The sequence below is a fragment of the Peromyscus leucopus genome, chromosome 1 (assembly GCF_004664715.2).
Source record: "Peromyscus leucopus breed LL Stock chromosome 1, UCI_PerLeu_2.1, whole genome shotgun sequence".
NCBI classification, from domain to species: domain Eukaryota; kingdom Metazoa; phylum Chordata; class Mammalia; order Rodentia; family Cricetidae; genus Peromyscus; species Peromyscus leucopus.
In genome coordinates, this window is record NC_051063.1 from 192,883,038 (window position 1) to 192,955,126 (window position 72,089).

The 72,089-nt window shown below is 38.0% G+C and overlaps 1 pseudogene; it reads left to right on the plus strand.

The window, feature by feature from the left end:
- Positions 1-2,014: 2,014 nt before the first annotated feature.
- LOC114688910 lies at positions 2,015-42,963 on the plus strand (annotated as a pseudogene).
- The last annotated feature ends 29,126 nt before the right edge of the window (positions 42,964-72,089 follow it).

Sequence of the window (72,089 nt, forward strand, 5' to 3'; positions counted from 1 at the left end):
GGCTTTCATAATGATCTACTTATGTGTGTGTGTGTCTATGTGATTATATTTTTAATTAAAATATAATTTTATCAGTGTCCTCCTTTAGTGAAACATGAGAAAATTACAAGGAGGAAATTTTCATATTCTTTTGAGGGGTGATGCTCACAATTATACATAACAATCTTATCTATAGATTTTGCATTTTGACATGGACTGTGGAGGAACAGTACACTGGGTATGGTCATGAAATTGGAGTTGCAATTAGTGGTGGATTCTCAGCCACATAGAACTGCAGAGGAGCACAGTCTAATGTTTTATGTATTGAAACTCTAAGAGTGACAAATGTATTGTCAAGCAGACCTATGATCCAGTATTTCTGACAAAAAGAGAAAAGTTTAATTTTGAAAGATTTGTGAAACAATTTTGAGAATCCTTTGGTAGCAATTTCCTTATAGATTTCATTTTTGTTAGGTCTGAATCACAGTATAATTTGACTGTTTGTCCTAAAAGTTAGACATTTTTTGAGACAGGGTTTTTCTTGGAGTCTGTCTTTGAACTCACTCTGTAGACCAGGCTAACCTTGAGCTCCATCAAGCTCTGTCTCAAGAGTGCTGAGATTAAAGGCATATGCCACACTGCCTGACCCTAAATGTAAAACTTTTAAGTGTACCTTTTTTAACTCAAGAACTTAAAGACATGAAGGAAAACACAGAGTAGACCTTGCTGAAGAGATGAGGAAAGGGAGATCAGTGTTGTATGGTTGCACATTAACAGTCAGTACTAGAACCTGTCTGACAAGTTAATCTTGTTTGTCTAAACATTTACTTTTCTTCCAATTTATCCAAAAACATTTGTGAGTAACAGTTTTCCATGTTCTATTTTCCTCTTGTACTGTTTTTCCTGATCTGCATATATTATGTTTTCAGGACCATTCATTTCATACACTGAAAAAGAGATGTGTCAGAAAAACAATAAGAGAAAATTATTTAATACTGTGTCTGCCATTCCCCCAATACACACATGGTTAAGTCTAATGAGAATCCTGCATTAAAAAGTCTTCTTTGATTAGTTTATAAAAGTAAAGCCCTGTTCAAGATAGTTTCATTCAATATATTTGATGGTAGAAGGCGTTTAAATGCCTTTCTGCTATTATCTTTGATGGAGGAAAGACAAGAATTTCTCACATATCCTCATGTTATAAGGAAATGGTAAATGGTAATTGAACCCAGACCTCTAGATACATGGATGAATTATGAGACCATGGCTTCACTGGACATTTACCAAGAATGAAAGAAGACAGGTGTGGTACACAATCTCAGAGCTCCGATTGTAAACAGGAAACTTGATTTCTGCTCAGAGAGTAAGGGGTTCATTTGAAATTGAAGAATACAAAAAATATGACAGGGTCATTCATTTTACCAAAGGGAGAAAAAAAAGGAGTTGTAGGCATGTTGATCTGCAGATGAACCTGTATCATAGAAGGTGATTCTGAGACCCATACAGACAATACTCAGAGAACAGTTACATAGGTTGTCATTGGTTCTGGAGAGCTTGAATACCAACTTATTTTTTGACTGTGTAGGCCCAGCATGGACCTTTTCTGGCCCTTTCCCCTAGAAGGCATGCTCTGATGTAGCCTGTTAGCATTAGCCGTGTTGTTTAAGATGAAAAGTTTTTTTCTTCACACTTGTGGTCAAATCAGCCCAAAAGGATGTCATCCCTGAGCTCTTGGTGTCTGTTGTCTTGGCTGAAATCATGGTGCCTGTGGCTACAGACTAAGATCCACAAACATATCTCACAGCTTGTTTTTCAGATAAACACAGAGCCCCAGATGCAGAGCCTAAGGGAAGAGAGAGTTTCAGAATTCTCAATGGAAGTGGAAAGATCGTGGGTTGATAATTGTGACAGCCTCACTCATGAGCAAAGTTAGAAGCACATATACCCACAACCATATTATCTGAGTACAAATCTGCTGGACACTGAGATCTGCATGCAGCAAACTTATGGCTGTGTAGACACCTTTATTAGTAGAATGTTCTCCTGGATTTTTATTCCCTGGCTTCTGCAGATTCCTAATCTTTTGTGGGCCTATAGCAGCTCTGAGTGCTATTTCAGAATCACAGAAGAATTTCACTATGAAGGAGATGTGGTGATCGGTGCATTTTTTCCTCTTCATACATTTTACACAGGCAAAAATCTTCCTGATAACACTAAGCCAAATTTTTACGTGGACTTTTACCTACAGTAAGTGCTGTTGTTCTTTGTTAATTCTTAGAGTTCAAAATTCCTATTTTGTATGGTATGCATAGATTCAAACTCCCATACTCATTACATTTTTATCATAACAATCCCATTTTAATTATAATATGCTTATTTAACTATGTATTCTTGTTGATTTTTCTCTTGGAGGGAAAGTGAGATTTTTTTAATTAACCTTTGCTTCCACATGTGGCAATTGTAATCTCATAGTCTTAATTTGTCATGTGTATTGTGCCACATGCTTTATGTTTTAGATGCTTAGAAGAAGGATGGCTTAAACAAAGCTTGACCTGTACTTCAGGGCATTCAAACTGGAATTGTGCTTGAGTAAGACAAGGTAATGCCACTAAAGGCAGTGGATTCTCAATGCCTGATGTGATGCTAGAAGGATAAATCTTGTATTTTCTATGCATCTGATACCAAATCCCAAGCGTCAAAATTAGAATTTGGGAGTAATTCTGTGCTGCAAAAACACTACAACTGTGTCAGAGTTTGCATCTAAATGTTTGTGTCTGATAGTCTTTGGTTCTCAGGCAGGTTTTCATTTTACCTGCTTGCTCCATACATTTCTAACATGTCCTTTCTAATTTTTATAAATATAGTCGTAAGACATATCACATTGATGGTCAACACTCTGGGCTATTTGTTAGCCTGTCCTAAATATGCAAAATTAAGGGATAGAGTCATCCAAGTCTGGTTGTATTCCTTGGTCTAGTTAACAAGAAATAATCATAGGTGTTTTTTTTTAAGAAATAAGTCATTCTTTATTCCATTAATATGCTTCCACAGTGGTAGGGTTCCATACAATTGGAGGTGAAATAATGATATTCACAATTATTTGTGTACACAGCATTGGAACAAAGAAACACATGATCAGAGCCATGCTGAGAATCAGTGGATGAAAAATTATAATAACAAACAAGTAGTAGGATGGATTGTGGTCAGTGTGATACTGCTATGTATTTGCTAAAACCTTGGTAGGATGCTTAGTCATCAGATGATGGAAAGTTTAGGAGAGAAAATGTCCAGTTGTAAACAGTCACAGGATGTTATAATTGACATAGCAAGAATCCCAAATTGATGTCTTCAGCTTTGTAGTTTGCTAAGTAGAAGTATGGCTCCTCTTTTTCTCTACTCTCTAATGTCACCAGCTCACTCACCAATCTGCATCAGTGTGCATTGCTTTCTTGATTATGCAGCATGGAGTATATGACTGCAAAAGTAATAATTTCTATCATGTTAGTTTGAGTGGTTTTCTTCTTCATGTATAAAAATACAGTGATGTGTCAAATGACTTGACTTCTTATGACATCAGAGATAAAATCAAACTATGTTTATGGAAAGAAAATTTTTTCCTACAAAAGATTAACATATGTTTTCAGTAACAAATTCACTAAATGTATAATTTTGTACAGGATGAGACTCACAAAGGCATATATACTGCAAAGTTAAAACACTTCTGCCATGCTTCTAATTAAATGTATTGTTTAGGTGTGTGAAAAAAAATTATATATACTATTTAAAAGGTATTGCTCTCCCCTCACACTTCCTGTATACTCTCACCTTTTGCTTTTTGTCGTATTTTCCCACACACATAAGTATATGCTTTCATCAGTGGTTTTTGTCATATTTTCCTACATGCATAAGTATGTTCATCATGATTATCATAACTTCAAAAATATATAAGCTGTGGTTTAGCATTAAGCTTCGCAGCACTAGGTTTTATATGGCACAATTTGTGTATAGTGGCTCAGATCCTTGTAAAACAAAACTGAGCAGCATCTTCTTTATGTATCCATGGGAGTATTTTTCTTTCAAATTTACAGAAATAAATGTGATTAACTTGGTATTTCAAAGAGGATCTAATCACCTGTATATATAGTTCTTGAGTTAAGCGATTGATTAAAAATCCATATGTCATAAGATTATCTTTGACAATTGAGATTTTAATAGTTTGTATATTTTTCTGTAGATACAACCCCTTTATGGATATTTTATACATTGAATGACATATGTATGTGATTTCATGTCATTCAAAAATGTTTTATAATGCAATGCCTAATATAGAAAGATAGATAGATAGATAGATAGATAGATAGATAGATAGATAGATAGATGATACATAGATGATAGAGGAGAGAGAGACATAAAAAGAGAGAAAGAGAGATTGCAATACAATTACAATTTCTTGCTTCTCATTTCTTCCTCCAAGCCCTCCCATATAACTTCCTTGCTTTCTCTCAAATTTATAGCCTCTTTTTTTTCATGAATTGTTGACAGTTTATGTTTAAGCTGGAAAAGCAGCACCTTGTACTTAGATCAAATTCATAATTTTTTGTTCTGATAGAGATGAAAACATTATTATTTGAGAAGTGCAAATGGTTAAGTACTAAATTATATTCACTTAAGTATATGCTATATTATTTTCAGGAAAAAAAAAAAACAGAATAAAGCAACTGCCAATTTGCTAGAACATTGTTAATGTAGATAAAGCCATCCGTATTCCTTTCGCCATGTCTCCCTTTGTGTATGTTAACAATGAAAATGTCTCCACCCCTAAATTATGTTGACTAGCCCTATGTTCCACTATTGGTCATGTCATCATAATTGTTCTCCCTCTTTTCATAAATTGCAGGCCTGTAGTCTTTTCTCCAAAAATAGACAATATGGTCTCGAATGTGCTATAAATCTTTTTGGAGGGTTTCCTCTGGCCCTTTTTTCATTTTTATTTTCTTGAAATATTTTCCTTCATGTCTACCCTTAGCTACCAAATGTTATTCATGTCAGTTTTTCTTTTTATTTTCTTTCTTTTTTCTCTGATAAAGTTTTCCTTTATATGGCTTAGAAAGTTGCGTCTTGTGATATACATAAAGTTCTTTAAATGTATTTGTAGATGCAGAGATAAAAAAAAATATTTTCTTCTCAGAGTCACATGTGCTCACACACTAAAGTTCATCCCCATTGTTGCAGCAAACCAACTGCTATAGACAATTGGATATGGAAAATCCCACTAAAGCATTAGAATGAGCAACAGCATTAGGGTTTAAATCACACATGTTGGAAAAATAGTATTTATCTCAAACTGGATCTTTTAGAGTTCTACACATCACCTTGCTGGCGTAATTACATGACCATTTTTTTTCTTTTATTGAAAATAGATTTTTTTCCTCACATAATATATCCTGATTGCAGTTTCTCCTTCCTCTATTCCTTGCAGTACCTCTCTACCTCTTCTCCCATTTGGAATCACTGCCTTCCTGTCTGTCATTAGAAAAGAACAGATTTCTAAGAGATAATATTGAATTATGACAAAATAAAGTATAATAAGATAAAACAAAACTATCACATAAAAGTTTATTAGGACAATCCACCAGAACACAAAGACCCCACAAGGATGCAGAAGAATTAGAGATCTACTTATTTGCACACTCAGGAATCCCATAAAAACAGTTAAATGGAAGCCATAATATGTATGCTGAGGACTTTGGTCATGTTGACTTAGAAGGCCTGTTTAGTCTCCTTCACCAGCTCCATATCTTAGAGTCCTTCTGATTCCTCCTCCACTGGATTCCCAGACCTTTGAGTCGACAAACTTGATGGTGACATCCCATTTAAGGGCTGATACTTCAAGGTCTCTCCCTCTCTGTGTAATGTCTGTCTGTAGATCTCAGTATTTATTTTGATTTGCTGAAGAGGGAAGCTTCTCGAATAATGGCTGAACACAGCACTGATCCATGAGTATAGAAGAATACCTTTAGGAGTCATTTTATCTTTTTTTTTCTTGTTTTAGATAAACATCTCATGGTTATACCCAAGATCCAAGAACTATCTTTTATCTGGTTCCTGGTGACCTAAAGAGTGAAAAGTACATGTTCTATCTCATGGAGTGTACCTAAAGTCAAATCAGTTAATGTTCAACTATGCCCACAGGCTTTGTGGCATTATTGTCCTTAGCATATATTACAGGCAGTACACCATTTTAGATAAAGGGTTGGTGTCTGGCTTTGTTGCCCACATTTTTTTGGTAGCACACAGAGTAACTTTCTGTACCAAAGATGCTGGAAAATATGGATGAAGGCTCTATGTTGGCACTATGTCAACTTCCGTGTGTTCAATGATAAGTATAGGTGTTGTCTTTGCAATAGGGCCTTGATGTCAGTTTATGGAAAACAGTCCACTGTCTTGGCAATAGCCCAGGTGGCTTTTCAGTTCCCATGGGACCCCTTTGGGCCAACTACTCAGTTAGATGTAACCCAACCCCAATACTGGAGTTTCACTTGGTGACAAGAGATGGCCAGTTGGGACACTGTCTCCCCTGTTATTTGGTGATTTCATTTTCATAGACCACATTTTCATATGTATGCAGTTCAGGGATTTCTATTGTATTAGGCTTCTATACTTCTCCTCCTAAATATTTGGCTGTCATTCACTGTATTTCCTCCCTTACACCCCTTCCTCCTCCCCCTTCCTGCTTGGTCTCCCATTCTAATGTCCCCATACATTTGTAATTACCTATTCTATTTCCTTCCCTAATTTTATATGTTTTCTCTAAGCCTTGACTCTGTGATGGGTACCTGTCTATATTGTGATCTAATAACTATCAGCTTAATGGTACCCAAACAGGAATTATCATTTAGTTAAACTATCACTGATGTAAAAGCAAATGGCAATCAGCAGAAGCAGAATGGCCAAAGGGCCTTGTGATGGCTGACAGAGAATGGGGACCAGTTATTTACTTCATCTCAGGTCCCCCTTTTTACAATGACTTTATTTTAGTACACCCAGGTTATTTCTAATGATCTCTGAGTAGTTTGTATAGAAACAATTATTTTCTCTTAAAGCTATATAATAACCTGTCTGTTTTAAATAGAGCAGGTTGAGTGCCCTATCATAACCCTATACAACTATTGAAACTAATGAATCCATCTACTGACAGATCTGACTCTACTTTGGTTTTTTTTTTTTTTCTTTTTTTGGTTTTTCGAGACAGGGTTTCTCTGTGTAGCTTTGCGCCTTTCCTGGGACTCACTTGGTAGCCCAGGCTGGCCTCGAACTCACAGAGATCCGCCTGGCTCTGCCTCCCGAGTGCTGGGATTAAAGGCGTGCGCCACCAACGCCCGGCCTCTACTTTGGTTTTAACATATACCCTTTCTGGCATGCCAATGGGCACTATAGGTAGCTCTTTTGTCCTTTATGCCAGAGAGTTTTCTTTTGATCCAACATTCCAGCCTTTTGGGGCACAAGGATTGATGTATTCTTTTCTGTAACTACTTCTTTCTGAAACTAGGACATTGCCATCAAGGCCCAGGAAAGATGAAATGCTACTCAAAGCAAAGAGAGAATTCAGGAAATGGAGCATTCATCAGAAACATCAGCTTTTCTGACCCATCTGGAGACAGGGAGCATTTACATCAGCTGGAAAGGACCACATCAGATTTCAGCAAGTCAAGGGCTTGCAGTCATTTGGAGCAGGCTGCAGTCAGCAGCTGATGCTTGGATGTACCTGTCACCCAAGTGGAAATGTGTTGGAACAGATACAGACTAGAGACAGAAGTTAAAATTTAAGAAATTAAAGGAAGCTGGGCAGTGGTGGTGCACGCCTTTAATCCCAGCACTCGGGAGGCAGAGCCAGGCGGCTCTCTGTGAGTTCGAGGCCAGCCTGGGCTACCAAGTGAGCTCCAGGAAAGGCGCAAAGCTACACAGAGAAACCCTGTCTCGAAAAACCAAAAAAAAAAAAAAATTAAAGGAAAAATCTTACATTTGGAATTTTCTGGACAATTAATCCTTGTAGTTGGAGAATGGGAGGCACCCCAGGACTAGGAGAGAGAGGAAGAAAGAGAAAGAGTCCATCTTTGGAAATAGACACGTAGGGAAAGTTAGACTGTGTTTATCTGGGGTTCCTTTGAACTGTGAAAGGTGTATGTAAGTCTTATAACTCCCCATATTCTCTGAAGCTTACATTATGTTTTCTTAGTTTACAAAAAGCCATACCAGTTTTAGATATATTAGCATTTCCAATCTGTACTGAAATACATATTGTAGAAAAAGCATGTATACCAATCTGTACTGAAATCCATTGTAGGCATATGGTTCTCTCTCAATTGACAATTCACCAATAACCACTCAGAGGCTTAATACTATATAATGTTCAGCCCATAATTCAGTATTATTAGTAACTAGTTCTGACACTTAAATTGGCCCATAATTCTTAGCTCTGTTTAGCCACATGGCTTGATACATTTTCTCAGTATGACATTCTTATCTAGCCTCCTCTATTTGGCTGGTGACTTTTGACTCTACTCTTCTCCTTCCCACCATTCTCAGTTTGGGCACCTCACTTATACTTCCTGCCTGGCTACTGGCATTTCAATATTTTATTAAACCAATTCAAATGACAAATCTTTACTATGTACTAGAGGTTTATTCCACAGCAATCCACATTGTAGAAAAAGCAGGTAACTGGTGTTTGTAAAGCAGCCGGAGTAGATTCACACATTTGACTTCTAGCAGAAGCTATAAATTTGATATAAAAATCATGAACACTTTTTCTCTGTCCAGAGAGCCAGATACAGATTGAAAAAATGGCTTTATCCCAATGAAAAGCACCTTTAAGTTTATACTTACAAGTCATGAAAAAGAAATCCAAAATCATTTTTTGGTTGCTTATGTGTCTGTTTGAGTGACTTTATTATCAATTGCTGATGAATTACAGCTTTCATGGGATCTTCCAGACCGACTGTCTTACTCTATGACTTTTTCTTGTCATACAGGTCCTTTGCTTATTTAGTTAGAGTTACCCCAAGGTATTTTATATCATTTGTGGATATTGTAAAGGGTGATATATCTCTGATTTCCTTCTCAGCCTGTTTGTCAGTTTTATATAGGAGGGCTACTGATTTATTTTTAGTTAATCTTGTATCCTGCTACATTGCTGAAGGTGTTTTTAATCTGTATGAGTTCCTTGGCCAAATTTTTTGGGTCACTTGTGTATGCTATCATGTCATCTGCAAAAAGCGAAAGCTTGACTTCTACCTTTCCAATTTGTATCCCCTTGGTCTCTGTATGTTGTCTTATTGCTTTGGCTAAAACTTCAAGTACTGTATTGAATAAGTATGGGGAAAGTGGACAGCCTTGTCTTGTTCCTGATTTTAATGGAATCGCTTGGTGTTTTTCTCCATTTACTTTGATGTTGGCTGTTTTCTTGTGGTAAATTGCCTTTATTATGTTTAGGTATGTTCCCTGTATTCCTGATCACTCCAAGACCTTTATCATGAAGGGGTCTTGGATTTTGTCAAATGCCTTTTCAGCATCTAATGAGATGATCATGTAGTTTTTTTTTTCCTTTCAGTTTGTTTATATGCTGTATTACATTGACAGACTTTCATATGTTGAACCACCCTTACATGTCAGGGATGAAGCCCACTTCATCATGATGAATAATTGTTTTGATTTTTTCTTGGAGTCTGTTTGCCAGTATTTTGTTGAGTATTTTGCATCGATGTTCATGAGCGAGATTGGTCTGTAGTTCTCTTTGTTGCATCTTTGTTTGACTTGGGAATCGGGGTAACTGTAGCCTCATAGAAGAAGTTTGGTAATGTTCCTTCTGTTTCAAATGGTGACATAACTGGATGTCAATACATAGAAGGCTACAAATAGATCCATATCTGTCACGGTGCACAAAACTTAAGTCCAAGTGGATCAAAGACTTCAACATAAATCCAGTTACTCTGAACCTGCCAGTTCTGCAGCCACTCAGACCCAAGTAAACACTTACAGGCTTATATTAATTAAAACTGAATGGCAATTAACACAGACTTGCCATTGGGACTAGCTCTTATATTTAAACTCAGCCCATTTCTGTTAATCTGTATGTTGCCACATGTTCTGTGGCTTTACCTGTGTGCCATTACATGCTGCTCCCTGGACAGCAGGCTGGCATTGCTGCATCTCGAAATCTAAAATCTTTAACTTTTGACTGAACAATAAGTAGTCTCTGTGCTCTGTCAGCTTATCAGAACTTCAATGACCAATGTTCAAACTCTGAATTTTTGAAATCTTAGTCTAACAAAACCATAAAAGGACAAAGAAATCTGAAACCTTTTGCATTTTACCATACCTTAAATCATGTACTTATACCCTTACATCTTTCATTTACATCTTAAATCACTTTCTGTAACCCTCAGAACTTATTTAAGCTTTCAGATGCTCAGACGTTCACATACCTTAGAACATTTTCTTAGACCATCAAAACTTGCATAGACTTTAACATTTTTTCTTTCCATCTAATCATTTATCAGAGACACAATAGTTATTACTTAGATCAGTCATTGCAAATCCTGTTACTTTATTAGGAAGTTCCATCTGAAACCTGTTTATCTTTTAATATGAAACCTGTTAGTAAGGCAAATATGTCTGTCTTTTCTCTACAAGATAACTAATAGCTTTAGAAAAAGCAAAGTTTGATTTTTACATATGAAAGTAACTAACATGATGGCTGTAGACTTTGGAAAGTACTTGCTTACCTGCTACTACAAAGCTGACAAAGCTATAGTTAGCCTACCTGGCAATATCATCAGATATCTGAGAAGAATAAATTGTAGCAGAAAGTATAATCCAAATGGCCCATGTATCAGTTAAAATAACAGAGACAAGTCCATTAACTAGATGGTTATGTCAGGTTCCTCTGATCTCCATGACATTGGTGGCAGAGGTAGCAGGACAGCATCAGTCTTTGGCTGCCAGGCCCAGCAGGTGAGAGGCCTTCTAGTGGAGGAGAGATATGGGGAATGCTAATTACTTTGTTCAGGTATGGTGAGACAATCAACTCCTTAGTTTCCTACATGCCCACAGTTTGGCTGGGTACTGGTAGCAGATGCTGCATTGGTGCAGTCTTTCTCAGTGCTTAACATTACAACAATCCAGGTGGAGACATTGTGGTGTCCTGTCATTTTCTTTGGAGACCTCAGAGTAACTGCCAGGATCTGGGAGTCTCTATCATAGCAAGCCTTTTCCATTAAACTACCCTAATTTTTATCAGAGAGACTTCATCCAGCAACTGATGGAAGTAGACACAGAGATCCATAGCCAAGCACTGGGCCAAGCCCTGGGAGTCCAGTTGTAGATAGGGAGGAGGGATTTTATGAGCAAGTGGGTCAAGATAATGATGGACAAACCCACAGAGACAGCTGATCTGAGCTATTGGTACCTCATATACTCTGGACTGACAGTTAGGGAGCCTGCATGGGACTTACTGAGGCCCTCTGCATGTAATTGACAGTTATGTAGCTTGTTCTGTTTGTGAGGCCCTAGCAGTGAGTTTAGGACCTTCTCCTGGCACTTGAGCTGGTTGTTTGTAACCTATTTCCCATGCTGCCTCATCTTGATATGCCATGTTTTGTGGATTCCCATGGGAGGCATGAACATTTCTAAATGAAGGAGTGGATGGAAGGTGGAGGGAGGAATTGGAAAGAGAGAAGAGAGGGGAAATTGGTATAAAAACATTTTAAATTCCATATTCAACAGATCTCTGGCAAGTATAAGGACCATAATCTATTAAATATATCTGAGCTAAAGAAAAGCAGGCTTAACCTTGAAAACATATCTAATATGACTACAAGTTTGGTTATTATAGATAATTAACTACAAATCTGTATTTCTTAACTATACATTACATTTTTAAATGATCTGTACAGGTATAATACCCAAAACAATATAATATAACAAAAATAACCTTGCATTGTATCAATATACAAAAATCTATGCAATGGGAAATATTTAAGACTAGTAGTTGTTCGTTTAGTTTAAAAGTAGATTCAATAATCTGTCCTTTCCTATACCCCCACTTTCTTAGAAAAAGATCCCTGAATCTAATCTCATTTGTTTATCTTCCTGCCTGACCATGACCAGTAACATCTTATAACAAACCCTACTAAACAATGACAAACATCCACCAAAAATGTCCACAACCCAACCACCTTACCTCTTGGTAATGTGGGCTTTCATGTTTTCTAGACTGCTTCCAGTTATCTGGGGGTGACAGCATCTCTAGGCTAATGATCAAGTCCTGGGAGAGTTAATCATAACAAAACTATTATGAGGACTCTGTAACCAACAAGATGGGTACCAAATATAGTCACATTTTTCTTAATTATACTTACATTTTATAATAAGTTATTAGCTTTCATAAAACTAGGACATGTGGGGTAGGAAATGAGGTAACCTAGAGGTTAGCATTGCCCTTGACAAGTTAATAACACCACAGCCATATGTTCATTGAAGGGCCATACGTTTTTCTTTTGCCAGAATTAAGGAGAATGACTCCCTTTATATAAAGCAGAAAATTTCCTCAAACCCCTGAGGGAACAGAGGCTTTTGTCTAAGTGCCTGAATTTGGGAAAAGGAATTAATAATTTTATTTCTGTTGAGTTTGAGCTTTACAAAATAGCATTTTCTGAAACTGAAGCTCTTTTTAGTATCAAAATAAAATTCTTAATGCATAGACAGAGTCCACAGTGAGGAAGAAATTTCCTGATCATTTTATAGTACACCATTACAGAATACAACAATTTATTTTATGACTCAGTTTATCAAAAAATAACTTAAGCTTAAAAAAGTTAGAAAAAACAAGGAAGCTAGACATATATTCTTAAGCATAAATAGACTTTAGGTAAGAAAGACATTCTCTGAGCCAGTGGTTCAACTTTCCCAATACTTTGACCAATCAATACAGTTGCCCAAGTTGTGATGACTCCCAAATCATAAAGTCATTACTGTTACTATTTCACAACTGCAATTTTGTCAGCATAATAACTCATAGGCTGAGAAGCTGCTCCAAGCACTTTGCCAGACTGCTTAGGTCATTGTCTTGGTGCATCATAAGATAAGAATACCACAGTTTCTGGTGATTAGAATTTGGTACTCCTACCTTTGGCCTTAATTTTAACATTTTATTTATTTTTAAGTTCAAATATTACTGACATAAATTTTTGTAAACTTAAAATATCCCATAGCCTTACACATTTAAATATTTTTAAATCTGTTCCTTAAAAAATGTCCATTTTTAATTTAATTTTTTTGTAAAACTCTTGAATGTCTTCTTAAAAAAGTTTGAAACCTCTCAATTGTGTGTTCCCACAACATCAGAAATAAAGTACCCTTTTTACTTCAAGAATGTGAAAACAGGGCATAACCACAATCTGCATAAAGCCAAATCATACTCCAATAGGGTGAATATTCTATAACTCGATACCTGAGATTCACTCACAATTCTTTGAGTTTTCCCTCTTTGGCCCCATCCTCATAAACATATACATAACCTGCCTTCTAGATCTCAGTCTACTCCATTTCATTGTTGCTTCTGGTGAATGTCACTTGGCATCAGCATTTCCAAAACTGCTAAGGTACACCATTGCAACTGGGCTCTCTTTAAGAACTCTAGCCCTGCCTAGTATTTGCAAAATTATTTTCCCATGATCCCCTCATGTATTTAAAACCATCACCTGCATGGCTCATAAACTGTGAAGTTTCCAGAGCAAGGTATATTCTTGCATATGAAAACATGGAGGTGCAGTTTTAATACCTTATTAAACAAACATTGTTTTTAAATTCTATCTTTCATAAACCTTGTTTTCAAGATAGGACAGGAATTATCATACAAAAATTCACTCTGTTCCAAAATATCTCGGAGACTTGTTGGCTCCTTGGTAGCTCATACCATGTGGTCACCTTTAATCAAGATAGCAGGGAAGTAAAATAACATTTGTCTTCCTAATACCATCAAAGACAACTGACAATCATGTGGCTGCCCAAAGATGGTGAAATCACATGACATTTGCCCTCTCCGACCACAGCACAGATAGCTGCTAGACACTTGGCTGCCCAAAGATGGTGTAGTTGCATGATATCTACTCTCTCCAACACTAGCCAAGATGGCTGCCAGACACAAGACTGCCCAAAGAAGGTGCAATCACCTGAAATCCACCTCCAACACTACCAAAGATGGCAATCTGTCTTGAAATGGCCAAACTATGGGGGTAATCTAAGATGGAATCATGCCCAAGGTTCCTTTAAAATTACCCACACATAGATTTTTTTAACTATCAACTCCCAGTGTCACTAGTTTTAAGTTTTTTTTCCAGATTTTATAAATGTTTAACTATAACCAACAAAATAAACTTACAAATTTGAAGGTACATAAAGTTCACACAAACCCAGTCAAATTTTTTTGGCTATTCTGCTTTTTTTTTCCTTTTCCCTGTCACTGTGACAAGTGGCTAAGACTGACATAGGACATAGATGAAACTTTTAAATATGCTTGGGTCTAGAGAAGGTAGAGCTTTAAGCCAACTCTAGAGCCAACTTTCAAATAAAATAGAATAGCACAAAACAGTGTGCTATTTTAATGTTATCTACACCATGAATCCAGTGGTCAGAGGACTCAGAGACAAATTCTGAACCCCAGCAATAAATATAGCCATGACAGCAGTGGAGACTGGTTGCTGTTGGCAGCACAGAAAAAAAAAACTATCAAACCTATTTCTTTCTCAGCTTCATACTGGCAATAAAACTTATAGACATACCACAAAACACAGACAAAAATTTCCAGCAACGCATGGAGACACAACTCGAGAGAAATAGACAGCTAAACTTTCCAACAAAACTTACAGACACACCAGAAAACAAAGAGACAAACTTTCCAAAGAGACAAACAAAACTCTCCCCAGGAACTAAAACTTTTCAACCAGAGCCAGAACCAGAACCAGATGGGCAGGTGGTATCTAGCTATATGACCTGGATGGGAGAATATTGGGGTTTGGGGGCATGGGGTATTGGGGTTCCATTGAATCCCTTCATGTCCCAGATAGGGTTTCCACAAAACAGAACCAAACTATGATTCACCAGGAGGCATCCATGGATGTTTGCTGCCTTTCTTAACATAGCAGTTCACAATGATAATCTACAAACTGAAGGCAGCCTTGGAGCCCTAGAACATCTCAAGGCACATGTCTCCTAAAGCAGCCCCTTCAGCCCAGAGTTCTGGAGTGACAGTCCAGCTTTAAAATTTGGGTGGGTGGTCTGAATCTAGCTGGTAGCCTCCAGAAAATGTTAACCCCACTGATAGAGAATAAGGGCATGACTTATGCCAAATTAGAAGCAAGCTTTAATTAAATACTATCCAGGTAGATGGGCTTTGGCCAGGTCCATACCCAGGTTCCTGGAAAATAACCCAGAATCAAGTATGGCAAAGGTTTCAGAAGGAAAACCCATACTTCAATGCATTTCCCATCAGGTCCAATCAGGGCTAAGTACATATCAGGACTATTTCTTGTGTATGTACCTCCCACCCATGTGTGATCAAGAACATCCAGTGTTGCTGAGAAAAACAAACTTGTTTAGGGTAGTGAAAATGTGTGGCTTGTTATTTCCCATAAACAATAGCCCCCAGCTCATTTTCTAGGACTTTCCCTTCAGGTTGTCCTCTCTCTTGTGCTCATATCCATAACATCTATGCACCTGCACACACACACACACACACACACACACACACACACACACACACACACACACACTCAAGCACACAACACATGCAAGCCCTCATGGTACACATAAATCCCTTATATACCCAGAAAGATTTTAAAAAGTAGTTTCGAAAAGACAAGTTGAGAGAGATGACTTGAATATATTTGATGTTATTCTATAAAATATTATCTTAGAAAATGGGTGGCTAAAACAAGACTACTGTCTTTGGGGCTGGAGAGATGAAGTGGTTAAAAGCACGTTCTGCCATCAGAACACTGCTTTTCAATTCGCTGTTTCTATAAGGCAGCTCACAACTGGCTGCACCTCCATTTCCAGGAGCCCAGCATCCTCTTCTGTCTTTCACTAACAAAGCATATATGTGGTGTACATCACTTATGCAGGCAAAAAAAATGACATTTTAAATAAACCTTAAATCTGAAAGAAATACAGGGTTTTCATAATTGAAGTGGCTGAAAGACCATCCAACCAAAGGAGAATTAATAACTCTAAGGGCCTGTTTCCTGATTTAGAGTAGAAGTTTTTACTTCAAGTAATACATTGAAGACAAATAAAGTAAGCTCCTTGGAGCATTTTATTGAGATCATTGGTTCTGGAGAGAGGGTTCAGAAAACCCAGGTTCAGTTGTCAGCATCCTTGAGACAGCTTACAACAATTTCTAGCTCCAGTTCCAAGGAATATACCGTGTTTTTGCCTGCTGCTAGCAGGCATGTACATGTTACAGTGGCATACATGTCGATAAAACTCCTGTATATATAAAACATGAAAATAAAACAATAATGGGTATTATAACAAAAGCTCTTACTTAGTCTACATATGTAGAATGCCCATTCTAATTCCAGGTATTCATGGGAATATACTAAAACATGATTTAGAAACACAGGCAATTTTGCATGAGAGATTTGTCTTTATTATTTTTTCTTAAAAAGTTATTCTTCTATCATATATGACGTCCTGACTGCAGTCATCTCCTCTCCTCCAGTCCCACCTCCTGTCTCCCTCCATCTACTCCTCTGTTTTCCTTCAGAAAATAACAGGTGTCCTGAGGATATTAACCAAAAATGGCATATCAAATTACAGTAAGACTAGGCACATTGTTCCTACTAAATCTGGACAAGGCAAACTAGTAAGAGGAAAAGGGGCCTCCAAAGTAGGCAAAAGAGTCAGGCAGCCTGCTTCCACTGTTTGGAGTCTGACAAGAAGATTAAGCTATGAACCCATAACATAAAAGAAGAGAACCTAGGTCAGACTCATGCAAGCTTCATGATTGTCAGGCCAGGTTAGTTGATTTTGGTGTGTGTGTGTGTGTGTATGTGTGTGTGTGTGTGTGTGTGTGTGTGTGGTGTCCTTGACCCTCTCATTCCTACAATCCTTCTTCCCTCTCTGCTGCAGGCTTTCTCAAGCCCTGCTTCATGTTTGACTGTGCGTGTCTGCATCTGTTTCCATCACTTGCTGGATAAAGCATATCTGCCGACAATTGGACTAGACACCACTCTATGAGTACAGAAAAATATCTCTAGCATCATTGCATTGACTTTTTTGACAGTCTTGTCTGGTTCTATCCTATGTCTCTGGGCTATCCAGCCTGTAGGTCCTGCCACTCCGGGCAGTGTATTGGTTCTCTTTCATGTTATGGGTCTCAACTGGACCAGTTGTTAGTTGGTCATTTCCACAATTTCTGTGCCACATTTACCACAGCACATCTTGTAGGTAGGACAAATTGTAGGCTGAAGGTTTTGTAGCTGGATTGGTACCTTCATCAGTCCAATGGAGGCTCAGACTCTATATCTCCCTTACTATGTGTTTTAGCTTGGGTCAAACTCACAAATTTTGGGGGTCTCCATTGCACTAGGTTTCTTCTACCTTGCACTCCAAATGCCTCCCAATTCCAGTTTTCTCTCCCATTATTCTCTTCATCCATCTTCAATTCACCTGATTCCTCCTGTTTCTGTCCCCACTTACACCCAGTCAACCCATAATATCTATTTTATTTCCCTTCCCAGAGAGATTCATGGATTCCCCTGAGCTCTCCTTGTTATTTAGTCCTTCTGGATCATGGATTGTTGTGTGATAATTCTTTACTTTACAGCTAATGTCCATGTCCTAGAAACATAGACATTTAAACTAGAAAAACAATTGCATTAAATCCACACATGTGTGATATATGTATTCCTCCTGTGTATTTTTATGCCATCCATTCAGGTATAATTTTAAGAACTACCAGTTTGTTCTGGCCCTGGTTTTTGCCATTGAGGAGATCAACAGGAACCCCCATCTTTTACCCAACACATCTCTGGGATTTGATTTTCGTAATGTACCATATGCTGAAAGGGACATACTTGAGAATGCCTTTATTTGGATAACAGGTCTAAAAGACTACATTGTTAATTACAACTGTCGAAAGAAGAGCAGGTCAGCTGCTGTACTTACAGGAACAACATTGGCAGCATCTGCACAAGTTGGGACACTGATGCAACTCTACAAAACACCACAGGTGAGGGAGGGTGTTGTGTGGAACAGGGATCTTGGTATGCTTTGTGTACATTTCAGGAATCTCAAAGGTAAAGGAGAAACACTTACAGTACTCAGCTACCAAGGTACCCAGTGATATTTCCATATTTTTATTGCTCGGAATAGAAAGGAAAGTGTGGTCCAGACAAGGAGGCTTATCAAAGCTGTTAACTTGCCAGTAATTTTCTAGAAACCTTATTCAGAGATATGCCACTAAAGCAGAATGCATCCATCTTCACACTGATCATCCCATCTGTTACCTCAGGACTGAGATAGTGTCTATTCCAGCATTCTTCCTATTGTGTCCAATTCTGTTTTCTCTTCAGCTTACTTTTGGACCTTTTGATCCTATCTTGGGTGACCGAAGACAGTTTTCTTCTCTCTACCAGATGGCCCCAAAGGACACATCTATATCACTTGCTGTTCTTGCTTTGATGCTTCATTTCAAGTGGTCATGGGTTGGTCTGATTCTCCCAGATGACCATAAAGGGGTTCATTTTGTGTCAGAATTGAGAAGAGAATTGGAGAGTAATAGAGTCTGCATAGCTTTTGTGGAAATGATTCCAGGCACCTGGACTTCATTTTCCAATAAATTCTGGAAAAATCTGGGGAAGATCCAAAATTCATCAGCAAATGTGATAATCATTTATGGAGATACTTATTCTCTACAAGGTTTAATGAGAAACATTGGGCAACTGTTAATGACAGGGAAAGTGTGGGTCTTGAATGCTCAGTGGGATTATACCAACCATGCTGATTATTTCCTTTTAGATTCATTCCATGGCAGTCTTATTTTTTCACATCACCTTGAGGAGAGTTTTGAGTTTACAAATTTTATCAGGACAGTTAATCCTTACAAATACCCAAAAGACAATTACCTTCCTAAGCTATGGTTTTTGTTCTTTAAATGTGCATTTTCTGAGCTTGATTGTCATCTTTTGGAGAACTGCCATCCCAATTCTTCCTTGGAATTATTGCCTAGACACATTTTTGACATTGTAATGAGTGAAGAGAGCTACAATATATATAATGCTGTGTATACTGTGGCCCATAGTCTTCATAAGATGAGTCTTCAGCAAGTAGAAATACAACGATACACAAGTGGGAAACAACAGATGGAATTTTTCCCCTGGCAGGTAACATCATTTCCATTGTTTCTCAGATATGTTGTCAATAGCCACAGGGGATTTTGTCTGCCTATAAATAGATGCTGACCATTAGGATAGTATCCCAGATGCATTTGGTGCAAGTGGAAAGGAGGAAATGAGCTTAGTCAATTTTAAGATTGTATCATAAAGAGCCTGATCATCTTTCATGGCAAGAGATTTAATGAGAAAGAATATGAATTCCCTAAAATTGTTCACAAAATGAAATAGAGAAAATTACAGATTCTTAATGGTTTGGTAGCAATGGTAACTACCACAATGATTTTATATCTAATGACCATTTACTTAGTCATTGGATCTAAATGTCCTCAATTTCCACGTTGAAGTTCTGAATATATTTTGGAAATGAATATGTGTGACTAGTTTTCAAGTAAGTCTACAATTGACTCAATAAACACACACTGACCATTTATCTGACCTTGGTTCAGCATTTTCTCTTAAAGTTGACTGACCTTCATGAGCTAATCATAAAGTGATTCCTGTACAAATAAGGGTCAATAACCAATATCTTCAAAGCACATTCAACTACAGGTGGAATTCCCCTAACCCTGCTTAAAAGGACCCTGGGAGCTTCTCTTTGGGTCACCATTTGAAACTTTGTCATATGGTTTGACCTCAGCATGCTAGAATTTTTATTCTTGAGAAATTAAACATTTCTGATTTTTAAAAATGCTGACTGTCTTTTACACATAAATATTATATTTGTTAGAGTTTATGGTTTATGTTTTATTTTTTAAATATTCATTTTATCATATATGTTTGCAAATGTAAGAGAGTGAGACCTTACCAAGAAAGACAATAAACTTTAAAGAAATTAAAATTTTAAAAAAAGCTCACTGACCTTTTGAGGCAGAATAGCATCTGAATCACCCAAGTTTTCATTGGCTCAAGCTCACTAATATCCACATTGGTATCTGTCTTAGTTAGGATTTTTATTGGTGTAAAGAGACACTATGGCCATGGCAACTCCAATCATGGAAAATATTTGATTGAGGCTGGCTTGTAATTTCAGAGGTTTAGTCCATTATCATCATGGCAAGAGACATGGTAGCATGGAGCCGAAGAGTACTGGAGAAGGAGCTGAGAGTTTTACATCTTGATCCTCAAGCAGCAGCAGGAAACTGCCACACTAGGTCTATTGAGTATGTGAGACCTCAAAGCTCACCTCCACAGTGACAAACTTCATTCAATATGGCCACCCCTACTGAAACAAGACCACATCTTCTATTAGTGCCACTCTTTGTGGGCTAAACATTTAAACCCATGAGGCTACGGGGGCCATTCCTATGCAACCATCACAGTACCACGTGTAAAATCAAAGATTTAAAACCATGGGAGGCTTTTGATAAAAACAGGTTTGTTCTACCCCTAGGATCCACTTCAACATAGGTTCCTGCATCTCTTTCGGTGTAGCTTTAACACAGATTCATGCATCTGTTTCAATTTAACTTTAACATAGGTTCCTGCATCTCTTCCAGCTGCACCCTTTCTTGAGGAAAATTCATGAAAATAATCATGTGGGAGGACACATGGATGCAGACTGGAAGCAGAAATTAGGTTCAGACTATGATATTTTCAATTTTTGGAATTTTCCAAAGGGTCTTGGACTAAAGGTGAAAGTAGGAACCTTTTCCTCTAATGCTCCTCAGGGACAACAGTTATCTTTAACTGAGCAGATGATAAAATGGCCTATAAGATTTACAAAGGTGGGTTGTAATTTATCTCAATTCTTTGAACTTACCTTACTAAGAATATTATTTTTCTGGAGATAATGATTCTTTGAGGGTCATTCATATCTACCACTATACAAAGGAAAAGAAGGAATGCCATGGAACCACTGCTAATATACAGAATTTTCTTACTTCCTGATTCTGATCAATGGACCCAGTCACTTTCTTTCTTTTTTTCTTTTATCAGAACTAGAGTTTTTTCTCATATAATTTATCTTGATATTGGTTTCCCCTCTTCTACTCCTCCCAATTCCTTCACACCCTGCAATCCATCTGGATTCACCCACGCTCAGTATCTTATTAGAAAGTGAGTAGGATTCCAAAATATAATAATGAAATAAAAGAAAAAGTCAAATGATGAAATCAAAATTAATAGATTGTAATTGGATAAAACAAGCAGGAAAGACAAGAGACCAAGAAAATACACAAGAAACAGATATAGATACAGACTCCCATTCACTCAGACACTCAGGAATCCCCTTAAATATTAGAGAGCCATTATATATAATTGCAAAGTACTTGAAAGGTAAAAAGAGAAAAAATTATATATGTATATATATATGTATATATATATGTGTATATATATATATATATATAATCAAAAATTACAAATAAGATTAAAAGAAGAGAAAAGCCCTAACATGACATTATGTAACAAGGAACCTCTAAAAAGGTGTTTGAGTTCATTTTGTATTGTTCATCTACTGCTGGGAATGCATACAACAATTAAGAGTAGTTTGTTTCCACCAGTGAAATTACAATAGAGAAAGCTAAGTTTTCATTGGCAAGTGGTTGTCAATTGCATATAGCTTTTGGGTTACGGATGAGGTTATATTTCCACGTCTCTTTTCAGTTCTAGGCCCTCATCTGGTACAGAAAAATTTCCAAGGCCTGAGCATGCTATTTCAAGCCCTGTGATTTCAGATGTGTCTTGATCACCTTGATGTAGTGGGCCTTGTTTCTTTGGTGTTCCCCAACTCCTTTGGTTCTTACATTCTTTTCACTTTCTCTTCCACATGATTACCTGAGTTCCAATGGGAGGAATTTTATGGAGACATTCTATCTATACTTGATTGTTGCAAGGTCTCTCTCTGAATATCATCAGGTTGTGGTTCCCTGTATTTGTTTCCATCAGCTTCATGAAGAAACTTCTCTGAAGATGGTTGAACAAAGCACTGATTTATGGGTATAGCAGAAATTAGGAATCATTTATTGCTAGATTGTTTTAGAACAGTAGTATTGGTTTTACCTTAGGGACCTATCAACCTAGTCTCACATTATTAGTCAGTCAAGAAGTATTAGGAATGACTTCCATTTCATGGTGTGGGGATTAAGTCAAATCAGATACTGGTTGGCCACTCTCACAGTTTTATGGCACCATTGTAATAGCAGATCTTGTAGGCATGACATCATTATAGATCAAAGAGGTTGCTGGCTGGTTTGGTGCTTACTTTTCCTCATTTGGTAGCATACAGAGTACTTATATACCAAAGACTAGTACCCAGGAGTGGAGTGAAAGCTGTAAAGTGGGCACTCCCAAGATTCAAAATATTTGAAGAGATATCAGAGCAAAAGAGCCTTTCTGTCAGTTTGTACAGAGCAACCCATTGTCTTGACAAGAGTCTAGTTTGGGGGGGGGGTCCCATGGGACCCTTTTGGCCAGCACCTCAATTTGAAGTAATCGAATCCCACTACTGGTAGCTTCATTTGTTGATGAGAGGTGTTCAGTGGGGTTCTGTCTCCTCCATTATTTTATGATGTTACTTAAATCCCCTACACATACATATATATATTTTAAACTTCTGTTGTACTAGGTTTCAATACTATCCTTCACTTAATATTAGCTGTCTCTCCTGTCTTCTCACTCTTATTTCCCTGTTTCCTCCTTATTCCCACTTGATTACTGTTCTAGCCTCTTTCATCCCTGCATAGCTATTTATTCTATTTCCCTTTCCTAGGGAAATCTATCACTCCTAGTCCCTCACTCAGTACATAAGCTTTGAGGTTCTATGGATTCTATCTTGGATATACTTATTTAACAGCTAATATCCACATATAAGCGAATATAGACAATATTAGTCTTTCTGCACCTAGAGTACTTCATTCAGGATAATTTTACTAATGTCACCCATATCTTTATGATTTTCATGATTTCATTTTCTCAATGGCTTAGTGATATTACATTGTATAATTTCACCATATTTCTTTAAAAATTCATCTGTTGAGGGACATCTAGGTTGTTTCCAAATTCTGGTTACTATGAATAGAGATTCAGAAAATATGGCTGAACAAGTGTCTGTGTGGTAGGATGAAACATTCCTTGGGTTTGTACCTAAGAGTTGTAGATCAACTTTCATCATCCATAGGGACTGCCTCACTGATTTCCCTAGTGGTTGCATGAGTTTGAGTCCCTCCATCAATGGATGAGTACTATCATTTTTCCATATTTCTGCAAGCATGAGTCATTCTGACTAGTGTAAAGACAAAACCTCAGAAAAGTTTTAATTTGCATTTTCCTGGTGACTAAGGATGTTGAACATTTCTTTAAGTCTTGCTCAGGCACTTGAATTTTCACTTTTGAAAGTTCTGTTCAGATCTGTACCCATTTTTAAAAATTGGGATATTTGTTTTGTAGGTATCCAGTCTTTTGAGTTATTTATATATTTTGGATATTATTCCTTTATCTGATATGTAGGTCATACAAATATTTTTCCATTCTGTATACTGCTGCTTTGTCTGAATGACCATGTTCTTTGCTGTGAAGAAACTTTTCAGGTTACTTAATTGTTGATTTTACTGCCTGTGGTGATCATGTTCGGTTCACAACATTTTTTCCTGTGCCAATGAGTTCAAGGATATTTTCCAACTTTTATTCTCTATTTATCTGGTTTTATGCTGATATCTTGGATCCATTTGGATGTGAGATTTTTGCAGGGGGATAAACATGGATTTCTTTGCATTTTTTAATGCAGCCATTCAATCTGATCATAACCATTTGTTGAAAATGCTATCTTGTTTCCAGTGTTTATGTGGAAATTCTTCATCAAAAAGCAGTTGTCCACTCAGCTTTGGAAGTCATGAGTTCACGTGTGGAAACTCCACACTGGTCAAGCCACTTCCCAGTCCTTGTACACCGAGGTCACATTTTATATGTTATAGCCAAGAGCAACACAGTGTGCTTAGTGTTTATTTCTCAAATGCTATGACATATTCCTTTGCTATCTCTGAAAATGCTATCATTTTATAATTATTTTAATTTTGTATAAGTACTATATGTCTTGATATTTTAAATTCGAAGAATTCTTATTAGCAATTGGAGAAGTTGAGTTGAGTAAATATAAATTTTTATATAAATTTATATAAATATAAATATAAAAATTCTGTGTATTTCATTTAAATCCTATTAGAATTGTACCAATAAATATATTTATAGTTCTCTTTCATGAAAAAAAATCAAGTGTCCATAGGTGTGTGGATTTAAGTCTGTATCTTAAATTCGAATACATAGATCAACATGTTTCGTTTGTGTAAATTCCATGCTATTATTATTACTATTGCTCTGTAGTGTCTTCTGTGGTTGGTGATGGTGATGCCTCCAGCAATTCTTTTATTATTCAGAATTGTTTAGGTATATTGCATTATTTTGTATTTCTTTGTGAAGCTGAAAATTGTCCTTCAATATCTTTGAAAAATTGTGTTGGAATTTTGATGCTAATTGCTTGAAATCTGTAGATTGCTTTTGGTAGGATGGCCATTTTTACTATATTAATCCTAATGATTAATGAGAATATGATGTCGTTTTCTTTTTTAATTCATATTTTTTTAAAAAAGATTAATTTATTAATAGTGATGTCTTATTTTTTATTTTATAATTTAATTTAATTTTACATATCAGCTACAGATTCCCCTGTCCTCCCTCCACCCCCCCACCCTCCTCCATCCCACCCCCCATTCCCATCTCCTCCAAGGCAAGGACTCCCCTGGGGATTCAGCTCAACCTGGTAGATTTAGTCCAGGCAGGTCCAGTTTCCCCCTCCCAGGCTGAGCAAAGTGTCCCTGCATAGGCCCCAGGTTCCAAACAGCCAGCTCTTGCACTAAGGAGAGGTCCCAGTCCCACTGAGTGCCTCCCATACAGTTCAAGCTAATCAATTGTCTCACTTATTCAGAGGGCCTGATCCAGTTGGGGGCTCCTCAGCTATTGGTTCATAGTTCATGTGTTTCCTCTAGTTTGGTTATTTGTCCCTGTGCTTTTTCCAATCTTGGTCTCAAAAATTCTTGCTCATACAATCCCTCCTCTTTATCGCCAATTGGACTCCTGGAGCGCCACCTGGTGCCTGGCCTTGGATCTCTGCATCTGCTTCCATCAGTCATTGGATGAGATTTCTAGCACAACAATAAGGATGTTTGGCCATCCTATCACCAGAGTAGGTCAGTCGGGGTTTTCTCTCGACCATTGCCAGTAGTCTATTGTGGAGGTATCTTTGTGGATTTCTGGGGACCTCTCTAGAACTTCACTTCTTCCTATTCCTATGGGGTCTTTATTTATCATGATCTCTTTTTCCTTGTTCTCCCTCTCTGTTCTTGATCCAGCTGGGATCTCCCGCTCCCCTAAGCTCTCTTTCCCTCGACCTTTGCACTTCATTTTCCCCCCCTCATGTCCAGTTTGCTCATGTAGATCTCATTCATTTCTCCATCATTGGGCAATCCCTGTGTCTTTCTTAGGGTCCTGTTTTCTAGGTAGCCTCCCTGGAGTTGTGAGTAGCAGTCTCGTTCTTTTCAACGCCTTAAAGTTTTTAATAATGCGAGCCTTTCCATTGTTTGAATAGATTTACCCCAAGATATTTTATATTATTTGATGCTATTGTGAAAGGTATTGGTTGGTCCCTGGTTTCTTTCTTAGTCTCTGTCATTTGTATATCGGAGGGCTACTGATTTTTGTTACTAAAATTCGTATGAAGTTACTTTGCTCAATACTCTTATCAGCTATAGGAAAACATTCCACTGGAATTGTCAGGGTACTTTCAGTGTACTGTCATATCATATGCAAATAACAATTCTTTGACTTCTTCCTTTCCCATGTTCATATCTTCTTAGTAAAATCCCTTTGTCTTATTGCTCTAGATAATACTTCAAGTACTACATTGAATAGGTATGGAGAATGTGGACAACTTTGTCTTGTTCTTGATTTTAGTGGGTTTGCTATATATTTCTCTCCATTTAAGTTAATGTTGGCTATAGGCTTTCGCTAAACTGTTATTATTATGTTGAGGAATGTCCTCTGTACCCCTAATCTTGTCAAGAAATTTATCATGAAGTCTTGGATCTTGTGGATGATCTTTTCTGCATCTAATGAAAAGATCATACAGTTTTCCTCAGTCTGTGCATATGATGGATTACATTTATTGATTTATGCATGTTTACCATTTACATATATATGCCTCTCTGGTATAAAACCTTCTTGATCATGGTAGATGGTCTTTTTAATGTGTTCTTGGATTCTTTTTTGCAAATATTTTATTGAGAATTTGTGGATCATCATTTTTTTTGAGGGAAAAAGTTTGAAAACCTTTTTTATTTATGTATTTTTTTACATCTTCAGTCACTTTATTATAACTAGTTAAGCTTTCATCCTCGACATTAATAACTTACATGTACATTCCTTAGGTTATAACTTGCATTTTTTTTACATTTAAAAAATGTTTATTTTACAATATATCCCAAGCACAGTTTCCCTCCATGCCTCCCAGCTCCCCTATATCTCCTCTCCCTCACAGATCCACTCTTCCTGCATTTCCTCCTCAGAAAAGAGCAGTCTTTTTTTATTATTTTATTTTACAATACCATTCAGTTCTACATATCAGCCACGGGTTCCCCTATTCTCCCCCCTCCCACACCCTCCCCTTACTCCCAGCCTACCCCCATTCCCACTCCTCCAGGGCAAATCCTCCCCCGAGGACTGCAATCAACCTGGTAGACTCAGTCCAGGCAGGTCCAGCCCCCTTCCTCCCAGACTGAGCCAAGTGTCCCTACATAAGCTCCAGGTTTCAAACAGCCAACTCATGCAATGAGCACAAGACTTGGTCCCACTGCCTAGTTGCCTCCCAAACTGATCAAGCCAATCAACTGTCTCACCTATTTAGAGGGCCTGATCCAGCTGGGGGCCCCTCAGCCTTTGGTTCATAGTTCATATGTTTCCATTCATTTGGCTATTTTTTTTCAATAATTGAGTAGAACTGAAATTTATTATAAGCCACAGTCATCCTAGGGACCTCCATACTATATATATAGCCTCTATGGTTCTATGGGCTGTGGTCTGATTGTTCTTTATTTTAAATCTAGAATCCACTTATGAGTGAGTACATACCATGACTGTCTTTCTGGGTTTGGGTTGCCTCACTCAGGGTGATTTTTTTCTAGTTCCATCCATTTGCCTGCAAATTTCATGCTTTCACTGTTTTTCTCTGCTGAGTAGTACTCCATTGTGTATATGTACCACATTTTTTCCATCCATTCTTCTGTTGATGGGCATCTAGGTTGTTTCCAGGTTCTGGCTATTACAAATAGTGCTGCTATGAACATAGCTGAGCATGTATCTTTATGGTAGTGGATCATCATTTATAAGGGAAATTGGTCTGTAATCTCTCTCTGTTTGATGCACACATGGCATGAATATCATTGTTAAGTATACACTCACAAATTGAGTTTGGCAAAGTATCTTCTGTTCCTATTTGGTGAAATAATTTGCAGAACATTGGCATTAACTTTTCTATAAAAGTTAGGTATAATTTTACAGTAAAACTACCTGGTTCAGGGCGTTTTCATGTTGGGATAATTTTGATGACTGTTTCAATTTTATTATAGTTTATAGGGCTGTGTAAATGGCTTCTGATCTTCATTTAACTTTGATAATTTGGGAGGATCAAAAATGATTAATTCATTTCAGATTACCAATATGATGGAATGGAGATTTTGAAAGTATGTCTTTATATTTATCTTTATTTCCTCAGTGTCTGTTGTTATATCTCCCTTTTGATTTCTAATTTTGTTAATTTAGAAATTCATTCACTGCCTGTGAGTTAATTTATAAAAGTATTTCTGAATGATCTTGACATTTTCTAAGAGACAGCTCTTTCTTTCATTTTTTTTATATTTTTTCTGTTTTGATTTCTGCCATGAGTTTGATTGTTTTTTCTTGGCATTATTCCTTTTGACAATGACTTCTTTTTGGTTTAGAGCTTTCAAGTGTAGTGTTAAATTACTAATGTGAATCTCCCAAAATTTTTGTGTAGATACTTATGATGTCCTTGTTTTTCTAACTAGCAGGAAGGACCCTAGGAAGGACATGTGAATCTCCCAGTAAAGAAGAAATAAATGAGATCCCCATGAGCAAACCTGGGGTAAGGGGTGAGGGGTAATGGATGGCAAGTGAAGGGGGATGAGAACATAGGGGAACAGAGGGTTCAGGCTGGAACAGGGACAGAGTGGGAGAGCAAGGAAAGAGATACCATGATAAATGAAGACATCATGGAAATAAGGAAAAACAGTGTGCTAGGTAAGTTCCCAGGAATCCACAAGGATGACCCCACCTTAGACTACTGGCAATAGTCAAAAGTGTGCCTGAACTGGCCTACTCTGGTGATCAGATGGCTGAATACCCTAACTGTCATCATAGAACCCTCATCCAGCAACTGATGGAAGCAGAGGCAGAGATCCATGGCCTGGTGTCAGGCCAAGCTCCAGGAATCCAATCGATAAGAGAGAGGAGGGCTTCTATAAGGGACACTGAGATCATGAAGGGAAAATGTACAGAGATGGCCAGCCACACTAGTGGAAATACATGAACTATGCACCAATAGCTGAGGAGGCCCCATGGTACGGGACTAGGCCATCTAGATAGGCCAGAGAGTTATATAGCTTTAACTGTTTAGGGGGTCCTCAGGCAGTGGGATTGTGACCAGTCCCTTGTGCAGGATCTGGCTTTTTGAACCTACTGCCTATTGAGGGACACTTTGCACAGCCTTGGTGTGGAGAGGAGGGGCTTAGATCTGCCTCAACTGAATCTACCAGGCTCTGCTGATACCCCATGGACACCTTGTGTTGGAGAAGGTGGGGATGTGGGGTGGGTTGAGGGAGAATTCTGGGGGACAGGAGGAGGTAGAAGAGGGGAATATGTGGTTGGTGTGTAAAATGAATAGAAAATTTCTTAATAATAAAAAAGAAGGGGTGCTGAATTTGTCAAAGGCTTTTTCAGCATCTAATAAGATGATCATGTAGTTTTTTTTCTTGCAGTTTGTTTATATTATGGATTACATTGACAGGTTTTCATATGTTGCTGGGTATGATAGGATGATCTGGCATCCATGGTCTCTTAGTGTCTGTATAACATCTGTCTAGGAGCTTCTGTCTTTCAGGGGCTCCACTGAGAAGTCAGATGTTATTCTGATGGGTCTGCTTTTATAAATTACTTGGGCTTTTTCCTTTGCAGCTCTTAATATTTTTTCTTTATTCTGTATATTTAGTGGTCTGATTATTATGTGGCAAGTGGACTTTTTTTTGGTCCAGTCTATTTGGTGTACTGTAAGCTTCTTGTATCTTCATAGGTGTTTCCTTCTTTAAGTTGGGTAAAATTTCTTCTATGATTTTGTTGAATATATTTTCTCTGCCTTTGAGCTGGTATTCTTCTCCTTACTCTATCCTTATTTCTCTCATGTTTGGTCTTTTCATGGTGTCCTAGATATTTTGTGTTATGGATATCTTCAAACAAGATAGGGAAGGACACTATCTACTCATGAATAGAGAAATCACCAAAAAGACATTGCAATTCTTAACATCTATGTCCCAAACATAAGGCCAATACTTCCTGTCTAGCCACGTCCAATCAAGTTTTATTTATTGATCAATCAGAGCAACTTGACATGCAGACCATCCCGCAGCACAGCCAAGTGCAGACCATCTCAGACACCTGCACTCAGGCCCGTGGTCCTAATCATCCTCTATACAGACCTGCTGGGTAAAGCCATGAGGAACCCAAAAACAGGCTCCAACAGGACATACAGAACATCCCACAGCATGCTGTTTTAGAACTGCTAGTTTCTTGTGGTGTCATATTGCTATTTATGTTGCTGCTAGTTTCTTGTGGTGTCATATTGCTATTTATGTTGCTGCATGTATTCTTGCACTGGCATCTACCCATCTCTTCCTCCAACCAGTGCTACTGGTGTTTATATCTAGGGTAGCTGTGCTTGGTCCATTTGGCACTCTTGACCCAATTGGAGCTGGCAGTGTCTGTGTCTCAGGAAGCAGCTGCAGTCTTGGGAGATGGGTGGGTTTGGGGGATGGAGTCGTGCTTGCAGATTACAGCGTCTGCTGGCCCCTAATCAGACCTGCTTTCAGGTCTGATATTTTATGTTATTTAGTCCTTACCCCTGCAGGTTTTAATACTCTTTTTTATTCTATATGCTAAATGTTTTGATTATTATATGTCAAGTAGACTTTCTTTTCTCATACAGTCTATTTGATTTTCTGTATGCACCTTGTTCTTCATTGATCTTTTTTATTAGATTAGGGAATTTTTTCATATGGTTTAGTTGAAAATAATTTCTGTACATCATTCTCCTATCCCTAATATTCTTAGATTTGGTCTTTCCTTGGTGGCTAACATTTTCTAGATATTTTGTGACAGGATATTTTTAGATTTAACATTTTCTTCAATGTATCCATATTTTTTCTATTATGTCATCAATCCCTGAGATTCTTTCTTCCATATATTATATTCTATTGTTGAGGCTTGCCTCTGAGGTCCCTGTTTGGGTTCCAGTTTTTTCTTATTTTCAGATTTGCCTAAATTTGAGGGTTTTTTTATTGATTCTATTTCCACTTTAAGGTCTTGAAATATTTTCTTCTTTACTTTCCATTGTCTTATCACTTTGTGTGTTTTTATATGTTACTTTGGTTTTAGTTTGATAATTTTATCTTTAAAGGCCTCTATTATATAAGGATATTTAAAGTATTTAAATATAAAGGATATTTAAGTCTTTGTCCCATGCTTCACCTATGTTGAAATTCTTGGGGCCTACTGTAATGAAAGTGCAAGGCTCTAGTAGAGACATATTGTTCTGACTATTATTGATAGTGTTTTTATACTGAAAAATAGGCATCTCTGTTTGGGATGCTTGTAATTCTAAGTCCTGATATCTTGTCTTTACTGGCTAGGTGATTCTTTGATTTCTGTTGCTTTTTCTGGTTTTTAGCAGGATGTTATGGGAACTTTGTGTTTCCTGCTAAATATTTTTTTTGTAATCCTGCAAAATGTGGGCACTGGTAAAATGTGTTCCTTGGTATTGGTACCTGATATTTAGAATGGCATGAACTAGGAAAGAGTGATGTTGGAGGATAGCAGGATTTTCCCCAAGGATCTGCTTAGTCCTGGAGAATCAGGGCAGAATATGGAGAGGCTATACCAGACAATGTGCTATAAAGCTGGAGATGACCCAGGGTGGGGGTGTTATGTTAGGATAGGAGAGAGAGAGAGAAAATATGAAGCTTGCCTATCTAGTTCAGTGGCCTACTTACTTCTCAGACAGGCTTATCTTGTAGAATTCCAGGGAACATCTGTTGAATTGGGGGGACTGGGATGACAGGGTGAGTAGGAAAGAATGTTGGAGCAGCTGATTTGTATTCTGCAGTGGACATGGGGGAAAAGAGGAGGTGTAGGCCCCATGAGGTTTTTTGCTGAAAATTTCGGAGTGTGACCAGGGTTTTCTTTAAAGGATAGGAGGGAGAGGTGAAAATCCACAGTTAGACTATTGCTTTCCTGGCTAGAGGGACCTACAGTTTTCCAGGGAACGCCTGCTGGAGTTGGGGGCTGGAATATAGCCATGACACTGAGGAAATAAAATTGAAGGGGAGAAACTGTATGATCCACTTGAAGTGGATCCAAGGGAGGGTAGGCCACAGCAGATGGTCTGCTCCAGAACTGAGGGTGAGACTGGCAGATTTAGAAGACAGGTGGAAGACATAAAAATCTGCAGTTTCATTACTGCGTTCTTTGTCAGAGTGGCCTGGAAATACCCAGAGATTTACCATTAACTTTTCAATATGCTTCCAAATGTTCACTCTCCTGTTGGCAAGTTTTTGTCAACTTGACATAAGCTAGAGAAACCTGGAAACAGAGAATCTCAATTCCAGAAATGCCACACAGACCAATCCAGTTCACAGTTCTTCAGTTCAGATTCATATAATAAATACAATCAGAGGTATCAAATGTTGACTTTGATGAAACATTATGAGTAAAAATGACTTTTAGAAAAGGATTGCTTCATTTTATTTTTGTTCTGATTGTTGCAGGAGGATAAGAATTGATCACTGTAAGGGGACATGAAAAAATTGGCAGGTTTGGTGGTAGGAGCAGGAACCTGAGAGATCACATGTCCATCCACACATGAGAATCAGAGAGAGTAAACACAATGTGAATCATGCTTATAAACACTCTCACCACAACCCTAGTGATGTCATTCTCACTCCAAAATGCCATATTCTAAAACTTTCATAGTCTCACCAAAAAGTACCCACACTCAGCCCTAAGTATTCAGGTAACCAAATCTATGGGAGACACTTTTCATTCAAGCAATATTTCTATTTTAGTAAGATTTGTATCATTGTCCTTGATCAGTTAGCATTTTGCTATCAGTTTATAACTGGGAGGAATAGTATGATCGTGTGTGTGTGTGTGTGTGTGTGTGTGTGTGTGTGTGTGTGTGTTGTCTTCTACTACAACTAAACATACAACAAAAGAAAAAGAAAAGAAAAGGGATCCTTTTGGCTGATAGTGTGAGCAAGCAGTGTTTAATGGCTTGATTCTGAGGACAGGAAGTAGTGATGACATCCCATCCCCAGGCAGGTATCAGAGAGCAATAAATGCAGCTGCTCACCTCCTTTCTCTTTTTTCCTCTGTCTGAGACAACAGCCAATGATTCTGATAGCTACCTTTAGAGTAGCCCCTTTACCCTCCATTAAATTTATGTATAATACTCCCAAACAGAAATACCTAAAGAATTGTTTCCCTGATAAGTCTAGATCTTGTCTAGATGGGAATAAAAATTCACAATTCTGCTGGAAGTAAAAGCTACTAAACCAGTGACCACTTTGTAGCAAGACAGGATGAATCTGGAGGGAACACTAGATTTTCTGGGATTAGGTCCCCAGTGACCTAACTTCCTCATACTTGTCACAAACTTTTCAAGTTTCAAAAAACATTTTGAAACTCTGCAGCATTCTTATAGTCAAGAATAAGCCAGGGATACATGGGCCAGTGAAGTTCAAGTTCTGTCTAAATCATTTTCTGCTTTTGCAGATACTATATTTGAAAACTAATTGTTTAACATTAAAAATTCCATTTAGTCTTTCCATAAAACCCTGAACATTTTCTAACAGCTTTCATTTTTTTCAGATCCCTCATTCAGTGTGCCAAAAGAGCTGTGGGCCTGGATTCAGAAAAACTGCCCTGGAAAACAGGGTTGTCTGCTGTTATGGTTGTATTCCTTGCCCAGACAATGAGATTTCTAATGAAACAGGTAAATATGTAGGTCTTATAGAGAACTTTTCCAACTCTCCACAGGATTCTGTAAATTTTAAAGCAACTGAGATGGCTGGAGAGAAGTCAGAGAGAAAAAGTTTCTTTCCTTTGTTTAAGAATTTGTATGTTACACTGCATTCCATATCCCCTTGGAATAACAAACTCTAACCCTTAATAGTCACAAATATGCTCATATTCCCTTCAATAAGTCTTTATTATACTTATTGAATTCAACAACGACTTTTCAAGTCTCAGAGAAGGATGAAAGTAGGGGTGAGATTACAGCTTAATGTTGAAACACTTGTGTAGCAACTATAAAGCTCTGAGAACAGGCCCAAAATCAAATGGGAATGCAGCAACTCATGAGGAATGTAAGTTGACCAAAATAATTAGGGAAAAAACCTAATGAATCTAGGAAAGAACTCTTACTTAATCTAAATCAAATATTACAAACATTGCATGAATAACCAACTTTAGAAATGTAGCATTTAAAAAACCACTAAGTCATAAAAACCCACATGTGGACCAATGGAACCGAACTGAAGACCCTGATATTAATCCTTACATGTATAAACACCTAATTTTTGACAAAGAAGCCAAAACTGTACAATGGAAAAAAGAAAGCATCATCAACAAATGGTGCTGGCATAACTGGATGCCAACATGTAGGATATTTCAAATAGATCCATGACTATCACCATGCATAAAACTTAAGTCCAAGTGGATCAAAGACCTCAACATAAATCCACTTACTCTGAACCTAATAGAAGAGAAACTAAAAAGTAGTCTTGAATGCATTGGCACTGGAAATCCCTACCTAAATATAACACCAGTAGCACAGACACTGAAAGCCATAATTAATAAATGTGACCTCTTAAAACTGTGAAGCTTTTGTAGGGCAAAGGACATGGTTAAAAAGACAAAAATGACAGCCTACAGAATGGGAAAGGATCTTTACCAACTCCACATCTGACAAGGGCTGATATCCAGAATATATAAAGAACTCAAGAAATTAGACATCAAAATACCCAATGGTCCGATTAAAAAATGGGCTGCAGAGCTAAACAGAGAATTCTTAACAGAAGAATCTCAAATTGCTGAAAGACATTTAAGGAATTGCTCAACATCCTTAGTCATTCGGAAATGCAAATTAAAACACCTCTGAGATACCATCTTACATCTGTCAGAATGGCTAAGATCGAAAACACTGAAGACAGCTTATGTTGGAGAAGATGTGAAGCAAAGGGAACACTCCTACGTTGTTGGTGGGAATGCAAACTTGTACAGCCACTGTGGAAATCAGTATGGCAGTTTCTCAGAAAACTGGGAATCAATCTTCCTTAAGACCCAGCTATACCACTCTAATTCATATACCCAAAGAATGCTCAATCATACCACAAGGACACATGCTCAACTATGTTTATATCAGCATTATTCATAATAACCAGAACCTGGAAACAACCTAGATGCCCTTCAACTGAAGAATCAATAAAGAAAATGTGGCATGTATACACAATGGAGTACTACTCAGCAAATAAAAACAATGACAACATGAGGTTTGCACACAAATGAATGAAACTAGAAAATATCATCCTGAGTGAGGCAACCCAGACTCAGAATGACAAGCATGGTATGTACTCGCTCATAAGTGGATACTAGATGTAAAGCAAAAGATAACCAGCCTGCAACCTGCAGCTCCAGGGAGGCTAGCTAGTAAAGAGGACCCTAGGAAAGACACAGATATCATCCAGTAATGGAGAAATGGATGAGATCTACATGAGCAAACTGGGGGTGGGGTGGATAATGGAGGGCAAGTGTTGGGGGAAAGAGAGCTTAGGGGAGAGAGAGGTCCTAGGAACAGAGTGGGAGAACAAGGAAAGAGATAGCATGATAAATGAAGACACCATGGGAATAGGAAGAAGCAGAGTGCAAGAGAGGTCCCCAGGAATCCACAAAGATGACTCCACTATAGACTACTGGCAAAAGTCAAGTGGGTGCCTGAGCTGACCTGCTCTGTTTGATCGGATGGCCAAACACCCTAACTGTCATGATCGAACCCTCATCCAGTGACTGGTGGAAGCAGACACAGAGATCCACAGCCAAGCCCCAGGTGGAACTCTAGAAGTACAGTCAATGAGAGAGAGGAGGGATTATATGAGCAAGAGTTATCAAGACCATGATTGGAAAGAGTACAGAGACAACCAGCCAAACTAGTGGAAACGCATGAACTGTGAACCAATAGCTAAGGAGCCCCCATGGAATTTGACTAGGCCCTCTGGATAAGTGATACAGTTGTTTAGCTTGAACTATTTAGGGGGGCCCATGCAGTGAGACCGAGATCTGTTCTTAGGTTTTTGGACCCTAGTGCCACTTTGCTCAACCTTGGTGCAGGAAGGAGGGGATTGGACCTGCCTCAACTGAATGTACCAGGCTCTGCTGACTCCCCAGGGGAGTCCTAGCCTTTGGGGAGGTGGTAATGAGGGGTGGGTTGAGGGGTAAGGCTGGAGGTGGGAGGAGGGAGGACTGTGGTTGATATGTGAAATGAATAGAAAATCTCTTAATAAAAAGGAGAAAAAGAAGAAAAAAGCTACTGAATTCAAAAGTGTTACAAAGAAGCACATTCTCTGCCTGTTTCTGTATTCTTGCCCAGCCTGCTTCTGCTCTTCTATACACTTAGCTGTGGTCAGAGCTTGAGTTCACTAATGGAAGAAGAAAAATCAGTCTACAAATTAAATAACTTTCTATTTTTTAGATTCCAAAATGTGTTCACTCCAGTTTTTCTTCTTCATATTATGCTTTTATTATTTAAAATAATTTTAAATTTAAATATATTTTGATCATATTCTCCCCCTCCCCAAGTTTTCCCTGATTTCCTAACCCAGCATTAAGTTCTATTGCAAAAAAAAAAGACAATACAAGAAATAACAGCCTCCCAATCCAAGAAAACAAATAAAACAAGACACATACCCCCAAAACCTACCAAACTATAACCAAATAACAGCACACCAAAAAAAAAAAAAAACTGAAGTCCATTACATGCTGGTCCATTAATTCTGAATATAAGATCTGCCTGGAGTGGTTAATATATTAGTGTCACTCTATAGGAAAAACTGATTTTACTTCTCTCAGCAGGTATACATGACAGTTCAGTCATTAACCTTTGCCATAGTGGCTAAGTTTGCATTAATTCATTTTTAATTTAATTATTTTAATTCATTTTAATATACCAAAATAAGATTAAAAAACACAATTATTATATCAAAGTTGGACAACACAAGTCAACAGAAGGAAAAGAAGGCAAAAGAATTTGAAACCTACTCTTTGCACACTGGGGAATCCCATAGTGACACTAAACTGGAAGCCATAATATATACAAAGAGAATGTGGTACAGATAGATACATGCAGGCCCTGTGCATGCTCCTTCAGTTCCTGTGAGCTCATTTGAGCATTAATCATGTTGATTTCAAAGGGCATTTTTTTTTGGATACTCTGTCCTCTCTGGTTATTATGCACTTTATACTACCTCTTTTGTAGATGTTTATCATTTTATCACTACATTTTTTTCATGTCTTAATTAGTTTTACCCAGGACCCTGGGCTATCTAGTCTCAGGTTCTTGGTCACCCAAACAGTTTTGGGTTTTGGTTCTACCTCCTGGAGTGGGCCTTATTTCTAATGAGTCATTGGGTGATTATTCCTATAAGCTTGGTGACAAAATTGCTCTAACATATTTTGCAGGCACTACACAATTCAAGATAAGTGGTTTGTGGCTGGCTTGGTTTCTCTATTGATAACATGCAGAGTACCTTCCTGTACCAAAGATGCTGGTGCATAGCAGTGAAGGTTCTATATGCACCAGCTCAGTATCTCCATGTTCAATGAGTTGTATGGGTGTTGTCTTTATCAATGGGACCTTGCTGTCAATTTGTGGAGAGTAGCCTATTGTCTTGACAGCAGTCTGATGCACCTGGGGATACCTATGGTGTCCCAGTGTCCAACAACTTAATTAGCTTTAACTTACACCTGGTACTGGAAGCTTCATTTGGTGACAAGAGATGGACAGTTTGCACAATGTCTCCTTCATTATTGAGCAACTTCATTTAGATCACCTTCATATATGTATGTATTTTAGAAAGTTTCTATTGTATTATAACATGATACTCCTCAAAAGACCCTCAGTTTTAGCTCCCTCTATTACCTCCCATACATCTTGCAAACATTGTTGCCACAAACTTCTTCTTATAACAGAGAGTTTCAGGAGTCTTTTCACGATGTAACTTTACATAAGTTATTTAACTTCTAGCTCTTTGCTGTTCAAACTTCATTTAAATCACATTTAGTTCTCACTCCATGTTTGAATGTCTTTTATTCTCATAATGATTCTCCCAATACAGTATTTACTACAGGACAGGTTATAGGAAAGCTTTGCTTGATTTCCCTAGCTTATATATTTTTGCTATCCAGAATAATTAAATACTACCTTAAACATAGTGAGTTGGATTTTTTTTCCTACCTCCCTGTTCCAGGAGCATAAAAGAAACATGAATGAACTTCAGAAAATCTGTACAGTCTGCAGTACCGAGAAGTGAAAAGACATAAGGGCTGCTTTAGACTACAGAATCTCTATTAAGAAGAATAAGTCATGCACATATTCATTGTGTCTTCTATTGTAAAGTAAAAATACTATAGTCTACTGACTTTAGTAGCTGTTAATTACATTGAATCTATAGTTGTATCAATTCTGAAAAATATTTAAAATAATACATGGATTAGTTCTTTGAGATTTAAAACTTTGGTGTTTTGATCATGTTCACCCTGTTTCCTCAGGCCCTTTTTTACCATTCCAACTGTTTGTGTATAACAATAAACTCAGTGCTATTTTTTTTTTTTTGGTTTTTTTGAGACAGGGTTTCTCTGTGTAGCTTTGCGCCTTTCCTGGAACTCGCTTTGTAGACCAGGCTGGCCTCGAACTCACAGAGATCTGCCTGCCTCTGCCTCCTGAGTGCTGGGATTAAAGGCGTGCGCCACCACCGCCCAGCAACTCAGTGCTATTTTAATAATGTGTGTGTGTGTGTTTTTGTGTGTGTGTGTGTCTGTGTCTGTGTCTGTGTGTGTCTGTGTGTGTCTGTGTGTACGATGGTTTTCCTCTATGGTCAAAATCAATCTATCCATAGAAAGTTTGATGATGAGTTCAGCTTTTCAAAAGTACCAAAAAACTTTAGACATAATGAAAATGTGGCATGAATAAATCAATGTGTATATATTTTACTGTCAAGATTAAATAAAAAGCTTTCACTGTAGAGCTTGAAAAACAGTTTTGTGAATACTAAAAAACAATAATATTTCTGCATCCATATGAAAATGGATGCTATCTGCTGTGGATATGTTCTGTATGCTGTGAATATGTTGCTCTGATTGGTTGATAAATAAAATGCTGATTGGCCAGCAGCCAGGCAGGAAGTATAGGTGGGACAAGAAGAGAGGAGAATTCTGGGAAGAGGAAGGCTGAGTCAGGATTCACCAGCAAGACAACAGAGGAAGTAAGATGTAAAAGTACAAGTAAGCCACAAGCCATGTGGCAACTTATAGATTAATAAAAATGGGTTAATTTAAGATATAAGAACTAGATAACAAGAAGCTTGCCATGCCCATACAGTTTATAAGTAATATAAGTCTCTGTGTGTTTACTTGGGTCTGAGTGGCTGCAGGCCATGGCAAGAGTGGAGAAATTTCCAGCTACAGCTATCCACCATTGTTCTGAAAACAGTTTCACTAGGGAGGATTTTCAAGTTTCAAGGATATGATAATACCCATTACCTCTTGTTCCAAAAAAGGGTTGAACAAAACTGGAGAGTGGCAAGAGCCATGAGGCTGCATTGGGGAACAACTGAGGATAGCATGAGTGGCTGTCCTTAGGGCAAGGCCTATGGAGACAGTGACCGCTTGGTAAGGACTTACATGCAGTGCACTGCATAATTCTGGGCATGGCTCCAGGAGCATGGGTGCTATGTGCTCTCCTTGTTTTCACTATGCTAGCACACTGCTGCCCTAATGAGTCACAGTGTAATGAAGTTTAATATTACATATTTACATAGCTATTCTCTATGGAATTATTTTAACCATAAGAGCTTTAAAGAAATGCTATGATAGAAAAAAAATGATATCATGAAATTTGCAGGCAAATGGATGGAGCTCAAAAACATCATCCTGAGTGAGGTAACCCAGTCTCAGAAGGACAAACATAGTATGTACTCACTCATAAGTGGTTACTATATGTAAGGCAAGAGTTAACCAGACTACAACACACAGCTCCAGAGAAGTTAGCTAACAAGGAGGACCCTAAGAGAGACACATAGATAGCTCAGCAAAGGAGAAATAGATGAGGTCTACATGAGCAAATTAGGAGTAGGGGGTAACAGAGAGTAAAGAATGGGGGATGAGAACATAAGGAAATGGGAGGGTTGAGCTGGAACAGGGACAGTGTGGGAGATCAAGGAAAGAGATGCCATGATAAAGGAAGACATCATGGGAATAAAAAGAGCCAGGGTGCTGGGGAAGCTCTCAGGAATCCACAAGGATGACCTCACCTTGGACTACTGGCAATGATCGAGAGGGTACCTGGACTGGTCTACTCTGGTGACCGCTCATCATAGAACCTTTATCCATTGACTGGTAGAAGCAGATGCAGAGATCCATAGCCAGGCACCAGGCTGAGCTCCCAGAATCCAATCAATGGAAAAGGAGGGATATGTGGGCAGGAGATGTTGAGATCATGATGGGAAGACATGCAGAGATGACCAGCCATAGTAGTGGAAACCCATGAACTGTGGACTAATATCTATGGCATATATAGACTAGATAGGATGGGATATATACACTAGACTAGGCCCTCTGAATATGGGAGACAGTTGTTTAGCTCTAACTGTTTAGGGAACACCCAGGCACGGGAATTGGGATCTATCCCTGCTACATGGGCTGGCTTTTTAGAGCCCAGTGCCTATGGTGTGACACATTGGATAGCCTTGGTACAGGGAGGAGGGGCTTGGAACTGCCTCAGCTGAGCATGCCAGACTGTGCTGACTCCCCATGGGAGACCTTGATTTGGAATTGTGGGGATGGGGTTGTGGCTTGGGAGGGATGGCTGGTGGGGGGGAAGAAGAAAGAGGTGGGATCTATGGTTGGTATGTAAAGTGAATAGAAAATTTCTTTTTTTTTTTTTTTTTTTTTTTTTTTTTTTTTCGAGACAGGGTTTCTCTGTGTAGCTTTGCGCCTTTCCTGGAACTCACTTGGTAGCCCAGGCTGGCCTCGAACTCACAGAGATCCTCCTGGCTCTGCCTCCCGAGTGCTGGGATTAAAGGCGTGCGCCACCACCGCCCGGCGAATAGAAAATTTCTTAATAAAAAAATGAAAAAAGAGAAATGCTATGAAAGAGATGATATCAAAAGTTAATGGGGACATTCATAAACAGGGAATGTATTAGCACCATAGAAACCCACTATTCCCTAATTTCTAATAACTGTGCCAATACACCAAGAAGTTAAGGGACATAGACATGAGGACAAGAGACAAGTAATGCCAGCTATTAAGAGTAAGTTTTTATGTTATATTGCCTATAAGATAAAGGAAAAAACCCTGATATGCCCCCAGAGGGAATAGAATCATCCAAAATGTAGAATGGATTCATCTAGCTCTGGCTGGTGAGTTGATTGCTAGAACACAGACCCAACCTCCTCTGGTAAATATTAAACAGAAGAGACAAAAACTGCCTCTCAACCTACATGATGCTGTAACTGCACTTGTTGCCAACTTAGAACACTGTTCCACCTGTAGATGTGCCTAGTTAGAAAACTTTCTTTGTAGCTTGAAAAACTGCTTATACTTCTGATGATGAAGATATAGATCTGAAATACCATGGCTATACATAGGTGAATAGGGAGACAGAAGGGAAAACAGACAAGGAACAATCAGTAATTATTGTAACAACTTTTAGAAACTTATGCTGTAAAAACAGGTTGTAAACGTGTTCAAGCAAGCCATTGACACTGAATAAATAAAAATGGCTCAGGAAGTTTGTAGCCACTTGTTTGAACATCAACAAGTGGTCACAATTCCTCCTTGGCACTAAATGAAATCACTATAGAGTGCTTATTTCTTTGACTATAAGAATACAGAGGAAGATGCATTAGATAGCAACCCAATGAGCAGGCACTGAGACATGGTTTTGTATAAAAATAAATAAAGCAGCAATGCCTCACAATTATTTTCATCTCTGACTAGATGTAGATCAATGTGTGAAGTGTCCAGAAAGTCAATATGCAAACACAGAGAAGAAACACTGCATAGAGAAATCCGTGAGCTTTCTAGCCCATGACGACCCCTTGGGCATGGCTCTCACCACCACAGCACTGTGTTTGTCTGCACTCACAGCTATGGTTCTTGGGGTATTTGTGAAGAACAGAGACACTCCCATTGTCAAAGCCAATAACAGAGCTCTCAGTTACACCTTGCTCATCACACTCACCATCTGTTTCCTCTGTTCCTTGCTCTTCATTGGCCGCCTAATGCAACCACCTGCATCCTTCAGCAGACCGTATTTGGAGTTGCATTCACTGTAGCTCTCTCCACTGTGTTAGCTAAAGCAATTACAGTGGTTATTGCCTTCAAGGTCACCTTTCCAGGGAGAATGGTGAGGTGGCTAATGATATCAAAAGCTCCAAACTTAATCATTCCCATCTGTACCCTGATTCAACTGGTTCTTTGTGGAATATGGATGGCAACCTCTCCTCCCTTCATTGACCAAGATGCTTATGCCGAACATGGACACATCATCATTTTATGTAACAAGGGTTCAGCAGTTGCCTTCCACTGTGTCCTCGGATACCTCTGTTCCTTGGCACTTGGGAGCTACACCATGGCCTTCTTGTCCAGGAATCTGCCTGACACATTCAATGAAGCCAAGTTCCTGTCATTCAGCATGCAGGTGTTCTTCTGTGTCTGGGTCACCTTTCTACCTGTATACCACAGCACCAAGGGGAAGGACATGGTGGCAATGGAAGTTTTCTCTATCTTGGCTTCCAGTGCAGCTCTCCTTGGCTTGATCTTTGCCCCCAAGTGCTACATTATTTTGTTAAGGCCAGATAGAAACTCTCTAAATCTCATCAAGCACAAAACACATTCTCGAAGAAATAAGCATCTTAAACATTAGTAAACTAAACTTCATTTCTATGTTAATAAATTGAAGAAAAGTATAGAAATTAGTCCTCTGTCAGTGTGTCCTATAGTCTCTTTCTGAAATTGATAAGAAGACACTTCTTTTAAGCCTACCAATGTGAAAATGGTTTCAAAGTCCTTATTATCCAGAGCTATTTTGGACTTCAATGATAAAGCAAGAACACCAAGAAATTTAGCTGTGTTATTTGCTCTATATGAAAAGTAGGAGGCTATCTCTGCTACAGAACTACAATATGGGTTTGACTTCTTAGGTTACATTTACTTATCCAATCACATTACTTGTCCAATCTCTATGGTGAGATTTTGTTTGTACTTTAACAAATAAATCTTGCCTCAAGACCAGAGTGTGAAGCTAGCCACTAGAGAAAACATAAAGTGATATTGCTGGGTGGAGAGAGGAAGTGGTAGGGCAGGCTGGAGACAGGAGCTTGGCGTTTTCAGGCTGAGAATTTGGTAGAAATAAGAAGTAGCTATGGCTTGCTCCTTTGTCTCTCTGATCTTTCGACATTTGCCCCTATATCTGACTCTGGGCTTTCATTATGGAGACCAATTTGGATTCATGTTACATTTGGCATTCAATTTGTGGGGCATAAATTCACAAAAAAAAAAAGCCATTTGCTTGTGGCTTTGCAGCCACCAGCACAAGCTGGAGCTTCATGTGGCCAGAGTCAATACCCTACAGGCTAAGTTTTTGTTGCAGCCTCTCTGCAACAAGCTCCACAGGTGCACAGGCTCAATATGCTGCCAGAGTTAATCCCTTAACACCAGCCAGCTCTGCCTTTAGGTAACTCCTGATACATGAGTTTCTTCCCTGTCACCTCCTGTGTGAATTTTTTAGACAATGGGTTCCTTCTCCTATGCATTGTGTGCTTTCTCTGGTCCCCTTCTTGGGCTGCTACCACAATAGGTAGCTGCCTTGAAAACTGCTCAAACTTCTACTGTTCTACACAGTGCCATCAGCCTCACATCTTTACCATCACCTGAATTTTCATGGTCAGCAGATTTGATGAAACAAATGGGAATTTTTAAAGGGAGGAATTAGTTAAAAGAGAGTTTTTACCACATTAAAAGTGGGAAACACTATTATAATAGAGTTAGATCTCTGTATGATAATACTCTGGATGGTTTGAAAATGGAGTCATTAAATGAAATGATAATTAATTTATATGGAATTGATGTAATGTCAATTATAAATAATACCTGTTTGATCATTTTTGTTTTATCATTAAAAAAGCTTTTTAAGATGAGGACCAAGATTGAAGGTTTAGAAAACCTTAATAAAAGAGATCATAGAGATATTCAGAATAAGACAAAGGAATTTAAAAGAGAACCAATATCAGCATTGCATTATAAGGTTGCAGAGAAGCAGTCTAAGGTTTTCAAACAGGCAACTTCAATTTATCCACAAACCTTACAGAAACTGCCAAATGATAGATAACCCCAAGACTGTGTAAGAACTGAGTGGACTACTGTGCAATTGTTAGATTTGAGGAGATTCCAGGAAGTTAGTCTCATATCACAAGCATTCAGCTTTTGTGAAGCAGATGTTAAAATCCTGGTCAACTTTTAATAGAATTATTCCTCAAGACTGGAGAGATTTGGTTTCAGCAGCCTGGAGCCTGGTCCTCAATTAAAATGGAGGACATAGTGGAAAGATGAGGCTGAGGCCATTGAACAGTGAAGTAGGGCTAGAGCTATGGAAATCTCCCAAAACCAACTTCTTGGAGAGGGAGATTATGTTAATGTAGAATGGCAATCTCTATGTTTTGACCACACTCTAGCTTTATGCTAGGAAGCATCCTTGAATGCTTGGAGGCAGAAGTGAAGAAGTAGAAAAGAAAATTGAGTCATTTTCTGAAGTTATACAGGCCCCCAAAGAAACCTTTACTGATTTTTTTTTACAAAGACTGACTGCAGCAAGAAATAGAATGATATAAAATTCAGAAGCTAGACAAATAATAATTGAATCTCTGGCTTTTGCAAATGCTAATGCACAATGCAAAAGGTAATTAGGCCATTAAAGACAAGATCAGCACCCTTGGAGGAATGGACCCAAGATACAATAAATATTGGATCTCATAACCATGATGATGCTTAGATAGGTAATGGAATTTTCCCTGGTCCCTGCCCTGAGAAAATTCCCTCCCAGAGTTCTGGGAAACATGCTATATCCAGCATAGGATTATCTGAGGGAAAATAATCTATGTACGCCATGCTCCTTTTCCATTTACTTTATTCCTCTATGACAAAATTCTATCTATACAGCTTCAGCTGCATCCTCACATTGAACTCCTCTTTGTGCCTATTTTTCCTGTCCTCATAATTTTAGTAAACACCTATGCCTTTGACTTCATCTTCATCCTCTGTTCCTTCGCCCTGTATCTTTCTTTCCTTGGACCTTTCTCCTGGATCTGAGAAAACTAGACAAGAAATCTGCCTTACATCTACAGAATATCTGCCTTTCTCTCCTCTCTCTGGCCATGCAGCTCTGTCTACCCTCTACAGAAAACTGCCTTCTTCTTCCTCTCCTTGCCACACAACTCTCTGTGGCTAGGAATTCTTCCACACTCTTCACTACAACTAGATATGAAAAAAAATCTCCTTTGTTCTGAGTCAATAGCTCTGGAATGCCTCTAAACTTGAAAGCAAGGGATGGCCTGAGCTTAATTTGCACAAGAAGCAAAGTTATGCATCTACAGCTTCCTTTCTCATAGGCTCAGTGGGGGAGTTAGTTAGTTACCTAGAGGATCAGGAGGTCTGAGAAACTGAACTGTTTGCCAAATGATCTAGTAGTATATGGGCCCACAAGAATTTCATAGCCAAAGACAGATGAAATGTTAAAAACTGAATAACACCAAATATTCCATGATAGATGGCTTCCTCTAGAAAAAAATGCCTTGCAATTTCTAGGTATAGCTTTAATACATAGCTGAGTCTTTATAATATATTCGTGCAACCTGCAAGAGATAGGAGAGGTGCTTTCCAGAGGTTTGGGAAAAAAAGAATGTCAATTGTTTCAATTGCAGTAAACAATGTCACCTAAAAAGTGATTGTAAAAAGAGCATTCCTAGAAACAATATTTTTGCTAAGAATAATCGCAACTGATCACTCTTCCTTTCTGGAGTATACAGAAAGTGTAGCAAAGGCAGACATTGGTCTAATGAATATAGGTCAACAAGGGAGAGTCAAGGTAACTCTTTGCCATTAGGAAACACTTTGATGGACCCCCATGTCAAATTTGCTTCAGTCATTTCCTGTCATTGTGAAGGAAACCCCTTCCAAGAGCAATTAAACAAACTAATGCCTATTGTAAGAAACCATACTGCTCTGCATGATAGAATAGTTATAGAAAAGAGAACAAAAATTCAGGAGAAATCATAAAGAAAATATTTTGACAAGCTTCTATAAATGAACAAAGACCAAAATTAAAAATACAAATAAATTACATCATTGAAGGTCTTATACACACAGGTGTGGATGTAACAATAATTGCTACAGAATCTTGCTATCCAAATTGGCCTTTTCAGAATGTAAATATTCAACTTTCAGGGATTGGAACATAATCTCAGCTAAAACAGAGCACAAGAAGGGTCAAATGCATAGGGCCAGAATGACAGAGAGGAAAATTAAAGTCATATGTGGTTCACATAGCAATGGACTTCTGGGGAAGTGATTTGTTACAACAATGGAATACTCAGATTAACATTCCTCCATTCTCAGAAATAGACTAATAGATAACATATGTTTCTGAGAAAAATATTAGACAGTATTATAAAGAACAATTACCAACCATTCAGGTTGTACAAGAACAGGCCAAAACAGCTGCTAATGTTTCAAAGGCATCAGCAGTCTGACCTTTAAAATGGTTGAAAGACAAACCTGTAGGGGTTGAGCAATGGTTTTTAATATTAGAGAAATGCCAGGCCTTATAACAGCTGGTACAGGAACAGCTAAATGCTCAATTGAAGAATCAACCAGCCCTTGAAATTTTTCTTTATTTAAAAAAAAAAAAAACTTGGAAAATTGAGAATGGTAACAAATCTATGAGCTGTTAATAAGGTGATTCAGCCAATAGGATTTCTACAATCTGAAATTTACCTTCTCTTTTACATAAAGAATGGCTTCTAATATTTATAAATTTAAAAGATTATTTGTTCACAATATTTTTACAAGAAAAAGAAAGAGAAAATTTTGCCTTCATGGTACCTACTTATAATTTCCAGCCTGTTAGGAGATATCAATGGAAGGTTCTCCCATGGGGAATGTTAAATAACCCTACTCTGTGCCACTATTTTGTAAGTCAGCCATTGGAGATGAGACATAAGCAATTTCCTCAATGTATAGTTTACCATTATGTGGATGTCATCTTACTAGATGATTCAAATATAGATACTTTGAGAAAACTATTGAAAATGTAAAGAAAATTTTGCCTTGTTGGAGATTACAAATTGCTCCTGAAAAAAAAATGCAAAGAGAAGATCTATTAATTATTTAGGATATAAAATAGGTCTATAAAATTTAGACCCCAAAATATGCAACCTAGGAGAGATCAATTGCAGACTCTTAATGACTTTCAAAGATTTCTAGGAGATATTTCCCTTCTAGGACCCACTACTGAAGTAGAACGTCAAGAACTAATTAATGTGTTCAAAACCTTTGAGCTTTGTTTCAGTTGTCTCTGTAGATTTCCCTATTATGCTCTTGACTCCCCTCCCTCCCCCGTTCATATAATCCCTCTTCCCTCTCTTCAACTGCACTCTGAGAGTTCAGCTTGGTTCTTGGTTGTGGATCTCTGCATCTGCTTCCATTAGATACTGGATGAAGGCTCTATGATGACAGTTAGGGTATTCAGTAATCTGCTAGCCAGGGTAGGTAAGTTCAAGCACCCTCTCCACTATTGCTAGTGGTCTAATCTGTATGTGGATTCCTGGGATTTCCCTAGATCCTGGCAGTGTGATCTGTATCTATCCCTGGTGCATGAGCTGGCTTTCTGGATCCCATTACCTATGGTCAAACACTTGTGCTCACCCTTGATCCAGCAGAATGGGGTTTGGTCCTTCCTCAACTGAATGATTCAGGTTTAACTGCCCCTCCATTGGAGAACTTACTCTTTTGGATGAGAGGATGAGGAGTGAGTCAGGGGTGGGGAGAAGGAGGAAGGCTAAGAGGGAGATGTATGGTAGGTACGTAAAATGAATAAAACAGTAAAAAGAAAAGAAATGCACTTCGAGGGGCTGGAGAGAAGGGTCAGAGGTTAGGAGCACTGGGTGCTCATCTAGGGGTCCTGAGTTCAGTTTCCAGCAGTCATATGGCTACTCACAACTATCTAAAATGAGATCTGGTGCCCTCTTCTGGCATGCAGGCATACATGCAGGCAGAACACTATATACATAATAAATAAATAAATCTTTTTTTTAAGTATTTTTCTATCACTTGGTAGCAATACAAAGAAATGTCTTACTTGTTCTTTATACAACCAAAGTCCACTACCTACAGGAAATAACCCAAAGGGTACTCAAAGAAATGAAATCTGACAGATGGATGTGTTTCACTTTGCAGAATTTGAAAAAAGTAAATATGCACACCACACCATTGATGCCTACCTATTCAGGGTTTCAGTGAGCAACTGCTTTGAATTCTGAAAAGGCTGATTCTGTAATCATACATTTGCTAGAAGTTATGGCCATCATGGGTATACATGTACAAATTAAGACTGACATTGCTCTAGCATATGTCTCTAGTAAAATGAAACATTTTTTGCTTAATGTAATATAAAGCATATTACAGGTATACCACACAATCCTACAGGCCAAGCAGTTATAGAAAGATCAAATTGAACTCAAAAGGATATGCTAAATAAATGGAAAGCAGTGATAAAGACTCCCAGAAATAGACTGAATAGTGCTTTATTAATTTTGAACTTTCTAGATGCTAATGAGAAAGGAACAACAGCTGAAGAAGATATTAGATAATAGGAAAACTATAGAATTAAATCAGCATGTATACTTTAAATATGTGCTGACCTCAAAATGGAAATGTGTTACATTGGATATATGTTATGTTGGGAAGAAGTTTTACTTTTATTTCTTCAGGAAAAGAAAAGCTATGGATATCATCAAAATTGATAAAGGTTCAATTTGAGCAAGAGAGACACCTTAAGTAGAAGAGATGATAGTTCATCAACCACCATGACCATTCAATCTTAACTAACTTATGTGACTAACAAGTGCTTCTCATTTGATCAGACATAATTTGCTAAAAGGGAATCTCCCCAAAATTAGGATTGGATAAGGGTTTTGTTTTTGTCTCTTCAGGAGACTGAAGGCATCCACCTATGGTATCTGAAGACCACTGGACAAATTAGGAATCTGGAGAAAAAGGAGAAATCATCCAGAAAAATATTCCCAAGAAAAGGAGTAAATTGGGCTATTAGTATATCACATCTCCAACATGATAAAAATTTCATAAATCTACCTAAATGTTTGTGTCTCCTGTTTCTGATATTCTCTTAAGACATATAATGTAAATTTGTATTTATATATGAATGTTTCTCTGAAATCCTTAAGATATTTCACTACAGCTTGTTTTTATCTGGTTTTTGTGTTTATTTTGAAGAAAACCATATTGTAATAGTTAATGACTTTGACCAACATCCACTGCATACATGTTATGGTTCCATAGGTTGGTGTTTTGGGGGGATGCTAACAGTGGAATGGGAGCAGTTTCTGACTCTTTTGTGTACATTTTGGACCCTTTTCCTTCTACTTATTACCTCATCCATCCCTGATACCTCATCTTTTGTATGTACCTAGTCTCATTGAAACTTATTACACCATGATCAGCTGATATCCCTTGGATGCCTGCTCTTTTTTAAAGTAAATGGACAAGGAGCAAATCCTGGGAACAGGAGTCATGGGGTAGATAGAGTGACTGCAAAGAAAAGAGGGAGAGGAAACTGTGGTTGGGAGGTAATATATGAGAGAAGAGTAAACAAATAAATGAAAGTTTTAAAATGAAAGAAAAAGTTATAAGTTTTATTAGTAGTGTACCAATCTATTGTATAATGCGTTGAATGCTATTAGTACATAGACTCAATTAGGACTATATTTTAAAGGTCAGTGTCAAATTTCAGTCAATCAGAACAATCAGCTTAGAGTTAGCTACATGTAGTCCCTATTCAAATGTAATAAAATGTGTCACATGTCTGGCTGTTTGAATCTACCTGACTACACACATTTTAATTTAAATAGAAAGAGTTACACATTTTTTCTGTTTGGTTCGATCAATTCTCCAGTTTTTCTTATATTGATGTATATTCTTCCAATTAAAATTATGTACTAATTAAAGCTTTCAATTCTATTCTATATTTTTCCTATAATTATCATCATTCTATTAAAATATAGATGATCTTTTACTTTTTCATAGTTGCGTGAAAACAAATATTTAAATTATAAGATACTTATTAGTATATGACTTTTGTCCTAGTAACTGTCACTATTTATACCTCAATAACTCACCAAACCCATCATCCTCCCCCTGACCAACTGTCCTCTACAATATTATTAGTCCCTAGAGGCACAGTAACCACCTGCACCAATTGGAAGAAGAGGTGAATAATTGGTATGCCAGCTAAATTGCCCCAATCTCTAGGCCTTAAGCACCAGGGCACATGCAGTGCCCCTTCCCCTTCCTTCTCAGCCCCAACAATGGTCGAGCAGGTAAGAGTCCTGTAGGCAGACCACTCTACCACTGCTGCCACCCATTGGACTTTGTAACTTACAAAACCTATTCCAATGCCCAAACACACTGAAACCATCACACTCACCTAGGCCAAGCAGCTCCTGCAATATCAGCAGTCCCTATAGGCACAAGCACCACCTGTGCCAATTGGAAAAACAGGCATAGTCAAAACCTATAAAGTTTGGAAGAACAGACTCCATAGGGACAGGCACAACCCACCAGTAGGAATAACCAACCCCTTGAGAACAAGTAAAGCCCACACTACCCAGAAGAACTGGACAATATACTGGATCTAGGCACCCAAAGCCCCATAAACCTCAGTTTAGATACCCCTACTCGACCCAACAACAAGTCAATCACCAAAACCCTTGGCCATTCAGGCCAAAAGACAATAAAGGAAAAAGACAACAAAGAAGCAAAAGAGCCATCCAACAAAGATGTTGCAAGAAGCAACACCTGTACCCATAACTATCCCAAACCCAAATAAATGCAATGTAAGAATACTTTCAACAACATAAAGAGCAACATGATACCATCAGAACCTAGTGGTTCTACAACAGTAAGATAAGACCTGAGCATCCCATCACATATGAATCAGAAGAAAATGGCCTTAAAAATACATTATGAAGATTATAGAAGCCCTTAAAAATAAAACTTAAAATTTGCTTAAAGAAATTGAGGAAAAGACAAACAAAAAATTGGAGGAAATCAAAAACATCCTTAAAGAAAACCAAGTAAAAAGAACCAAACAGGTGAAGGAAACAGTTCAAGATTTGAATTTTTAAATAGAGGCAATAAAAAACACAAAAACTGAGGGAATTCTGGAAATAAAAATCTGGGTCAATGGACAGGAACTACAGATGCAAGCAAGACGAACAGAATAAAAGAGATGAAGAGAGAATCTCATGTGTTGAAGATACAATACAGGAAATAGATTCATCAGTCAATAAAATGTTAAATCCAACAAATTCTTAACACCTAACATCCAGGAAGTCTGGGATACCATGAAAAGAGAAAATGGTCAGTGAAGGAGCCCTCATCATCCTTATTGGTGCAATGGGAGAAGATGCTTTGTACTAGGCACATGCATGTGCCATAGTTGAGGATTTTGCCCAATTTGAACAGGAAATTTCTACCCTTGAGTCATCCCTTTTTTACCTTCATCATCTCCGCTCTCTTCCAGAATCATGTCCTGAACCGGGTGATTTCAGGGAGATCCAACAACTTCACCAAAGCCTTGGCCTTTCCCCTGGGAGACAACATTCTGAATCCTCAAGAGGTGGTTTCATCCATGTTGGGCGCCAGTTGCCCTGGCCAACAGGGCTTCAACGGGTTCTCGACCACCCTAAGGATGGAATGATAGGGACAGGAGATACAAAGGAAATTCACCAAGACAATATTCTGCTGTGGAATGTTCTGTATGGCAAATGTGTTGCTCTGATTGGTTAGTAAATAAAACACTGATTGGCCAGTAATCAGGCAGGAGGAAGTATAGGCAGGACAAGGAGGAGAAGAATTCTGGGAAGTGGAAGCCTGAGTCACAGACACTGCCAGTCGCCACCATGACAAGCCACATGTGAAGATGCCGGTAAGCCACAAGCCACATGGCAAAGTATAGATTAATAGAAATGGGTTAATTTAAGATATAAGAACAGTGAGCAAGCAGCCTGCCATGGCCATACAGTTTGTAAGTAATATAAGTCTCTGTGTTTACTTGGTTGGGTCTGAGCTGATGTGGAACAGAGATTTGTCCTGACTGTGGGCTAGGCAAGAAAAAATCTAGCTACAATATTCTGAACAAGGTGCAACTTTATTTTTCTCCAGGAGGGTTTATATAGTTCCTGAAGGGTAGGGGGAGCAAGAAGCTGTTATCTTCATAGGGTGGGGCAAGCTAACAGGACCACATACTTGGCCACAAAGCAAATCTCAACAAATACAAAACAATTGGAATAACCTCCTGTGTTCTATCAGACCACCATGGTTTAAAGTTAGATTTCAACAACAACATAAACTACAGAAAACCTACAATCTCATGGAAACTGAATAATGCTCAACTGAATCACCAGTGGGTTAAGGAAGAAATAAAGAAAGAAATTAAAGACTTCCTAGAGATCAACGAAAATGAAGACACCACATACCCAAACTTATGGGACACTATGAAAGCAGTGCTAAGAGGGAAACTCATAGCACTAAATGCCCACATAAAGAAGTTGGAGAAATCTCATACTAGTGACTTAACAGCACACCTGAAAGCTCTAGAACAAGAAGAAGCAAAGTCTCCCGTGAAGAATAGACGCCAGGAAATTATCAAAGTGAGAGGTGAAATTAATAAATTAGAAACTAAGAGAATAATACAAAAAATTAATGAAACAAAGAGTTGGTTCTTTGAGAAAATCAACAAGATAGACAAGTCCTTATCCAAACTAACCAAAAGACAGAGTTAGAATGCAAAAACAAAATCATAAATGAAAAGGGGGACATTGAGGAAATCCAGAGAATTATAAGGTCATATTTCAAAAACCTCTGCTCCACAAAACTGGAAAACTTAAAAGAAATGGACATTTTCTGGATAGGCACCACATACCTAAGTTAAATCAAGACCAGATAAACTATTTAAATAGTCCAATAACCCCTAAGGAAATAGAAACAGACATTAAAAGTCTCCCAACCAAAAAAAAAAAAAAAAAAAAAGCCCAGGACCAAATGGTTTCAGCACAGAATTGTACCAGATCTTCAAAGAAGAGTTAATACCAATGCTCTCTAAATTGTTCCACATAATAGAAACAGAAGGAACATTACCAAACTCCTTCTATGATGCTACAATTACCCTGATTCCTAAACCAAACAAGGATACAACAAAGAAAGAGAACTACAGACCAATCTCCCTCATGAACATTGATGCAAAAATACTCAATAAAATACTGGCAAACAGACTCCAAGAACACATCAGAACAATTATCCACCATGATCAAGTAGGCTTTATCCCAGGGATGCAAGGGTGGTTCAACATACGAAAGTCCATCAATGTAATACACCATATAAACAAACTCAAAGAAAAAAACCACATGATCATCTCACTAGATGCAGAAAAGGCATTTGACAAACTCCAACACCCCTTCATGATAAAAGTCTTGGAGTGATCAGGAATACAGGGAACATACCTAAACATAATAAAGGCAATTTACAGCAAGCCAACAGCCAACATTAAATGGAGAGAAACTCAAAGCAATTCCACTAAAATCAGGAATGAGGCAAGGCTGTCCACTCTCCCCATACTTATTCAATATAGTACTTGAAGTTCTAGCCAAAGCAATAAGACAACATAAGGAGATTAAGGGGATACAAATTGGAAAGGAAGAAGTCAAGCTTTCCCTATTTGCAGATGACATGATAGTATACTTGAGTGACCCCAAAGATTCCACCCAGGAACTGATAAAGCTTATAAACACCTTCAGCAACATAGCAGGATACAAAATCAACTAAAAAAAATCAGTAGCCCTCCTATATACAATGGACAAAGAAGCTGAGAAGGCAATTAGAGATACATCACCTTTTACAATAGCCACAAATGACATAAAATACCTTGGGGTAACACTAACCAAGCAAGTAAAGGATCTATATGACAATAACTTTAAGTCCCTGAAAAAAGAAATTGAAGAAGATGTCAGAAAATGGAAAGATCTCCAATGCTCATGGATAGGCAGGGTTATCATAGTAAAAATGGCAATGTTACCAAAAGCAATCTACAGATTCAATGCAATCCCCATCAAAATACCAACACAATTCTTCAAAGACCTGGAAATAATAATACTCAACCTCATATGGAAAAACAAAAAACCCAGGATAGCCAAAAGAATCCTGCACAAAAAAAAGCAACCTCTGGAGGCATCACAACCACTGACTTCAAGCTCTACTATAGAGCTACAGTAATAAAAACAGCTTGGTATTGGCATAAAAACCGACATGTGGACCAATGGAATCGAATTGAAGACCCTAACATTCACCCACACACCTATGAACATATAATTTTCGACAAAGAAGCCAAAAGTGTACAATGGAAAAAAGAAAGCATCTTCAACAAATGGTGCTGGCATAACTGGATATCAACATGTAGAAGGCTGCAAATAGATCCATATCTGTCACCGTGCATAAAACTTAAGTCCAAGTGGATCAAGGACCTCAACATAAATCCAGCTACTCTGAACATGCTAGAAGAGAAAGTAGGAAGTAGTCTTGAATGCATTGGCATAGGAGATCACTTCCTAAACATAACATCAGTAGCACAGACACTGAGACAAACAATCAATCAATGGGACCTCTTGAAACTGAGAAGCTTTTTTAGAGCAAAGGATATGGTCAACAAGGCAAAGTGACAGCCTACAGAATGGGAAAAGATCTTCACCAAACCCACATGTGACAGAGGACTGATATCCAGAATATAAAAGGTACTCAAGAAATTAGACATCAAAACGACCAACAGTCCAACTGAGAAATGGGCTTTAGAACTAAACAGAGAATTCTCAACAGAGGAAACTCAAATGGCTGAAAGACATTTAAGGAATTGCTCAACATCCCTAATCATCAGGGAAATGCAAATCAAAACAACTCTGAGATATCACCTTACACCTGTCAGAATGGCTAAGATCAAAAACACTGAAGACACTTTATGCTGGAGAGGATGTGGAACTAGGGGAACTCTCCTCCACTGCTGGTCGGAATGCAAGCTTGTACAACCACTTTGGAAATCAATATGGCGCTTTCTTAGAAAATTGGGAATCAATCTCCCCCAAGATCCAGCTATACCACTACTGGGCATATACCCAAGAAATGCTCAGTCATACCACAAGAGCACTTGCTCAGCTATGTTCATATCAGCATTGTTTGTAATAACCAAAACCTGGAAAACAAACCTAGATGCCCTTCAACTGAAGAATGGATAAATAAATTGTGGCACATATACACAATGGAATACTACTCAGCAGAGAAAAAACAATGACATCATGAGGTTTGCAGGCAAATGGATGGATCTAGAAAAAAATCATCCTGAGTGAGGTAACCCAGACTCAGAAAGACAAATATGGTATGTACTCACTCATAGGAGGATGCTAGATGTGGAACAAGGATGACTGGACTGCTACTCACATCACCAGTGAGGCTTCCTGGAAAATGAACCCCAAGAAAGACACGGAGAAATGGATGAGATCTACATGAACAGCCTGGACATGAGTGGGGCAATGAAGGCCGAGGGTCGAGGGAAAGAGAGCGGGAGATCCTAGCTGGATCAAGAAAAGAGAGGGAGAACAAGGAATAGGAGACCATGGTAAATGAAGACCACATGAGAAAAGGAAGAAACAAAGAGCTAAAGAGGCCCACAGAAATCCACAAAGATACCCCCACAAAAGACTGCTGGCAATGGCCGAGAGACAGCCAGGACTGACCTACTCTGGTGATGACATGACCAAACACCCTAATAGTTGTGCCATAAACCCCATCCCATGACTGAGGAATCTGGATGCAGACATCCATGGCTAGGCCCCAGGTGGAGCACTGGGATTCTAATTAGTGAGAAAGAGGAGGGTTTATATGAGCGAGAATTGTTGAAACCAAGGTTGGATAAAGCACAGGGACAAATAACCAAATGAATGGAAACACATGAACTATGAACCAAAGGCTGATGGGCCCTCAAATGGATCAGACCCTCTGAATAGGTGAGACAGTCGATTGGCTTGATCTGTTTGGGAGGCATCTAGGCAGTGGTACCAGCAGGTCCTGGGTTCATTGTATGAGTTAGCTGTTTGAAAATTCAGGGACGCTTGGCTCAATCTGGGAAGAGGGGACTGGACCTGCCTGGACTGATTCTACCATGTCGATCACAGTCCTCGGGGAGGCTTTGCCCTGGAGGAGATAGGAATGGGGGGTAGGCTGGGGGGAAGGGGAGGGGGCAGGAAGGGGGAGAACAAGGGAATCTGTGGCTGTTATATAGAACTGAATGGTATTGTAAAATAAATAAAATAAAGGAAAGGAAAAAAAGAAATTAAAACCAGATGTTGAAAATCACTGAAAAAAATTTAATAAGTCCATTTCCTGGGAGACACATGCATGTGTCTTTAAGCATTTGCAGACAGATTTCTCAAACCTCCCTAGCTCCAGGTAGGGGAGCTACTTGTGTATAGCTTTGTACTTCCATATATCTTCTCTTTTCATTTTCTGAAACACTCAAACTGACACAGTCTCCTTGTCACTTAACAGTTCAAGATATAGCTTTTTGTTTCTTTGACCTTATGACTGTCTTTTCATTGTGGAATTTATCCTATTTTTTATAAATAGAAAAGTCTACAGAACCATCTGGGAAAATCCAAAACTAGCAGAAACAATGACTTACAGAGACTTTACCTATTCTTCAAAACAGAGTCAAAGAGATAGGCTGAGAAGATATGGAATGCTATGTTCAAACCTCCCATTCAGCCAAGCCAGATATATCCCTCTCTGTGGCACAGCTGACCACTGTGTATTGCACTGTTGTCATCTACTGACAGAAATTCATCATCATCATGTTTAAACACCTGGGTTGTCTGTTGATTAAATTCAGCTCTCTGAACACAGCAGTTAAAATAATGCCTTGAAATAATAAATGCTCAGTAAACAAAGTAATACTGTGTATTAAAAATCAAAATATTATATTGTATATGAAATTCTCATAGAATAAAAAATTTTAAATTAATGACATACTTATAGTAGATCAGTGATCACAATGTTAGAGAAAGCAAGAGAACACAATCAATTGGTATGACAAGACTTTTTTTCATGGTCTCAGCTATGCCACCTTTATTGTCAATTTCTCTTTATAGACCACACCATGTCTCCCACATAAAAAGTCTCAACATGACAGCTAGTCACGTAAATCTCTTTCTGCATCTGTAGGAAAATAAGTACTAAACTGAGAAGTTATTGGTGTCAGTCAGTGTGATGTGCATGTGGGTCTAATTCATCATTGTCTTCTTCTTTGTACCTAGGTCATCATCCTTCATTCTTGAGACCCAGTTCCTGTCTCTTATCAGGAGCTGTGCAGCCTACTCTTGGATCAGCATATGACTACATCTCCAACAGGTTTCTTCAGGAAAGACACTCATGAAAATGGATTCTCACTTGGCAAGGACCAGTATACCAAAGGACAGTGTAGGAATTTGCAAGTTTCATGCAGGTTTCAGGCTCTTTTCTTGCTTCCTTTGTTGTTGATTCTTTGGGAAATTTTTAGTTTTTCTTTGTCAGTCACACATGCAGCAGCTGTAATTTTCCATGGAAATTCTATTCTTTTTCAAATGTTTTTCCCTAAGATTCAGTGGCACTAGGAATTAATGCTTTTCAATTCTCTTATTTGGAATTACTAACTACAACTCCTAATCCTGGGATCTTGTCTAATTCAATTGATTCAATAGAGACAGTTAGGTACACATGAGAAAAAAAAATACTTGGAACATTGACAATGTCTCACAGTTCTGGAAAAAAGAGTAAGGTTCATCCAGAATAGGGGAAAGGCCTCAGGAATGTACATAGGGCCAACTGTTGAAAGTAAGTTTCCTTGACAAGTGTATGAATCAATGATAGATTTAGTGTGATCCAATGTGAGAAAATGCAATATAAAATATGGGATGGATAGATCTACCTTTACCATAGACAAGAGCTTAAGTTGGTGAAAGAAGTATGATATAGTGGAATGGAAAAGAAGTGCCTTATCAAATTTGCTTTTTATAAAGAGATTGAGACATGGGGCCCTCTTGTAGAAAAGGAAATTATATAAAAACAAATCTTGTAGACATGAAAGAATTGGTTTGGATTTGAATATTATTGTTTTTAAAGCATTATGCCAAGGTCTATTACTTCGTTAACTTTGTAATCACAAGTAGCTGCCTGCTGACATAAGTGATCCAAGAGCAGGATGTGTCTGGCTTGATATTTAGCTAAGGCTGCAAAAATGCTACTCTCTATACTAGAATAAGGTTATGTAAGGTGTGGGAAAGTGTATTTGGGAAGCACAACGGAGAACAATGGGGGCTTTTATAATGATTATGATGTTTTTCTTAAAAGTTAAAAATGGGAGCCAATAATAAAGTTGTTCATGTAAGTTTCATAGAAACAAACTGTTAAACTATAAATAAAGATGGTTTGAGCTATTTGTGGCCACTTAAGTGCAATCCACCTGGTGGTCAGAATTTTTCCTTGCCCCAATATCCCTTCCTTATCTGAGGACCTGAACCCTAGCCAAGGCAGAATGCCAGCAGTCTCTACTTCATGTAACACACATTCACAGAAGTACAATGAATGGAATGTCTTTGTAGTCTTCCATTATCATATGCTGAAATTCTGTTTTGGGGGAGAGGTGTTTTATCAAGGCTAAAGAGAATATTCATGAGTAGAATGAATACCTTCCTAATGAGACCCCAGATGACAATGTTGGGTGAGACAGTCCATTACTCTTTGACTCATGTCCTGACACAAGGTTTCTCACTAAAGCTGGAACTAAGCTGAAGAACAGCAACCTCCAGCAATTTTTGGGTCTCTGTCTCCTTTGCAATTCTCAAGTTAGAGGAGCTGGCGGCCATGCTCTAATTTTAAGTGGGTTAGGGGATTTGAACTCAGGTTTTCATGCACAACAGCAACCATTGGGTCATCTCTCCAGTCTGCAGTTCTGGCATTTGAATGTACTATTATTACAGAAAAAAAGCAGAGATTAGCCTTGGTTTGGTGCATGTAGGATTCCATTCACTATCAGCAGCAGTACTGCCTGGCTTGCCATTTGTTGCTTTGTTTTGTGGGTATTTTCCACTGGATACAGTAAGATTGACCAACGATTACTTACTTTCAGGTCTTGAGGGACATCTGTCCTTGTTCTACTGGGTTCAGGCTTTTAACTGAGAGGTCTGTTCATATTTAGATGGGTTTTCTTGTATGTCCCCACAGTTTCTTTCTTACTGTTTTAATATTCAGTAGTGTTAGTGATTTTAGCTGCAATGTGCTATGAACAGATTCTTTTTCAATTATGTTTATTTGGGATCCTAAATACCTCTTGTGTCTACCTATTGTTGTCAAATTGTCTATTGTACAGCTCAGCTTTTCAGATATTTCAGATCATATTTCTGTTTTTGAATTCAGTATATTTTAATTAAATTTACTTTTTGGCAATAGACAATAATATAAGAATTATAAGAAACCTCTCTCTGATTAGTAACTAATCTAATTATTATTTTTATCTTAACTAGTTATCTTATTTATTATCTTCACAATTGGCTTCTTAATCTAATTTTTAAGGCCCATTCAAGATGAAGGAAGTCCTGTCAAGTACTGGAAACCTAGGCAAATATCCAAGAATAGTGAGGTCATAGATCTTGGAGGAAAATCCACTACTACCACTATATTACACGTGAATTCTTTAAAGCTGTTGTCATGTTTGTTTGTTTTCTTACTTAATCATGTTTTAATGCAGTATTGTATCTGGGGAAATCTCCAGTCCCACCCAGGCCCTCAGACACTCAGATCTAAATAAACACAGAGATGCTTATATTATTTAAACTGTTTGGACTAATGGCTCAATCTTCTTGTCAGCTAGATCCTACATCATAAATTAACCCATTTCTATAAATCTATACCTTGCCATATGGCTCGTGGCTTACCAGTATCTTACACGTTGCTTGTCATGGCAGTGGCTGACAGTATCTCCTAATTCAGCCTTCCTCTTCCCAGCCTTCTCCTCTCTTTGTCCTACCTATACTTCCTCCCTGGCTACTGACCAATCAGCACTTTATTTATTAACAAATAAGAGCATACAGAACATCCCCCAGCACTTCCCCTTTTCTTTTTTTTATGAAGAAAGGTTTTAGCTTTCACATAGTAAAATTACATATAACCAAACATTTATCAAGCAAGAATAATAGTTATAATATCTAGTCTATTTGTATTTGGCAAAATTAAAGGAGATATCCAATCTATCCTATATTTGTGAGTCTAAGGTTTCATATCTAATCTTTTATCATAAATGAGGAAAGTTATAACTATATAGTCTTCAACTACATCAATAGTACATCGGAAGGATATACTATTACCTGAAAAATGGGAGAAGGATGCTAGCAACTTTTGGGAGTCTTGTGAGGGTGGACAGAGACAGCTGGCATCCTAGACAGTCATAAAAAGTTTCTTTGTAAAGTTGGGACATCTGTCTTCAGCCCACATGCCTAGAGTCACGTCAGTCACTTCTCTGTGTCCTATAGAATGTCTGGCAGTTTTCTCTGCGAAGCAGGAACCTGAAGGACCATCTTGTCAAGCAAAGTTTAATGGTCATCCTTCCATGGTTCCTGCATGCCAACTTGATCAAGCAGTCCAGGCAAGAACAGTTTCTTGCCCAAATGGCTATTTTTGCCAAGAAGATAAACTCCATATAGAGTGTCTTCAATGCCCACCCTCCTCTCTGAAGTAAATTGGTGGTGCCAGGAGCAGACATGTCTCATTGTTCAGAAAGCCTAAATTTTTAAAACATTTTAAATGCCATATTATATAGGTCATTGAAGTGTTTGAAGATTACCTACCTAATTGAATTATATTTATGTATACCTAGAAAACTTAATGAGCATGACTACAAGCGTCTTTATCATAATGATTAATTGTTAATCTGTATTTCTTAACTATCCACTACAATTTCAAATTAGCTGCATAAACATAATACCTTAAACAAGAGTAGAAACATACACACAGTATAACAAAATTAACTTTAAATTTGTATCTATAAACTAAAATCCTTAGCAATGTAAAACATTTCAAACAAGTTGCTGCTCTTTAAAAGTAGGTCATTAATCTACCTTTTCACCTTATCATATCTATATCAAATCCCCCTTTTTTAGAAACAGATCACATTTATAATCAACCTGTTTTAAATAAAAAAAATTGGTTTTTCTCTGTCCCATACCAGAGGGCTCTTCTGATATGGGACAGAAAAAAATCTCTCAACATTTTTTTAGCAATATCCTTGGGTTTAGAAAAGGAGTGAGCCAATTTCATCTCCAAAGCCAGCTTAGTATATATGGGAATTTGGGCATAGTTTCTCATACTGCTTCCTGTTGGACGAGGGTGCTCTATTCTTATGGGAACATAAAGAATATCTTAAGATTGTGGAGTAGTCCATGAGGGTGTATTTTCTGAGCCAGTTGCCCTGAAACCATTTTGGATGTTGGATCATCTGGGACACGGTTTCATTGGAGACCTTTTATGGGGTCTTGGCTGGTCAAACCTGATGTATCTTAATCTGGAACAAATTCATAGCCTCTTGCTTTCTGTGGAAACAAAAGCAGAGCCTCCTTTCCAAAGCAACATATCTTTAGATCCAAATTTTGAAGTCAAGGTAACTTTAAAATATACATATTGGTTTAACTCATCTGGCTTTACAATCAAATGTCTCTCTGTAGTTAAAAATCCCAAAGACAGCACAATCTAGATTCTCTGTGTGATTTTCTTTATGTGGCTTATTTTTTATACTACCTTTATTTTCTCTTTAAAGACTTTATTTTTAAAAAACTATTTTTATATAACTGCATATATTTTTTTCTCTTTCAAGCCTGTGTATATTTTTACAAACATTGTAAGCTATTTCATCTGAATCTGTCTTTTGTGAACCTACTGCTTTAAATTACAGCAGCTAGTACTGAAGCAGAAGCCTTGAATGTTAGCTCCACCCAGTTTAGCTTTTCAACATGGTGGAAATAATTTACTGCCAGTGCTGGGAGCCATGGTGTCCATTGACTCTGGGAGGCAGTGGGTCTATGTTTCTATCCAAGCAATGTGTAGCCCAGAAACCTCTTTTTTTAAACTAGCAAAAACTATATCCAACACACAGCAGTGTGCACATCTTGGAGATACCTCTGTGTAACATAGCAAAGGTCAAGCCCACACACCAAAAACCCACCATGGAGTAGCTCAAGCCCATAGGCTCCTACTACTTTGAGAAAGAGAACTAGGTGGCTGTTTTTAGCTCCCTTTTAGAATCTTCTTTTTTAAGCTTTTTCAGGTTTTAGGGGGAAATTTTTGTCCTACATTGGGCACCATTTGTAGCTGGAGAAATCTCCAGTCCTGCCCAAGCCCGCAGACACTCAGATCTGAATAAACACAGAGATGCTTATACAATTTAAACTGTTTGAACTAATGGCTCAAGCTTCTTGCTAGCTATATCCTGCATCATAAATTAAGCCATTTCTATAAATCTATACCTTGCCACATGCCTGTGGCTTACTGATATCTTGCATGATGCTTGTCATGGCAGTGACTGGCAGTATCTCCTGACTCAGTCTTTCCCTTCCCAGCCTTCTCCTTTCTCTTTGTCCTGCCTATACTTCCTTCCTGGCTACTGGCCAATCAGCACTTTATTTATTAACCAATCAGAACACACAGAACATCCCACAGCACAGTATATTCTAAGTCATTTCTACCACTCCTGACAATCACTTTTAATCTTTTGATGATACATTCCACTTAGTTGAGGGGGGGAGTATAGTCTTATTTCATGCTTTTAATATTTCATGGACCCTCAGGGGTAAATATAAGCAGAAATAATTTTGGGATATGTTAAATTATTTAATGATCTATTAGGAAAATTATAAAAGTGGGAGCAGCATTGTAAGTTGGCAAATAGGAGTGGTCTTGTATATCAACCTCAACTTAAACTTGTAGGAACTCAGTTAATGGTTTTATTATTTTGATTTTATGTCAAAGTAAAAAAGACACTAAGTCAGGACTTACAGAACCACAGAATTAGAACTTCCATGAATCAGTGCTTCTAGGATAGGAGCACAAACTCTGACAATGTCACTGAAGACATTTTTTCATATCCCTAGAAATTATCCAAAGTCTATAATAAAACTGATGATATTCATAAATCTAGTTCCATTTTGGAATATTTTTTCTGCTACTCTCATTCTATGTGTTCCAAACCTACATTGATGTGGTAGTTTGAATGCAACTGCCCCCCCCCATAATCTCATAGGAAGTGGCACTATTAGAATTGGCTTTGTTGGAGTAGTATGGCCTTGTTAGAAGAAGTGTATTCCTGTGGGGGTGGGTTTTGAGGTTTTCTATACTTCAGGATACCTCCCAGTGTCTTAATCAAGTTCCTGTTCCCTGTAAGACATAGGACTCCCAGCTACTACACCAGCACCACATCTGCCTGCACACTGCAATGCTCCCCATCATGATGATAAAGGACTAAACTTCTGAAACTGTAAGCAAGCCATTCCAATTAAATGTTTTTATTTATAAAAGTTGCCATGGCATAGACTCCACTAAATCCAATTCGACCAAGAGGTAATGCTTTGTTCTCATAGTCGATTACCCTAGCCTCTAGCCTTTGAGCCCAGGGGCAACATTTGTGTCCCCTTACTCCTAACTACCGCAGCCCCAGTTGCATGCAGCAGGCAGGACTCCTACAGGTGGGTCTGACTAAAATCACCCTCACTGGAACCTGTAACCTACAAGTCCCACTCCACTGCCCAAACCCACCCATCCCCCAAGATTGTAGCTGCTCCCTAAGACACAGACTCCACCAGCTCTGATTGTTCTCCTTGTCAATCATCCCAGCTTCTAGGCATTAGGCCCAGTGGTATAACCTGTGTCCCTATAACCCTCCATTGCAGCCCTAGTTGTAGACCAGAAGCCAGGACTCCTACAGGCAGCCCTGAGTACCAACCCCCACTGCATCCTGTAACCAACAAGCCACACTCCACTGCCCAAATCCACCCATCCCTCAAGACATAACTGCTCCCTGAAACACAGACTCTACCAGCTCCTATTGAACCAAGAAATAAAAACAAGAAAAATGAAATAGAGGCAATAAAGAAGATACAAACTGAGGTAATGCTGGAAATGGAATCTGAGTAAATGAACAGGAACAACAGATGCAAGCATAACCAACAGAATGCAAGAGATGGAAGAGATAAGCTCTGATGTTGAAGATAGGATAGAGGAAGTATATTCATCAGTCAAAAAAATACTAAAGTAAACAAAGACAGAACACAAAATGTCCAATAAATGTGGGAAACCATGAAAAGACCAAGCCTAAGAATAATAGGGATTGGAGAGGAGAAGAAGTCCAGTTCAAAGGTACAGAGAAAGTATTCAACAAAATCATAGAAGAAAACTTTTTCAACCTAAAAAAGAAAATGCCTATGAAGATACAAGAAGCTTAAAAAACAATAAGTAGACTGGAACCACAAGAAGGCACCACCCCACATAATAATAAAACCACTAAACATACAGAATAAAGGAAAATAGTAATAACTGTGAAGGAAAAAGGCCAAGTAATATATAAATGTAGACCCAACAGAATAACACCCAATTTCTCAATGGCGAGTCTAAAAGTCAAAAGGTCCTGGGCAGAGGTTATGCAGACACTAAAAGACCATGGATACCAGCTCAGACTATTATATCTAGAAAAACTCTCAATCACCATAGATGAAGTAAAAAAGATATTCCATGATAAAAATAGTTTTAAACAATACCTAATCACAAATCTAGCCCTACAGAAAGCACTAGGAGGAAAATCCAACTTAAGGAAGTTAGATACACCCATGAAAACACAGATAATAGATAATCCTACACCAACAGATTCTGAAGAATGGAAACACACAGCACAACCACCAAAAACTAACAGGAATGAACAATCACTGGTCATTAATATCCCTTAATATCTTAATTTTTAAGAAGAGCTAATACCAATACTCTGCAAATCAAAACAAAAGGAACATTGCCAAACTCTTTTTAACAGGCTAAAGTTACCATGATACCTAAACCACATAAAGATGCAACAAAGAAAGAGAATTACAGATTAATCTCCCTTATGAGCATTGATGCAAAAATACTCAATGAAATACTAGCAAACCAAATCCAAGAGTACATCATCCAGCGTGATCAAGTAGGCATCATCATCAAGAGATGCAAGGATGGTTAAACATATGAAAATATATCAATGTAATCCATCATAGAAACAAACTGAAAAAAAAAACCCACATGAACATCTCATTAGATGCTGAAAAAGGTAACAAAATCCATCTCCCCTTCATGATGAAGGTCCTGGAGAGATCAGGAATACAAGGAACATACCTAAACACAATAAAGGCAATTAACAGCAAACCAACAACAAACATCAAATTAAATGGAGAGAAACTCAAAGTGAGTGCACTAAAGTCAGGAACAAAACAAGGCTGTCCACTCTCCCCATATCTGTACAATACAGTACTCCAAATTCTATCTTAAGCAATAAGACAGCAAAAGGAGATCAAGGGGATTCAAATTAGAAAAAAAGAAGTCAAACTCTCACTATTTGCAGATGTTATGATAGTATACATAAGTGACCCCAAAAATCTACCAGGAAACTCCTACAACTGATTAAAAAACCTTCAGTTTTATGGCAGGATAAAAAAATTGACTCAAAAAAATCAGTAGCCCTCCTATACACAAATGAGAAACAGGCCAAGAAAAAAATTAGAGAAACATCACACTTAATAGTAGCCACAAATAATATAAAATACTTCGGGGGTAACTCTAACCAAACAAGTGAAAGACATGTATCATAAGAACTTTAAGTCTTGATGAAAGAAATTGAAGAATATATCAGAAAACAGAAAGACCCCTCATACTCCTGGATAGGTAGAACAAACATAATAAAAATGGCAATCTTACCAAAAGCAATCTACAGATTCAATGCAATCCCCATCAAAGTCCCAATACAATTCTTCATAGACCTCAAAAGAACAATACTCAACTTCATATTGACAAACAGAAAACCTAGGATATCAAAAACAATCCTTTACAATAAAGCAATTTGTGGAGGTATTACCATCCCTGACTTCAAGCTCTATTATAAAGCTATAGTAATAAAAACAGCTTAATGTAGTAATAAAAACTAGCACATGGACCAATGGAAATGAACTGAAGATCATGGCATTAATCCACACACCTATGAACACCTGATTTTTGACAAAGAAGCCTAAATTGTACAATAAAAAAAATAATCCAATTAATAAATGGGTTACAGATCTAAACAGAGATTTCTCAACAGAAGAAATCAGTAAAGAAATTAAGAAAAAGACAAACAAAAAATTGGAAGAAATCAATAAACCACTTAAAGAAAATCATGGAAAAGCAATTAAATATGAAAGGGAAACAGTTAAAGAGCTGAAAAGGGAAACAGAAACAATAAAGAAGACTACAAACAGAGGGAATGCAGGAAATAGAAAATCTGAGTAAATGAACAGGAAACACACATTCAAGCATAACCAACAGAATACAAGAGATGGAAGAGAGAATCTCTGGTGTAGAGGATACAATAGAGGAAATAGATTCATGTGTCAAAGAAAACACTAAAGCCAAAAAAGTCGTAACACAAAATGTCCAAGAAATCTGGGACACCATGAAAAGACTAAACCTATGAATAATAGGAATAGAGGAAGGAGAAGAATACCAACTCAAAGGCACAGAAAATATATTCAACACGATCATAAAAGAAAACTTTTCCAACTTGAAGAAGGAAATACCTATGAAGATACAAGAAGCCTATAAAACACCAAACAGATTAGACCTCCAAAAAAGTCTCCTTGCCATGTAATAATTAAACAACTAAACCTACAGAATAAAGAAGAAATATTAAGAGCAGGAAAGGAAAAAGGCCAAGTGACTTATAAAGGGAAACCCATCAGAATAACACCCGATTTCTCAATGGAGACTTTGAAAGCCAGAAGGACCTGGAAAGATATAAAGCAGACACTAAGAGACCATGGATGCCAGCTTATACTAATATACCCAGCAAAACTTTCAATCATCATAGACAGAGTGAACAAGACATTCCAAGATAAAACTAGATTTAAACAATACCTATTCACAAGTCCAGGCCTACAGAAAGCACTTAGAAGGAAAATTCCAACCTAAGGAAGTCAGATACACCATCAAAAACACAGGCAACAGATAATACCACAGCAGTAAACCCCAAAGAAGAGAAGTACACACATGCTACCACCAAATGATAACAGGAACTAACAATCACTGGTCATTAATATCCATTAATATCAATGGAATTAATTCACCTATAAAAAGACACAGGCTAAGAGAATGGATACAAAAGCAGGACCCATCTTTCTGCTGCATACAAGAAACACAACTCAATTTCAAAGATAGACACTAACTAAGAATAAAAGGCTGGGAAAATTCTTTCCAATCAAATGGTCTTAAGAAGCAAGCTGGTGCAGCCATCCTAATATCCTGCAGAACAGACTTCAAATTAAAATCAATATCAAAAGAGATCAAGAAGGACATTACATACACATCACAGGAAAGATCCACCAAGACAAAGTTTCAATTCTGAACATTTATACCCCAAACAAAAGGACACCCACAGATGTAAAAGAAACATTACTATAGCTTAAATCACACATAAAACCCCACACATTAATAGTGGGAGACTTCAACACCCCATTCTCACCACTAGACAGATCTGCCAAATCGAAATGTAATGGAGAAATAAGAGACATAACTGATATTATGGCTCAAATAGACTTAATCGATATCTACATAACATTCCATCCTAACAAAAAAGAATATACCTTCTCAGCACCCCATGGAATCTTCTCTAAATTTGACCACATACTTGGCCATGAAGCAAATCTCAACGGATAGAAAAAAAAAAATTGGAGTAGTCTCCTGTGTTCTCTCAGACCACCATGGCTCAAAGTTACATTTCAACAACAACAAAAATTACAGAAAGCCTAAAATCTCATGGAAACTGAATAATGCTCAAGTGAATCACCAATGGGTCAAGGAAGAAATAAAGAAATAAATTAAAAATTTCCTAGAGATCAATGAAAATAAATATGCTACATATACAAACTTACGGGATGCATGAAAGCAGTTCCAAGAGGAAAATTCATAGCTCTAAATGCCCACATGAAGAAGTTGGAGAAATCTCACACTAGTGACTTAGCAGCACAACTGAAACCTCTAGAACAAGAAGAAGCAAAGCCACCCAGAAGGAATTAATGCCAGGAAATAATCAAATCGAGAGCTGAAATCAATAAAATAGAAACAAAGAAAATAATACAAACAGTCAATAAAACAAAGAGTTGGTTCTTTGTGAAAATCAACAAGATAGACAATCCCTTATCCAAACTAACCAAAAGGCAGAGAGAGCGAGCATTCAAATTAACAAAATCAGAAATGAAAAGGGGGACATAACAACAGACATTGAGAAAATCCAGAGAATCATCAGGTCATACTTCAAAAACTTATATTCCACAAAGCTGGAAAATCTAAAAGAAATGGATAATTTTCTGGATAGGTACCACATACCTAAGTTAAATCAAGACCAGATAAACTATTTAAATAGTTCAATAACTCCTAAGGAAATAGAAACAATCATTAAAAGTCTCCCAAGCAAAAAAAAAAAAAAAAAAAAAAAAAAAAAAAAAAGCCCAGGACCAGATGGTTTCAACACAGAATTCTATCAGATCTTCAAAGAAGAGATAATACCAATACTCTTCAAATTGTTCCACACAATAGAAACAGAAGGAACAGTACCAAACTCCTTCTATGAGGCTACAATTATCCTGATTCCTAAGCCAAATAAAAATGCAACAAAAAGAGAGAACTACAGACCAATCTCCCTCATAAACATTGATGCAAAAATACTCAATAAAATATTTGCAAACAGACTCCAAGAACACATCAAAACAATTATCCACCATGATCAAGTAGGCTTCATCCCAGAGATGCAAGGGAGGTTCAACATATGAAAGTCTGTCAATGTAATACACCATATAAACAAACTGAAAGAAAAAACCTCACAGACCTAGAAAGAACAATACTCAACTTCATATGGAAAAACACAAAGCCAAGGATAGCCAAAAGAATCCTGTACAATAAAACAACCTCTGGAGGCATCATGATCACTAACTTCAAGCTCTACTATAGAGCTACAGTAATAAAAATAGCTTGGTTCTAGCACAAAATCGAACATGTGGACCAATATAACTGAACTGAAGACCCTGACAATAATCCATGCACCTATGAACATATGATTTTCAACAAAGAATCCAAAACTGTACCATGGAAAAGAGAAAGTATCTTCAACAAATGGTGCTGGTATAACTGGATGTCAACATGTGGAAGACTGCAAATAGATCTATATCTGTCAATGTGCACAAAACTTAAGTCCAAGTGGATCAAAGACCTCAACATAAATCCAGTTACTCTAAACCTGACAAAAGAGAAAGTAGGAAGTAGTCTTGAATGCATTGGCACCCAAGATCACTTCCTAAATAAAACACCAATAGCACAAACACTGAAAGCTACAATTAATAAATGGGATGTCTTTAAACTGAGAAGCTTTTGTAGGGTAAAGGACATGGTCAACAAGACAAAACAGCCTACAGAATGGGAAAAGATCTTCACCCAACCCCACATCTGACAGAATATATAAAGAACTCAAGAAATTATACATCAAAATACCCAACAGTCCAATTTAAAATGGGCTATAGAGCTAAACAGAATTCTTAGCAGAAGCTGAAATGGCTGAAAGACATTTAAGGAATTGCTTAATCATCAGGGAAATGCAAATCAAAACAACTCTGAGAAAACATCTTATACCTGTCAGAATGGCTAAGATCAAAAACACTGAAGACAGCTTATGTTGGAGAAGATGTGAAGCAAAGGGAACACTCCTACACTGTTGGTGGGAATGTAAACTTGTACATCCACTTTGGAAATCAATATGATGCTATCTTAGAAAATTGGGAATCAACCTCCATCAAGACCCAACTATACTACTCTAGGGCATATACCCAAGGAATTCTTGATCATACCACAAGGACACATGCTCAACTATGTTCATAACAGCATTATTTGTAATAGCCAGAACCTGGAAACAACCTAAATGCCCTTCAACTGAAGAATGGATAACTAAAATGTGGTACATATACACAATTGTATACTACTCAGCAGAGAAAAACATCATGAGGTTTGCAGACAAATGGATGGAACTAGAAAAAGTCATCCTGAGTGCGGTAACCCAGACTCAGAAAGACAAATATGGTATGGACTCACTCATAAGTGGATACTAGATGTAAAGCAAAGAATAATCAGACTGCAACTGACAACTCCAGGGATGCTACCTAGTAAAGAGGACCCTAAGAAAGACACAGGAATTGCCCAGTGACAGAGAAATGGATGAGATCTACATGAGCAAATTGGGGGTGGGGTGGGGGTAATGGAGTACAAGGGTCAGGGGGAAGAGAGCTTAGCGAAGCAGGAGGTCACGGCTGAATCAGGAACAGGGTTGGAGAACAAGGAAAGAGATACCATGATGAATGAAGACCCCATGGGAATAAGAAGAAGCAAAGTGCTAGAGAGGTCCCCAGAAATCCACAAAGATACCTCTACTATAGTCTACTGACAATGGTCAAGAGAGTGCCTGAGCTGACCTACTCTGGTTATCGGATGGCTGAACAGTTGAACTGTCATGATAGAACTCTCATCCAGTGACTGGTGGAATAAAATGCAGAGATCCATGACCAAACCCCAGGTGGAGCTCCAGGAGACCAATCAGCAGGAGAGAGGAGGGAGTATGTGAGCAAGAGATATGGAGACCATGATTGGAACAAGCACAGGGACAAATAGCCAAACTAATGGAAATACATGAACTGTGAACCAATAACTGAGGAGCCCCCATGGAACTGGACCAGGCCCTCTGGATAAGTGATACAGTTGATTAGCTTGAACTGTTTAGAAGGACCCCAGCAGTAGGACAGGGACCTGTCCTTGTTTCATAAGCTGGCGTTTTGGAACCTAGGGCCTAGACTGAGACACTTTATTCGGCCTTTGTGCAGGGAGGAGGGGACTGGACCCTCCTCAACTGAATCTACCAGCTGAAATCTTGCCTTGGTGGAGATGGGGGGAGGGAGCTGGGGGGTGAGAGGAGGGAGGACAGGGGAATCTGTGGCTAATATGAAAAAAAAAACAGTTGTTATAAGCTATGGAAATGAAGTCCATAAGGTAGCTTGTAACAACAGACTGATATAAGAGAAATGCATTCTGGGAAAGGTAGTTTTTCCCACTAAAGATAGTGACATTGCTCCGAAACAGTTTTCAGCTTGAAAAGACATTCATAGTAAACTTAAAATACAGCTTTTAAATGAATAAGAAGGAGGAAAATCATCTCAGTTTGTTGAATATTAGTTCCAAGGAAAATTGTAAGAATACAAAACTCGGAGCTTCACAGTTTTTGACTTCTTGACAAAATATTGTATTTTTTCTAATAGCTGTGGAAGAAATTTTTGCTAAGGG